The 72,089-nt window shown below is 41.3% G+C and overlaps 1 long non-coding RNA gene across 1 annotated transcript; it reads right to left on the reverse strand.

Annotated features, from left to right (window-relative positions):
* Positions 1-2,404: 2,404 nt before the first annotated feature.
* LOC309531388 lies at positions 2,405-60,305 on the reverse strand. Its single transcript, XR_014219284.1, has 3 exons — positions 59,233-60,305; positions 52,941-52,996; positions 2,405-2,474 (listed from the first exon to the last, which is right to left on the reverse strand). It is a non-coding gene; the product is annotated as an uncharacterized lncRNA (long non-coding RNA).
* Positions 60,306-72,089: the final 11,784 nt, after the last annotated feature.

The following is a 72,089-nucleotide window of genomic DNA, read 5'->3' on the forward strand; positions in this document are numbered from 1 at the left end:
GACCAATCAGCAAGATTCATAAGTCTGTGCTGTTTGGATGATTAGTGAACAATTTGAATGACAGAAATTTCAGCCACCGCATCCACATAAATGGTAATAAGGATCTACAGCTATATCTGGAATAGATATAGTATTCTAAAAATATGTATCTTCAAGAACATCAGGGTGCATTGCATGGGACCTTATTTAATATGGGAACGTGCACATTATCTGTATTCTAACACACAAGGTGCCTTCATGTGCTACAAAATTCTGTCTGAAAAAACCTATTCCATTTATGAATTACTGTGTGGAATTTCATTATACAGCCAACACACACACGTTTTCCAGTATACATGCACCTACCAGGATATTTAGAGGCACGGGGTGGCATTCATACAGCCATCTCACTTAATGATGTGTTCTGGGAACAGAATAAATGTTCAAGTAAAAATGAATCCTATATAAAATACAGTACAAATGGAGGTCTAGATTTTACAGGAAGTTTTAATTTCACAATAGATGGAATTTGAGAGCAATTACGTTGGACTACAACCTTTATGGATCATCCATATTGAAAATAAAGCAGAGGCACTCATTGGATCTCTTGTAGTGATTTCCAGGGGTTATTTTACTATATTAGGGTTAACATCTGCCTAAACATGGTACGCAATGGCTGACAGATGACAGGTAGCAATTGTCCAAGCAAGGCTTTTGAATTGCATGTCTTCGAATATAAACTGCTCCGCTTGGTTGCATTGAGTGACAGTTCTCCATGTCTAAAGGGCTGTGAAAAATTCTTCACTTCATAAGCATTTTGGAAAGTGATTTCTGACACATAAACTTTTGGCAGCAATTTTCAAGGGGGTCATCTAACATGACTGATATAGTAGTTAGTGTGATGCTGGCATAGCACATTTAACAGTTGCTGAACTCTGAATATAATACAGTGGGATCCTAATTGCAGAATCGTATGTGAGGAAAGGGGAGATGCTTGTGATGCTTGACACATCCTTTATCACGGTGACAAAGGAAGGGACGCTGCAGCTGGTTATATCAGAATATGGTACATTGCTATTGCATGGACTCCTTTTACACCTAAGATATTCACCGTGATTAACATGACTGAAGTGGAGGGAGGGGAGAGGCTCATGACCCCGAGATACCTAACAATGATTATTCAAGTTATGACCTTACTTAGCCAAAACGCTTGAGGGTATTCATGCCTCATATATGAACAAACTGATGCTTTCAGGCTTCCTTTGGGGGTGGGTGGTGTAGTGTGCACATGGACTGCCCTGCCATGTGAGAGCAGATGCCACCAGTTCACACAACCCCGTTGTTTTTATTCTAGCTAGATAGCCCTTCCCACAGCCCTACAAAGTTAGGAAATGTTGGGAAATGACATAAGTTTTTTAACATGTCAGATGTATTTCTGCCATAAATGATTGAGTACTTAATACTATCATGTATTAATATACTCCAGTCTTTACTCATGCTTGCATTTTTATAACTTCATTTTATTTTAGTATCGGTGCTACCAAATTCTGCAGGCACCATCAATTCAATTTATTCACAATGTTTGACAAACTTTTATCCACTGTATAAAAAAAAGTGTTTCCTTTTCAACTAAATTAAATATCATAGACACAAACCTTTTCCCACTGTAGTTTACCATTTAAAATGTTTGCTTTAGGACCTTGCTCTGAAAAGTAATCTGTTTGCTTTATCTTAATCTCATGCCTTCTGAGTCCAGGAAAGTAGTAATTAAACACTGTCTGATAGTCTCTTGTGGGATATGGAATTAATAACACAATAGTCCATGCAACCATTTTCTATACTTGCCAGAACTGTTCATCCCCATTTTATTCAAAACATCTGGGATGGAGAGAGAAAATAAGGATATCATTCATTTCCTCATTTTAAAGAACATTTTGCTTGGAATCCAGTGAAGAAAAATTCATTTCCAGCTGAATCATCATCATCATTAGTGCCAGCTCTTATTTCAAATAGTTTTATTCCTTAATCACTGATGTTTTCACATTAGTATTTTTGGCAAACCAAAACAAAAATGCAGGGAGGTTGACAATTTTTACAATACTTAAGGAGGGTCTGTGGTGCCAAAATGTTTGCTGGGAAGCAGGAATTGGGACCTCAGGATGCATACCCTCTAGAAGCCCAGTTCTTTCAGTGGTGAAGGGAAGGTCAACCTATCACCATTGCATCCATGCTTGTAAAATTATGGTATACAAAATATATTAGCAAGACGCTACTGAAGGGAAGTATGCAGAGATGTTCCCCCTCCAATGAACGATTCAACTTGGATGCCTGTTCCCACCTCTCCGGATCCTCCAAAGGAATAACTCAATTCACCTCTTAAAAGGTTCTTCATCCAGTGGCTTCTAGGGACAGGCTCACCATGCATGCTCCCTCAAGAATGTTGGGTGAGGGCTCCCCTATCCCAGCAATAGTATTTCACACAGGAGTGGACTCATCTGATTAAAGGAAAGAATGGGGAACATTCTAACCAAGTCATATCCTCAATCACCTTATTAGATTGAATCATGAGTACACTTCAGAATCTAAGAGCTGCATCGTTGCCTCCTCTATTCCTGCAAGCTGTATTTTGGTCTTTTAAAACAATGTTAATCTAGCTGCCCAGAACCTTTGCTGCCATGTACTTTGAAGGCATACAGTAAATTCCCCAGGAAATTACTGGACTTGATGGTTTTCTCCACAGGAAGAAAAAGTCTGCCCCTATGTATTTTATTGTTCATTTGTCTATTACGTTTATATCTATCTCTTCCTCCCAAAGGAACCCATGGCAGCAACAAGCGATGAAACAATAAAAAGATATTCAAAACATGTTAAAAACCATTTCAATATAGCCAGGGCTTCTTTCCAACCAGAACTCACAGGAACTCAATTTGGGAACTTCTCAGGTGGGTGCCATTGCCATTATAAGAGAATGGATGCATTTGGGGTGAGTTCTGGCACCTTTTTTTCTAAAAAAAATAGCACTGAATACAGCTTTCCTATGTACAATTCCAGTTTACAGTATGTATGTAAACACATACGTACATACAGTACTTAACTTTTGATGCAGTGTATGCCAGTTTATACTCATGCACCTAAGGACAAAATTACTATGAGAAGTGGCTATAATTGAAGTTAATTCAAATGTTCAAGAAATTCATAAAAGAAATTCATGAAAGTTGGGGCTTAGATGTTGGGAAGTACTTCTATGTCAAATTCTCTCTTTGTGCTTACAAAGCTGGCATGTCAGGAAGAAAGCTTATTTGACATGCCTTTCACGTGACTGGTCACTTTTGTATACAGAAGGAATTGTTAATGCAAAGGCACTTTCGAATAGATGATTCTCCCTAGTACATGCCTGAAGTAGTAGAGTCCCCAGAGGCTTGTACTGTTGTGCCTACTCAATGCCTGAATCATCCCAGAGTGACTACATCAGGCTACACAGCAGCACTAGTCTAGCTATCAAGAATTACTGCTCACAGTGACTAGCTGTTGACAGCCTCTCCCTAACACATATGGAATTAGAATGCATGGCAACTGAAATTATTTCATTCTGCCAGGACCTAGCGGTTGTAGATCCCTGACCAAATATCTTGTCTATTGCCTGTGTGTTGTGATAAATGGGCACCTAGAGTGGTGAGGAAGGCCACTATAGTTATGATGCTGGCCACGTGGGAGGAGAAGGGGTAAGAAGGGTTTTTTGGTTTGCTTTTGAAATATAAAGTCCTAGCCTTCCCTGTCCCTACATTTCTCAATGAAGCCCCACAAAGCACTACTTTCTCCATACCACATGAACCACTTGTCCTGCAATTGTTGTAGAATGCATGTTCAGGTAATGGAGGGTTTTCTTTTGTTATCATCCACCACTAGTTTTTCATTCTTTGCCTTCCATGTATCGGTTTTCCCCTGCTGACTTAAAACCACAACATAGTTTTTTCCCCTCCTTTAACTGAACTTTGAAATGGCTGCAAGGCAGATCCATGTCTTATGCAAGCCCTAGTGAACTTCAGAGCAGACATCTGAGAGCTCAATCAATGAACAGTGCCGGAATGCAGACCTTGCTTGCATCAGCCTCCAGATACTATTCACTCCTTTTTGAACTCACAAAAGATCTGTTTATTGTCTGGCTGCCAGTTTATTGCTTTTCCTTTAAAAACTAGAGGTAGCTCTCAGCTGTAGCTGAATTCAAACACCTTCTCAACAGACTTCGGCATACAGAGAGTTGCACCTATGTGCATTACTTATGACTAGGGATGGTAAAGAAGACTTTTCCAAAAACAATGAGATTTTTCACTGAATTTCACCCAAAGTGATATTCAAAGGCAAATTTGGGGATTTTTGTTGGCCAAAACTTCTGTGGAATTTCAAGACTTTCAAAATTCCTCCAGGTATATGAAGGGTAGTGGGTGCATTCTTAAGTTAATGCTAAATTTTCTGTAAATAAGGCGGATAAAAATGCTTAGCTGGTGGAATATTATTATTTACCAGGCTATGTGAATGTGGCAGGGAGAAAGGACAAGAGGCTAAGTGGTTCTGGCCAGGTAGGTGTGAGTGATTAAAGAAGTCAGAAGCAAAGGGTGCTTTATAGTGTATTCTTGAGAAAAAGGACTACGCAGAGTTCAAAACATGAGTAGACAATATAATGCCCTCCAGATGTTTTGGATTATAAATCCCATCATCCTTGGCTAACATGGACAAGGGTTAGGAATAACGGGAATTGTAGTCTATAGAATCTGGAAGGTACCATGTTGACTCCCCCTGATTTTAAAACATTAATGAAGGGATGAAGCTTTAGAAAAACATACAGAAACAGTTGGCTAGGATGTCATTCTCTCTCAAAGACTTTGTACTGCATGTAAGGATAACTGACATACTTAGGTTGTGTGGCAGAGTTATCACTACCCCAGGAGCATTGCTGACAATGAGCTGGGAAGCTAAGAGTAGCCACTGAAAAACAGATCAGTATTTTAGTGACATCTCTGTGTATTTGCTGACTTTTTTAATAAAAAAGGTCACAAACATTAATCATTTTATGTATTATATAACATATTATATACCTGTTTACCTTCACATTTATGTAGTGAATGAAAGGTAGTCAAGGACATGACCATCTTGTCCCTTTGAGGAAACAAGCATATGAGAGACATGCCTTCTGCACATGTTATTACAACAGATCCTTTGTTGTCAAACTAGGGTCGGATTAGTGCCAGAAAATCTAAATCCAAACCTAATTTCTGGCAGGGCCTATAGGATCAAATGTGCCTCCTTGGCATTGATCCTCTGTGTGAAACCCTCAAAAGGGCAGTGAATGACAGCCAAACTTATTATCAGCTCCAGCAAGTGAAGGTCACTGAGTGCAACATCTGCCTTGCTGGGACTTGCCTGCTTATTCATGCACAACTTTCCACTCATCCAGGGGTCACAAAAACTCACTGAAAGACCAAGTTGCCACTCAAACCGGCTGCTTCTACAGATATTGAAGCAAATTGTTTTTCTACCCGTTTGCTTTGAATTTTGGCAAAGCATGCTGACTGCAGAGGTCATAGTCCACCCTGAGGACGTGATTATGTGCAAGTTGCGTGCTGAGGTCCCCCAAAACCCCTACCCCAATAACTCACACATCACACATAATTTTTGTTTAAGGTTTTTGGCATACTTTTGGCCACAACTTTATTTTCATACAAATTGAGAGTGGTTGCTTAGGCATTGGTTATGACTATCTGTCCCCCCCGCCTTGGGGACAGCGCTGACTCCCGTGAGTCAGCGTGTGGAGGAACAAGACCAGGGACAGCTGGGACTGCGACACAGACCCTCAGCTATTCCCTGCTTGTTCCTTGGGAACTTACACGGCCCGCACCCTGCTCCAAGGGTTTGGACGAAGGGATGGTAAGCCCCAGAATTCCTTTAACGGAATACCCGTCAGCAGCAGCATTGGAGGGGCAGGCACAGCCAATCCATACCCCTCCACCAACCAATTTAACCAATGCCTAACCGCCAACCTTACAAGTTGTGACGATTTGCTAAGCAGTAGGCAAAACCCAAAAGGCACACACTAATCAGCCAATTGGAAAAATTCCTACTGGGCCCCCGCACCAAGGCGAACGACCCCATGACAGGCAGAGCAAGGTCAAGGCGCAAGCCCAAGCAAGGGTGGGCGGGCGGGAGATCCGATGTCCACAGCGAAAGAGAAAGAGAAAGCTGTGGACCTTGCTTAAATAACCACTGATCCCACCCCTAAATTGGCAACATCAAATTTACCCCAGTAACACCATCCTCCAATCTGCTCCAGGCCCCTTGAATCTAATACTGCCTGGCAACCAAGTGGAGTTTTGTTCGGCCCCATCCGCAACACGTGCTCTCTTTTAGTGAGAACACGCTTTGCGTGCTGAGGTCCCCCAAAACCCCTACCCCAATAACTCACACATCACACATAATTTTTGTTTAAGGTTTTTGGCATACTTTTGGCCACAACTTTATTTTCATACAAATTGAGAGTGGTTGCTTAGGCATTGGTTATGACTATCTGTCCCCCCCGCCTTGGGGACAGCGCTGACTCCCGTGAGTCAGCGTGTGGAGGAACAAGACCAGGGACAGCTGGGACTGCGACACAGACCCTCAGCTATTCCCTGCTTGTTCCTTGGGAACTTACACGGCCCGCACCCTGCTCCAAGGGTTTGGACGAAGGGATGGTAAGCCCCAGAATTCCTTTAACGGAATACCCGTCAGCAGCAGCATTGGAGGGGCAGGCACAGCCAATCCATACCCCTCCACCAACCAATTTAACCAATGCCTAACCGCCACAGAGCCTTAGCTCACCGCCAAACCACTCACAAATGCAACCCTTCCTTCAATCCCAAAGCAACCATAGCCAACCAGGTGTCGTTCCCTATAGGGGAAATATTCACCCTAAAGCTGGCAGCAGCCTTGAAGGTAATCACAGGGTGCAAAATCATGGAACCACCTGAAGCAAAGCCTATTTTACTTTATTATTTTTATTTTATTTTATTATTATTTTATTATTATTTTATTTTATTTTACACTTCCTTATTAACATGCTTCCCGGCCTCTTTGGTGGTAGTTTGTCTAGGCACTGGTTCCTGACTAGCTGCACCTGACCTCAGCAGGGCAGCACTGATGACTGGGCCCCACCATATCGTCAGTACCAGCAACATTGTGGGGGACAAATGAATCCCAAGGCAATTGCATCCCGCCAGGTGTCGTTCCCCATAGGGGAAAGATGCACCCCCCATCTGCCCCAAAGAGGGGAACAGTCTTGAAGAAAATAGCAGGGTGCAATATCACAGAACCACCTAAAGCAAGGACCTATTTTATTTTATTTGTTATTTTATTTTATATGTTATTTTATTTTATTTGATTTACTTTATTTATTTTATTTTCCACCGCCATATTAACATGCTTTCTGGCCTGCTCGGTGGTAGTTTGTCTAGGCATTGGTTCCCGACTAGCTGCACCTCACCTCAGCAGGGCAGCACTGACGACTGGGCCCCACCATATCGTCAGTACAAGTAAACAGCGTGGGGGAGCAATGAACCAGGATCAGACTCAAGCTCACCCCAAATGCTCCCAGGGACTCTTGCGTGGCCCTACCCCTCGAAAGGGGTTGACAAAGCATGGCAAATCCTTGGTTTCCTTTAATGGAATATCTTTGCGCATTGGAGGGGACAGGTGCTCCAACCCCCCCTCCAGACCACCTTGAACCAAATGCCTTAAATTATTTTGAGTCCAGGGAGAGCTGCCATCAACTCAATCCAAGCCCTCTTGCATGCAGGAATGCAGACTTATGCTGGAGGAAGACAGCAAACATTCTCGCCCAGCTGTACCACCAGCCCTGCGGGAGGACCTGCACAGGTCACACTCGACCGCACCAAAGGAAGGATCTCCTCCCAAAGCATTCCCCATCTGGACATCCAGTATATGTCCACATGGGCAGGAAGACTGAGATGGCGCCCCAGTCCAGACTTGTCAGCGCGCTTGCCAGCCCAGTGTACAATGCTGTGGCCCAAATGTGCACCACTGCTCCTATGAGAAAAGGAAATAACAGACAAGCATCAGCACAGACATCATTGTGACACTTCCTGATATAGCCCTTGTCAGTGTCAGACTTCCAATGACCCGTATTCACAATCCTGTCTACAGACAGGCCCCCAGTGTGCAGCCGTTGCAGCAGCCCTATTCGGAAGGAATGAGGCGTGTTCAGTGGTAGGCAAGCCGCAGGCCGTAATAACTGGTGCACGGCGTAAGCACATTAATGCCTGGCTAACGGGAACCCATTTTCATGCACTAGGAGTGGGCCAGCCCCCAGGGGAATGAAAAGCCAATTTTTTCTGGTATCCATAACCATGCAAGGGCCCTCCTCATCTGTAATGGGAAGCCTGATTGTGGCACTCCTGCCCACTAAGTCTGTTTTAGAGTTCCCAACTCTAATGACAAGCTCCAAAGCAGATAAGGAAAAGTCCTGAAGCAATAAGCCTCCAGACTCTCAGCCCTGTGCTGGCTCCAACAACCATTTCCCCAACCCTCAGTGCCCAAAATGCAATGGAATACTGAAAGGAGTCTCGCCTTGATCTTTTACCAGCAGACAAGTTTTAACTTGTTGCAGATCCTGCCTAGGTAAAATTGACCGACTTCCTGCCCACTGTCCTATGAGGTTGGAGCCTATTCCAACCTTCCAAGGCCCTGCACATTACAAACTTTATGCAAGGGTCTCTGAAAAATAAAGCTTCAGTATAACAGACATTGCAGCGGACTGAATTCTTATAGTTATAGCCGCATGCCCAATCTGCGGCAGGTGGACCAAATACTGCAGGATCTGCTCAGAGGATGGGGGCCAGTTCATCTGAATGGCCGAGGACTGCCAGCTTAAGGCTAAGAAATCCATCCAGGCCTTCCCATAAGAGCTAAAAGCAGAAGGGGAAATGGAAGCTGCTGCTCTCTGTAATTACTAATTGTTGTCAAAATGCCACAGGTGGTCTGGAAAAGTCTGGCAATAGCTGAGTCTGGAGCCCAGGATCTGAAGCGCTCCATCTGAAAATGGGATAGAGTGTCAGAGACATCATTAGAGGATCCCGTAATCAGGAGAGCAGAAAGCACAATATTAAACCTTAAGCGGTGCAGCTCAAAAGCATGAGCGGAGGGGCGGAGACTCTGCTGGAGCGTGAGAACTGTTTAGCCAAGACGCTCACCACTACCTGGTTATCAGACCAAAAGCAGATCCGATGGTCACTGAACTCCTCGGGCCACATGTGAACGGCTACTACAATGGGGAAAACTCAAAAGTTAGGTCACATGATTGCCTCACCATACCGGGCTTGAGGCCATGGCTTTGCACACCAGCAGCCCCTGAAATAAAAAACCAAAGGGCAAAGATCCAGCAGCATCAGCATGAACCTGAAAAATCCCTGTGAAAGTATCCTGCCATGGCCAACTACTATTGCATACATATAGGAATTGCAACCATTGCATGAGATCCCATTGCATGAGAAAGGTAAGGGGACCTCAGGCCGCAGGCAGCCTGGCCTAGTGGGAAGGGAAGGGGCGGCCTGGGGCAACCACTCTGCATGCAAGATTAATTAAGTGACCCAGCAAGATCGGATCTGATGAAGCATCACTTGCTACAGAGGAAGTATTACAAAATAACTTCCTTCAAGGCAGACAGCTTCTCCATAGGCAAGTGGTATGTTTTAGCAACGATATCCAACTGGATCCCTAAATAAAATGGGAATATGGGCAAAAAGTATTGAGGTATTGCTTGCCAGCTTCCAGCCCTGCTTGGGCAGGGGGCATCTTGTGCTGCCATCATAATACGTAAATTTACAGGGCCGACGCTGGCCAGAACCGCTAAAAAAGTCCCGACAAAACTGCCGCCGTGCCAGCTTCCTTTTCAGACACACACTGTGCAATGCAAAAACACACTCCGTGCAGTGCTCACACAATCCATGCAATGCAACTATACTCCGTGCGATGCAGCTACACACTCCGTTCAATGCAACTACACACTCAGTGCAAAAAAGGACTCCGTGCAATGCAAAAACGCACTCCATGCAATGCAACTACCCTCCATGCAATGCAACTACCCACTCTGTGCAATGCAACTACACAGTCCATGCAATGCAACTACACACTTCATGCAATGCAACTACACACTCCGTGCAATGCAAAAACGCACTCCGTGCAATGCAACTACCCTCCATGCAATGCAACTACACACTCCGTGCACTGCACACACCCTCTGTTCAATGCAACTACACACTCCGTGCAATGCACTCTCTGTGCAATGCAAAAAAACAAAAAAAAAAACAAAAACCAAACCACACACACTCTGTGCAAATGCCACTACACCCTCCGTGCAATGCACACACACTCTGTGCAATGCACACACACCCTCTGTGCAATGCACTCACACCCTCTGTGCAATGCACACAACCTCTGTGCAATGCAAATGCAAATCTCTCACGCAATGCAATGCAAATGCAGCCCGTGCAGCGCTGTGTCCTGCAACGCACAGAGCAAACTGCAGTGCGGGCACACAAAGGTGCTTTCTCCCGCTTGCATATTGCAAACGTGGCGCCTGTTACATCCCTCGCAGTGAGGGAACCACCAAAAGGCCCTCGACACTGGACCTAAGTGTCCAGGTAGAGCAATGGGGGAGCATGCAGCTGTCCCATATAGGGACCAATCCTGCAACCTAGGCATTACCGGCACTATGCGCTGCCCAGCTGAGTTATCCAGGATGATCCCTAAAGACCCGGGACAGCCTCACCCTGACCCCTGTAGAGGTCCAAGGTGATGTCTGAATCATGATCCCTGCTCCTCTTTGCCCTCCTCCTGGATTGCAGCCTTCGAAGATGCTTCCTTCTGGAAGAAGACACCTGGGGCGTCCACAAGTCATCCCCTGCAGGAGAGGCAAGCTCTTGAGGCATTTGCAAAAGCCCAGTCATAGTCCGCAAAAACTAAACAATGTAAGGAACTGGTGAAACCAATGCTTCATGGACCACATGGGGACACTATTCAGGCCGGAAACACTTCCAGGCCATCGAATTCTAGGGCAAAGCCCTAGGGTCACCTGCTAGGCCAGGTATAAATGTTTCCAGTGAAATAGCAGAGTTGAGGCAGCCCACAGCTTGTCCAGGTACCCCTGCTTGCCCTTTTAGAGGGAAGCACCCCTTCAAGAAACCCAAAGTTCTTTTATCACAAATGGGCCGAACTACCCAGCAACAGAATAGCCCAAAAGGAGCAGTTTGTTTTGTTTTGTTATAACAATGGCTAAGAGGGGGATATGAACCCTGTCTCCCAGGTCCTAGTCCTACACTTTAGCCACTAAACCACAATGGCTCGCCTCTAAAATGGCAGTCGCCACTATCAGGGCAAAACAAACTTAAAGAAAATAAACTTGTTCAGAAACAGCATAGTTCAAGAGCATATACAGAGTGCTCATAGTCATTGGAGGCACAGACAGCCTCTGCCGCCCTCCGTCTGCCTCAGATATACATTAGCAGCAACTGAGCCTGCAAGCAGGTACATTCTTATAGAGAGGTCAGAGACTTAACAATTAACTGCTACCTGTAGCATACTTAGGCTCGGAAGTTATGCACAGGCTGAATAGGGCTCCATGCCTCTGCTCTTGAGAATCTTAGTCTCATAGCGATATTAAAGGAACTCAAAATAGTGCTCCCGCCCAAGGCTAGATTAAAATTTGGCCAACAGCGCTGCACACACTCAAATAAAGCCAACCTTCGGGGGTGCTATAAACGAAAGTGATTCCAGCTAAGCTGGGAACAGCCCTAACTAGCCCCACAATTTACAACAGGAGAAATGGGGTAAACCTTTTTGCGAAAGAAAGGCAAGCCACAGATACAGGGAGAATCTTCCCACAGGGCAGGGTAAGGGGTGGGGTGGGAAATTGAACAGGAAAAAGGGGAATTAAATTATTTAAGGGACTAAAGAGGATTAAAAGAAGGGAGAAATAAAGAAATGTAACCAGACAATGAGAAGTTTGCATCACTGTCCTCCAGACAGTCCAAGTGCTCCATGTGATCCGATGTCCACAGCGAAAGAGAAAGAGAAAGCTGTGGACCTTGCTTAAATAACCACTGATCCCACCCCTAAATTGGCAACATCAAATTTACCCCAGTAACACCATCCTCCAATCTGCTCCAGGCCCCTTGAATCTAATACTGCCTGGCAACCAAGTGGAGTTTTGTTCGGCCCCATCCGCAACACGTGCTCTCTTTTAGTGAGAACACGCTTTATCAAGGACCAGAAGTGTGCACTGTGTGACTATTTCAGTAGTTCAGGCAGATTCATTTTGATGAGCAAAATGACTTGTAGAGTAGCTTTCCTATCAAACAATGTTTGCCCTGTACAGAATAAAAGAACCAGCTATTCAGCTGTTATAAATCACCTAAGCTCCACAGACAACTTTGGCTGATGATCTGAAGCTTATAGGCTTACAGAAACAAAGCTTTAAAAGTATAAGGTCACACAATCAAATCAGTAATTGCTGCAGCAAATCATCCATGCCAGTACTAACCTATGGTTTCATTCCACTTCAAAATGTGGTATAAGCATTACTCATATCGTTAGTAACCCATGAAGCTTTGCATAATGTAAGAAATTCAGTCAATATAATTACTAAAAGAAGTGTATGTGTTGGTTGACATACTACAGATCTAGAGGTTGAAAATGTGCCTTTTCAGCTCACTCATGCTACACAAAAAAATTATGCAGTGTTTCTGCAAAAGAATATGGAAAGAGGTAAACTTTTCCCTTGGGTGCCTGCATGAAATAACTGTGATGATATCTAGTTTCATGCAACAGGCTTATGAACAAAACAAATTATTTTCAACTCCAGACATCCAGGAAGCATCACCAAATGATTGTGTTATCCTGCAAATAAATGAATCTTTGCAGTGCTCTGTAAAATCATTTCTATGCATGAGGTGTTGAAGTACATTAATCTTTTTTTTTATTTTTCTGTAGGTTCTTCCTATTAGTAGGACTGATGAAGTGTTTCGTTAGCACTAATTGTCGATGTTCACAATCCTGGTCAAACTCACATGTTAATCTTACAAAAGTTGAGTTTTGAAAAGTGAAATATTTGTCACGTTAAATTTCCTAGTTAAATCCAAATTTGCCGGTGCATTTTCTTACTGTTAGCATTTGTTTCCCATCTGTTTTCCCTTTTCCTCATATTTTGTGGTGCTATGCAGAGAGCAATAATTTCCTTGAGGAGTAAAATTGATGGCAAGTAAATATTAATTTGCAAATATATCTCTCTCTCTGCATTATATATTATATCGATAACTCAGCCTGTGCATCAGTAATCACAAGTTGGGTATATATCATAAGCTGGAAGGTAATCTTTAACAGGCACGTTTATATCCCAATTCAGTGGGACTTTATCAAAATAATGTGTTTGCTTTTCTTATCAAATAAAATATTTCTGGCTGCCAAGGGTTTATCTATGCAGCATCAGGTCCTGTAAGGTTTTGAAACTAAACACATACACAATGTATGTCTGTGCATATCTACTCAAAAATAGTCCCAGTGAGTTCAATAGGAATTACTCTCAAGGAATTGCACATAGGAATGTAGCCTATGTATATGAAATTTTAGTCACACAGCTAAAATTCTTTGACTTTATAGAGAATCCTATGTAATTACTAACATACTAACTTAGATATGGAGTTGATATCTAGCCATTTTTAAGCTTTCATAAAAATCCAAGGTGATGCAACAGCTGAAGGTGCATGCAGATGAAGATTACTTACAGCATGTTCTCTATAAAAAAGTAACCTCCTTCATAAGCCTTTCACTGTTTGAAACTGTCTTTGCCTATATATATGACAGATTTATTCTCCAACTGAGCTCTTCAATCTCTAACTGCAGCATGTTAGCAATCCTTTTCTGTTGCCATCAGTTTCCAGCTGTTACCATAAAAACATGAGTGTTCGTGTTGCCTCAAAATGTCCTTGAATCATTTGCTTCCTCTCCATCTTGTGTTCAGCAGTACCCTCCTGTAACTCACTAGGTACCAAATGTTGTTGGCACCCTGGGATCATCCATCCTCAATATATGGCCAGCCCAGCATATCTTTTACTATGATGAGCATGATATCAGTTGTAGTTGGCTGGCTGTACTTCAAGGCATCATTACTGTATTAGAAGCTCTCCTGCCACTGCATGAAGGATATTGTGCTCATGGGGTCAGAGAGAGGAAACTCATGTAGGAGCCGAATATGACCTTGCTAGCAGGCTGAGGCCAACAGCTATACAGACTTCAAATCTAATTCAAAGCCTGTGCAGCACATTCTAGTCAAGCATGATTATAACTTAAAATATGCAACGTTTTGTTTGATTTTATGTTCTAAATACTAGATGGCTGAGAACAGGAGAAATTGTGCATCAGTACAGGTGGGTTGAATGCTCCTGTAATAAGTCCAGCCCTACTATTGGGCATTGCAAATCTTCTGTCTCAGGCACTTAGATCTGAGTGTCAAAAAGGGCAAAAACTATTAGATTTTGTTGATATGGGTCCATGCTATGGTGGCAGGGGTTTGAAAACTTGTGTCTGCTTTGAATTTTTTTTTAAGAGAAGAGGCCAGTTACACACACACACACACACACACACACACACACACATCCCTAATTCAAACAGGAGTTTAAAGTCACATCTAGTTTGCACGTAACACCATGGATGCTTTATGAGTTTAAGCAAGTTTGTCCTCATGTCATGGATGTGGAACATCCACACACTCATGGAACTGAATACAGCATCAGACAGATTATTTGCTTTGTCAGCCAACTGCCAGTTGTATTTAAGCAAATGTTTCTACAGAGTTTTCTTTGTCTGTAGCTTGTCTCTTTTCAGGCAACAGGAAATTGGGTGTTGCTCTTAATTAGTTCCTGATTCCCTCCAGGAAGCAACAACACATACAAGCTGCATCTAGAGATTCTACCATATTGTTACACTGCCAATGTCATTCCTTTGGACAATCCTATGTAGTTCCATAATTATTAATTTCATGAGAAATATGTGCCCCTTCCAATGCTACACACTCATATTTTATTAGAAATGACACTTAAAACAAAACAAAGCCTAAATACACTATTAGGAAAAAGAACAAGCCACTTTCTACAGTTGTTACTGTTTTTTCCTCCAGCAGGCTGGTGTGAAGCACAAGTCCATGTCAAAACATGGGCATGATCAAGCCAATATTAAGCAATTTTAAATCCACTAGGCTCAGGAAAAGATAAATCAGTATGTGCTTAACTTACTTGTTGACATCAGTGCCCCTTAACAAGACCCTCCTAAATATTTCTATCCAAAAATAACTACTATGTAGTTTACTGCACTGAATAGGTATAGAACCAGTGCTTTTTTCTGGTGCTACTCAAGGCTACACAGTACCGGCAACTTCCCCGCCCCCCAAAAAATGTTAAAAGTGTGGCACTTACTGTAACAACTACACAGTGGGTACCGGTACCTTTTGGGGAAAAAAAAGCAAAAGCAAAAAAAGAGAGCACTGCATAGAACTGAATCCAAAAAGTGTTCTCTTACTGACTTTCTGACTCAAAATGATCATTCAACTTTCTTTTTCTCAAACGTTTATCAACTGAACAATAACACCTTGTATTTATTTAAATCGAAAAACCACAAATAATGATTTTAACATGTTTTGTTAATCTTATGCTACACAAAAAGTATCATTTTGATTTTCACATCCTTTCATTTCACAGCAGAACTGTGTGTTGATTAACATCATACACAGTGGTACCTCGGGTTACAAATGCTTCAGGTTACAGACTCCACTAACCCAGAAATAGTACCTCAGGTTATGAACTTTACCTCAGGATGAGAACAGAAATCGCATGGCTGCACTGTGGTGGCAGTGGGAGGCCCCATTAGCTAAAGTGGTGCTTCAGGTTAAGAACAGTTTCAGGTTAAGAACAGACCTCCAGAACAAATTAAGTCCTTAACCCGAGGTACTACTGTATAGAACAAATGAGATGTGTGCACTTGGTGTGAAAGTGCAAATAAATAAAATGACTTATGGGCAGAGTCATCCCTAACTAACCATGTTTCTTATTTTTGTGCAGTTCATGAGGTCAAATAATGTATATTTTATTATTATTAATATGGATAACAACTTTTGAAGAAAATGAAAGGGACTTCACATTGTACAACCTGCTAATAATTACCAGTAATATAATTAAATTTGTGCTTAATGCTTATCTAAATGAGCTCATTACTCATTATAGAGATTTGAAATAATCTAGAGACTTCAAATATTCAACTTTCATTGTATTTCTGATATTGATCTAAGAGACTGTGTCTACTGCATTCATTACACTATGTCTACATAGTATTGCTTAGTAGATCACTTGTTTCAAAGCAGTTATTATGCAAATACAAAGAATTTTTTTTCCCTTGATGTGCCTTAGAGACAGAGGGGCTATTTTGGTTTAAATAATAATTCTGAAATCAATTATAGTGCTAATCAATGCAAATGTGTAGAAAGTAAAACATTGAGGTTTTTCCTTTACCTCAGAATTACATAATACATAGCAGCTAAACCACCATTACAAAAAAAAAATTTAATTTGTCTTGTAACTGAGTAATATTACAATTGAAAAGTTCACTTATAAGTGTCCTAGACATGGGTTAAAGTCACTGTTTCGATACACAGAATAATAAGTGCCTGAGCCACATATCAACAGGATATGTCAGAGAATGAGACTCTTAATCTCAGGGTTGTGGGTTCAAGCCCCACTTCGAGTGAAAGATTCCTGCATTGTAAGAGGTTGGACTAGATAAACCTTGTGGTCCCTTCCAACTCTACAGTTCTATGATTCCATGGCATTTAAAGGTAAAGGGACCCCCGACCACTAGGTCCAGTCATGGCTGACTGGGGTTGCGGCGCTCATCTCGCTTTATTGGCCGAGGGAGCCGGCGTACAGCTTCTGGGTCATGTGGCCAGCATGACTACGCCGCTTCTGGCGAACCCAGAGCAGCGCATGGAAACACAGTTTACCTTCCCGCCAGAGCGGTACCTATTTATCTACTTGCACTTTGACGTGCTTTCGAACTGCTAGGTTGGCAGGAGCAGGGACTGAGCAACGGGAGCTCACCCCATAGCGGGGATTCGAAGCTCCGACCTTCTGATCAGCAAGTCCTAGGCTCTGTGGTTTAACCCACAGCGCTACCCACGTCCCATAGCATTTAGGGAAGACTTAAAACCAGAAAGAACAGCTCAGAGCTGAAATAATGATGTCAAGACCATGCCTTTTGTCTTTTTGGAGATAGCAGAACTGTGCCATATCGTGCCATGATTTTCAGAAATTGTGAAGCTGCAAACAATGCAAAGGAAAAACTGGGTCCACAGATCACACCTTCCACCACAGGAGTCAGTTTGCGGTATATGTTCAAGTCATGCTCCACATAACACCACATTTCACAAAACACACACATCTACCTAATATACCATGTGAGAAGGATACAGTTATTGCGTGTGTAGGTCCCCAGGCCACCCGTCAAATAACTTCGCACATAACACGTAATTTTAGTTTTGGTTTTTAGGCACTATTTTGACCACAACTTTATTAAAATACAAAATCAGTGAGTGGTTGTTTAGACATTGGTTAAAATTATCTGTCCCCCCTCCTGGGACAGAACTGACATCCCGAGGTCCAATCAGTAGCCAGTAGAAGGGAAAGTCAAACTTGGGGGTCATTTGAGCTAAGCTGCTCACCCCAGCAGCTCCCCGAAGGCTTGCTGGCCCTGGTCCCATGACAGGGATTGGATGGCCCTGATCCCATGACAGGGATAGGACGAAATCGTGGCAAGCCCCAGGATTCCTTTAACAGAATTCCCTTCAGCGCAATAGGAGGGGCAGGCACAGCCTATCCTCACCCCTCCACCACCAGCATATTATAACCAATGCCTAACCGCAACCTTACAAGTTGTGATGAATTGCTGAGTAGTAGGCAAAAACCAAATGGCCCAGCCAATCACCAAATGGCAAAATTCCTACTAGGCCCCTGCGCCAAGGCAGACGACCCCATGACAGGCAAAGCAAGGTCAACCGGAAAAGAGGGTGGGCAGGTGATCCGATGCACTCTGCAAAGAGAAAGAGAAACCAGAGTGCACCAATATTTAAAGACTTTGGTCCCACCCACCCGATTTGCAACATACAATTTGCCCCAGCAACCCGGTTATCCAATCAGAATGCCAGGCAACAACTATTAACCTGCCTGGCAACAAGAGAGCTGGCCTGGCGGCCCACACCGCAACACGTGCTCTCATTTATTGGAGAACACGCTTTCCCTGAACACACTTGTGAGTGTGTCTATTTTTCCAGACTCCTCTACATACCTCTGAAGGTGTGTGGACAACTGGAAGACAATGACAGTATCTTGAAAAAGATTAAGTTATTTTTAAATATAAGTTGACCCAACAAATCTGCCTAAGCCACTAATACCAGTTCTTCAGTTTGTGGCTGGCGTAAATGTTTATTTAATGTTTTATTGAAATATTTTATTATTGTAATTTTGATGGTTGTGAACTGCTTTGGTATTCGGTGAATGAAAAGCAGTATACAAATGCTTTCATAATAATAATAATTCTGTTATAATAATAATACCCTCAAATAACACATTGCATCTCAGTTCTTGCACAACTATGTTGCATAAATGACATCTTTTTTTATTGAAGACAGTCCATTTCTGAAAGCACAATCTTATCCTATTGAAGTTGAGGAATCTTGCCATGACCAGACACTATAAGACTAGAGCCAGTGTTTTGCAGGAGATACATAATCCCTTGGGATGGAGGGAAACTGGCTGGCTTGATGAAGAAAGAGATTATAAATAGCAGCTTAGTTATCTGGGACAACAGGTAAAGGGAAATGCTGTTTATGTGCTACTTGTAGTTTTGTGGTTTTTTTCTTAAAATATTCAAAATGTAGGTATGCCTTGTTGAACCATTTCAGAACTGTATGGGAACGTTACAACTTTGCTTTTGTAAATATGATCACAAGGTGGGGGGGGCGAGGATGAAGGAAACATCTCATTTTGCTTGTGTTGCTAGTGGCTATTTGATTCTGATCTGTCAGGCATTAACAACCCCAGAAGATGAGCTCTATTCATTTGCAATTCAAAAATGCCGCAATAATGGCATCACTCTGTAAGAAATACAGTTTATTATAATAAACAATCTGTCCTACAATGCCTGTATGCTTTGATAGTTTGGGGGCTTTTGATGAATAAATTCTTGTGCTTGAGAAAAAATTCCAATTCTGATAAATCATTAATGATTTACAGGAATTTCTCAGCTGAATCTGTTTATAGAACCTCACACATTGCAGCTGTGGTCATAGAAAATCATATTTTCATTTAGTGTGTGAAATGAAAAAACGTACTTCACCTAAAAGCATCTATGCTTTGGCATAGTTCACAGAAAAATATAGTCTTGCAGATGAGGTGTTTATTAGGGTTAGATACATGAGAAAACAAAAACATAATAGCTGCTTACTTATATATTTGGATTCATTTACTTAATGTTTTCATTTACTGATATATAACTTACTTTTCATGACACATCCCCCCAAATTGCAAATTATATAAAGGCACATCATATTTCCTGTCAGAAATACAGATTCAACAGCTGCAACCCTATATATGTCTATTCAGAATTAAAGGACCAGTGAAGTTCACTCCTGAGTAAGTGTGCATAGAATTCCATGCTTCAGACTGCAAGTAAGTTTCACTGAACTTAATATACACTTTGAGTAAACAAGTTCAGGATTAGGATAGAAGTCTGGACCAAATTAGACATGACATGAACTCCTGTGCTTCTTTCCCCAATAGTCTGGTGTTTGGGTATTGGTTTTGGTTTTACTGAAAATCAAGAGTGAAAAAGGCAGAAGATTAGAATAGGGAGAGCAGTTTTTGAGTAGACTAATGGTGGGAGGTACAAAGGTTAAGAAGCTTCCATCCTCCTGCCCTACTACCACTGGCAGTCTGCAGAGGCTGCTTTTGTTTTGTTTTTAAAAAAGCCAGCAGGAGATGTAATTCCATGCAATGCCTGGTTTGGTCTTTTGTCTTTTCCATTTCTACAGTAGACAGCACAACTTAGATTATGCACCTTGTATAGACGCAAACACAACCTGCTGAGGTTAATTGAAAATGCATAGAAAAGCTTCCTCTGCTTACTAACACTATTGATGATGCTCTTCTAATGGCCAAGTTCTTATTATGCTACCTCTTCATATTTGACATGATCAGAATATACAGTACTTTGGATATATACACATCAATCTGCTGAAATATTTTCACAGACAAAATATGACTGAATGACTGGATATAAACGCCTCATACAATAGATCAATCTCATGACATGACAAGGCCCTCAGACTGCTTCACGGCATATCCTCAAGCAACACATAGCACCATCTCCAATAAATGCACAATTATGTATAACATTAACACATTATTATTACAATTTAAAACTTTAAAATAATCAAAGGCATTGAGAGGAGGGAGACAGAGCAGTTTTCACTAGTTTCTTGCACATTAAGGCTGCAATTCTAGTATAGAAACATACTGATATTTTAACAGAAAGTTGTAACATCCCGATAGTATGTGAGAACTGGAAAGTGGCCAAACTTGTAATACTAATTCTCTAAAAGGGACCTTTGTGAGGAGGGGGAGTCTGAAAAATTGTATGCTGGTTAGCTTGGCATCTTTTCCAGATGGAAAGCATTATTAAATATAAAAATACAAAGCTTGTATAAAAATAAGTCTGCAAAGGTTAGAACACCAGACTTTTAGAAGAGTTTGCTGAATCAGGCCAGTGGCCCATCTTGTCCAATACCCTGTTCTCTCATTGGCCAACCAGTTGCCTATGAGAAGGCCACAAGCAGGAACTGAGCACAACAGCAGTCTCCCTTCCTGCAGTTTCCAGCAACTGGTAGCTCATTTGGTAGAGCATGAGACTCTTAATCTCAGGGTCATGGGTTGGAGCTCTGAATGCTGAAACCTTTCCCCATGGGGAGTTGCTTCACCTCCATGACCATTTTGGTTGCCCTTATCTGAATTCCACAACATTATTTTTTGAGGTGAGGCAATGAGACCTGTACTCCAAGTATGGTTACATCATTGATTTATAGAAGGTGTTATGATGTCAGCAGTTAGAGGCGGATTTAAAGGAGCACAACCACTTCGGTTGCACGGGGTACAAAGCCTTGGGGGTGCCACACAGGGCACCACATCTATTATACAGAATGGAAGGCAAGAGGTGGAGGGCCAGTTCAGAACCCTTGAGCATTATATATATATATATATAATTAAGATTTTTACTCTGATGTGCATCACTTTATATTTGTTTACACCAAATTGTATTTGTTCTTGTAGCACCCATTCACTCTGTTTAGAAAAGCCCCTTCATGTTACTTAATAAGTTACCACTCCACATGAGGACCTCTCCTCTTATATCATGACTATTAAGCTTACTCAGGGGAGCTGCTTTGTCAAAAGCTTTTTGCATTGTTCAGGGTGATAAAAGCAAAAATGGATTGCAAGTGATTGCTGCTAAAGGATCTTTCCAATTTGGGTGAATGGGCATTAAAATGGAAAATGCAGTTCCACATAAGTGTTAAGTTATACATTTGGGATTTTAAAAACCCTTATTTAACATATAGAGTAAGGGGTCTGAACTGGAGATGACTGGCCACGAAAGAGATCTTGGGATCCTTAATAGTTGGCAGTTACCGTATTTTTCGCACCATTGGACGCACATTTTTTCCTTTAAAAACTAAGGGGGAAAGTCTGTGCATCCTATGGAGCAAATGTGTGGTCCTGGGACTTCCCCCTCCAGCCCCTCCAAGCTCAGGTTGCAGTGGAAAGGCTGCGTGGGCGGCTGGGGAAACCCCGGGCTTCCCCATCCAACCCGACAAACAGCTGAGAGGCTGCGTGGGCAGCTGGGGGAAGCCCTGGGATTCCCCATTCAGTGCTACAAGCTCAGGGCGGTCAGCGCGCAGTGGAGAGGCTGCCTGGAACTTGCCCTCCGTCCCGTGAGCCGCTCTAGGGGGCTGGCTGGGGGAAGCCCTGGGATTCCCATTGAGTCAGAGGAGCTCAGGGCGGTCAGCGCGCAGCGGAGAGGCTGCCTGGAACTTGCCCTCCGTCCCATGAGCCGCTCTAGGGGGCTGGCTAGGGGAAGCCCTGGGATTCCCATTGAGTCAGAGGAGCTCAGGGCAGTCAGCGCACAGCGGAGAGGCTGCCTGGAACTTGCCCTCCGTCCCGTGAGCTCTAGGGGGCTGGCTGGGGGAAGCCCTGGGATTCCCATTGAGTTGGAGGAGCTCAGGGCGCTGAGAGGCTGCCTGTAATTTGTCCTCTGTCCGTGAGCCGCTCTAGGGGGCTGGCTGGGGAAGCCCTGGGCTTCTCCATTGAGTCCAACGTGAGCCACTCTAGGGAGCTGGCTGGGGAAGCCCTTTACAATGAGCTGGAAGATTTGGACATCCCCTTCCGCCCCCCCCCCCCGGTTATTGTGCCAGTAATTCCCGGCATTTCCTCCTTTTGCTCCGGTTCCAGTGGTGCTGCCCTCCACAGACACGTGAGATCTCCCTCTCTCTTCCTTCCCTCCCTCCCTCTTCCACCTTAAATAAAATATGGGGGGGCAGTAAAGCCCCACCTCACATACCACATTTCAGCCCTTCTCAACCTGTGGGTCCCCAGATGTGAACGCCTCTAGGTAGCAAGGCCAGAACTCAGGGAAGATGGGAGTTGAGGGATGATAGGAGTTGTAGTCCAACAACATCTGGGGACCCACAGGCTGAGCTCTCCCTCTCCCTTCCTTCCTTCCTTCCCTCCCTCCCTCCCTCCCTCTCTCCCTCCCTCTTCCAACTTAAAAATATTGGGGGGGCAGTTAAGCGCCCAATAGTAAACATTGGAGATACTGTACTGTACATTACTGACAGTTCCTTACCACTGTCTTTTCTTGCAGAAAACCTCCCCCATTCTGATAAGGATGATAAAGCATAAAAGACTAGCATATAAGATTCCTTTTAAACTAGAGGTAGTAAAATATGCTAAGGAGCATGGAAACAGAGCAGCAGAGAGACATTTTGGACCACCTCCAACTGAAAAAATGATAAGACAGTGGAGGAAACAGGAGGATCCGCTGCAAAAAGCAGATAAAAGCAAGCACACTTTTCGTGGACATGCTGCAAAGTGGCCACAGATGGACATTGCCATGAAAGAATGGATCACAAAACAGCGGAATAAAGGCTTCGCAGTCTCTACAAAAATGATAATATATGAAGCCAAACGCATTGCTTTAGAGAAAGGCATTCGCGATTTTACTGGCTCACCATCATGGTGCTACAGATTTTTATGAAGCGGTGGCCTTGCTATGCGCACTAAAACTAGAACTGCACAAAAAATGCCAGAAGAATGTGAATCTAAGATTCTGCCTTTTCATAAATTTGTAATTGATGCTAGGAAGAGAAATGGATTTGAAATTGGCCAGATTGGGAATATGGATGAAGTCCCTCTAACCTTTGATGTGCCATCAAATAGGACTGTTGATCGGAAAGGTGCCAAAACTATTGCCGTGAAAACCTCTGGACATGAGAAAACCCATTACACTGTTGTGTTGTCTTGCTGTGCAGATGGCACCAAATTGCCACCCATGTTAATTTTCAAAAGGAAAACATTTCCAAAAGAAGTGATTCCACGAGGAGTTGTTGTACATGTTCATGAGAAAGGATGGATGGACGAAAATGGAATGAGAGTATGGGTTGAAAAAGTGTGGTCCAAACGTCCTGGAGGGCTTTTGAAAAAACCTGCCTTATTAGTACTGGACCAGTTTAGAGCACATATTAGCGAAAGTACAAAAAAGTGTTTTAAAGAAGCGAAGACTCATCTAGCTGTAATTCCTGGAGGTCTTACCAGCCAGTTGCAACCTCTCAATGTTTCCATCAACAAGCCATTTAAGATCTTTATGCGAGAAGAGTGGAACAAATGGGTGGCTGATGGTAATCATGATCTAACACCCACTGGACGAATGAAGAGGCCCACTATCACTCAAGTTTGTGAATGGGTGAAAACATCATGGCACTCGGTGAAGGAGGAAATCGTTGTCCGGTCATTCAAAAAATGTGGCATTAGCAATGCTTTGGATGGTAACGAAGATGGTATTTTACATGAAGATAGCGAAGAAAGTGATGTCAGTGATTGTGAGCAACTGAGCTCCACAAATTCTGACTCTAGCAGTGATGAGTTCTTGGGGTTCACAGAAGACTAGAAGAGTACTCAAACTTTAAAGTCACTCTTCATTTGTTAATGACAGTGATGATGGTTCTTACTGCCATTCATTGTTGACTGCTGTTCACTTTACATGGCTGTAATATGATTCTGATATACTGGTTGTTTATTAAATACAGTAGTTTATACAACATTTGATTCAGAATATTTTTTACTTGTTTTCCTCCTCTATAAACTAGGTGCGTCCTTTGCTCCTGTGCGTCCTATGGTGCGAAAAATACGGTATACATGTTCTAGTTAAAATCAGAAGCTCACCTCAATGTAAAACTGCCTTTAAAGACGGTTGGTACAGAAAAGTTCTGTTAGTTGCTTGTGGGGTCCAGTTGATAGAAAAAAATAACACATATTTTCTATCAGTTGTATTTGTTTACCAGTAAGATCCCAGGCCCAATTAAAATTGCTAGTGATTACCTTTGAAGCTCTAAACAGTTTAGGGCAAAGCTATTTGAAGGCTGATCTGCACTTGTATGAGCCTAAAATTGGCTGTGCTCACAGGCCCACTGCCACTACAAATTACTAGAGGGTAATATTGCAGTTACTAGCTCAGCAGGAATCGTATGATGTATGAGACCTATAAGTTTCATCCTTCTGACATTGAGTCATTAGTCTGAACAATCTGAACAGTCAAATTTGCCATTCCCCCACTTTGTGGGTGGCATCCAGATGGACAGCCTCAACATGAACAAGTTCTGAAGATGTTGATCTCACTGCTTGCATTTCTCCCCTTAAGATCCCACCCCCCTGTTAATACAGTAGTCCTTTAAAGGACAGAAATGCAGAATTGCTAAATAGGAATAATCTTCATAATCCTAGAGTGGAGTATAATAGATCACTTTTCAGCTATCATTCTAACTGCATGTAGCCCATTTGTAAAAGATGGACAGTTCCTTGCAAAATAGGGCATGAATGCCAGAAATCAAAATCACTTGCTAATCTATAATGCTCCAATCCTTTCTACATACAGAATTTCTTTTTCAGCGATGTATTATTAAGAGCAATTGATTTATGAATTGTGGAGATGCAGTTTTCTGCAACATGTAAGACACATCTTCCATTCTTTGTTTAAAGTCATATTCACATGAAATAGGAAGCACTGTTAGAAAACTTACAAAGATATAGAAAATAATTAGCAATCCTGGTAAGAATAAAATAAAGGGATAATTTAAGTTTTTTGGGGGATGTTCTCACTTTTTGTGGAGGTAAACAGCTCTCCATGGAATACATTATAAACTACAGTATCATAGAGCTACTGCGACATCATTTTTCCTGCTTGAATGAAGATATAAGATGCATAATATATGTAATTTTGTCTCGAATAAACTGGTTCATAGAATTCCCTCCTCTGCATTTTCATTGCTTTCAGTTTTCCAAATTTGCAGTGTTGTCTCTTGTCAGTTTTTTATTCCTTATCATAAGTCCTATAACAAGGCTGAATGTCTAACCTTTCTTTCTTTTACTTCCATCAAATGAACCACAGAGGATGCTTATTAAAGATTCTGGTCATTGCTCCACTGTGCAAAGGCTATCTCTGCTTTCTAATAAGGAGGAGGTTCAATTTTGGGTGGGGAGGGGGGCAGGCTCAGCTTCCCTGATAGATAGCTAATGCTTTTTTAAAATATTTCATTTTGTCTGTCCAGGTTTACTTTTATAAAATGAGAATAAAACTGTACACAGGAATTTTATTATTAATATTACACAGGTATAATGGAACAGGGGAAAGAACTTGCACTCCCTTCCTTCCACAACTGCTAATCTGGACAGGCCATTCTTGCCAGAAGCTATCAAACAGACTGCTATGTCACAGGCCCCCAACACAGGAGTGATTTCTGAGATGTCTAGGCAGATAATAAGGAAGGGGGACAAAGCGAGAATCCAGTCTGCCTTGCTCGCTCTTCCCCAAGCCTAATGCAGGTCGTGCTGCTCTGTCAGACCCACACATGTAGCATGACACCAAAATAAAAAATAATAAAGCAAATTAATAATAGACCACTTTGTAGCTTAGAGCCACTGAAGTAGTGCAAAAGCAAGGGGGTGGGTGGGAAAATACCACATCTAAAACTACTTCAGCAAACTCTGAAAAAATATTTACAATTTACACAGATTCACAGTTGTTCCATAAGTGACTGGGACACATATCAAGGAAAGCCTTCTTAAACAGAAATGTCTTCAGTAGGTGCCTAGACATTATGTCACTGTCTAATTCTGGCTGATCATTGATTCTAGAGAACAGGCACTACAATGCTAAAATCCTGGTTTCTAGTATAAGCTAAGCACAGCTCTTCATCCTGGAGAAGAGTGACTAGTGGGGTGCACAGGATTCTGTCTTGGACCCGGTCTTATTCAACATCTTTATCAACGACTTGGATGATGGACACAAGGGCATCCTGATCAAATTTGCAGATGACACCAAATTGGGAGGGGTGGCTAACACCCCAGAGGACAGGATCACACTTCAAAACGACCTTGACAGATTAGAGAACTGGGCAAAAACAAACAAGATGAATTTTAACAGGGAGAAATGTAAAGTATTGCACTTGGGCAAAAAAAAAAAATGAGAGGCACAAATACAAGATGGGGGACACCTGGCTTGAGAGCAGTACATGTGAAAAGGTGGAGTCTCCTTCTTTGGAGGTCTTTAAGCAGAGGCTTGACAACCATATGTCAGGAGTGCTCTGATGGTGTTTCCTGCTTGGCAGGGGGTTGGACTCGATGGCCCTTGTGGTCTCTTCCAACTATGATTCTAACATTGGAGCTTAACGTACTCTGAGCAGTGCCCTATCCAAAGAGTGCAGTTCCCAGGCATGGATATAAGGGCAAGTTCATCCCTGTAGATACCATGGTCCCCAGTTATTTAGGGCAGTGTTTCCCAACCTTTTTTGGGCAAAGGCACACTTGTTTCATGAAAAAAATCTCGAGGCACACCACCATAACAGCCCCGTGACGTCAGCGCGCAGCGTCACGCCGGGAGGGACATGAATTGCTAGCAAATTACATAATCACCTCCTTGAGGGCTGGCTCATCTTCTCCGAAGGCAGAACCCCATTAATTAACAGCACAGACTCACACCATAGCCAAGACGAGGGGGGAAAACCTCAGTCATGCACAGTCATGCACATGTGGGGGCTAAATGAGGACGAAGACCGGGCAGAGAGCAGAGTTCAAATCACCCCACCTGGCCAGGACAATCCCTAGGTGCTCCCTTGGGCCACTCGCCTGACCCACCTCGCAGGGCTGTTGTTGCGAGGATAACACGGGGAGAACCACGCGCGCCCCCGGGAGCTCCTTGGAGGAGAAAGCGGGCGATGAATGCAATGCACGAAATATATGAGAGGCGACCAGGTTTTGCAGGTGAGGGGCCCCCGCCAGCCTCCGCTTCCAACACCCGGCGCAACGACGCCGAAGTTTCCCCCCGGGCTCGGCTCGGGGAGCAGCGCTGCTCCCGCCCGGCTCCCCTTCACCCTCCCGGCTCTCTCTGCCGCCCACTGGGAACCCCCCTCACCTGCCAAGTCCGGAGTGCTGGTGGAAGTTGCATGCATGCATGCAGGGCGCCGCGTTGCCATTGCATTGCACTGCACTCCATGCAACGCCTGCACACATGCATTGCCTTGCATGCCCGCCAAGGGGTCTCCCCGCGGTCCGATGCGTCCCCTCCGGCGCGAATGCAGCATTGCAAAAATAACACACACACCCCGACGCAACCCTACCTGGGGGGCAGCCTCCGCCTCCGCCGCTCCGCCTCCGCGGGGATCCCCGGGCTCCATCCTGCCACCCGATCTCCGCGGGGGCGCAGGCAGGCTGCGCGGGGTCTGCGCGGAAGAGCCCCTGCCCGCCCGGCCGCCGCCGCCGCGCTCATTCCATGGCCGGGAGAAGAGCGCTTCAAACAAAACGCCTGGCCCGCCAGGCCACGCTGGGAAACGTAGTTTGCGCACCCCGTGCGGGCGCGGAGCCCAAGGGCGAGGGGACTACGGATCCCGGCAGCCCCCGCGCCGGGGATGGAGGGGGAGAGGCCGGGTGCAGGGATGGAGGGACGGGTGGGCGAGCGAGTGAGTGAGTGGCAGCCGCCAAGCCTTGGCCAAGAGCCAGGAAGGGCCTCCCCAGAGGAGGAGGAGGGAGGCGCAGAGCGGGAGGGAGGGAGGGAACCCCAGGGGTCATCTAGTGACGGCGCCCCAATCGAAAATTTGACTTTTTTATTTTAAAAAAATCTTTTGAATTTTTTAATTTTTCCCGCGGCACACCAGGCAACATCTCGTGGCACACTAGTGTGCCGCGGAACAGTGGTTGGGAAACACTGATTTAGGGCTTTAAATGCTAAAAGCAAATCTTGGAACTTCCTCAGCAGAGGTGTTAAATGATGTTGATAGGGTGTCTCGAGTCAACAACCTAGCTGCTAAATTTTGCACCACCATCAGTGTCAGGTTAAGCCCATGAGAAGTCTCACCTAGAATGTCTTGCAGTAAATGCATCTTGAGATTACCAGTATCAGGAATACCAAGAACACAGCAGCCAAACTATCTCAGTCTAGGAATGGCTGTAGCTGTCTTACCTATTGAAGTTAGGTAGACACCTGAGAGGAAAATTCACTTTGAAATGCCCACAAGAACCCAACAGACAATTTTATGAAGTTTATGAAGTTAAGAGTTAAACTCATTGTGTCTAAATTTTTCTTAGTGGTATATTAGATGCATATTTGTATGAGCCTAGATGCTAACCTGAGGAAGCACAACAAAGCAACAGAAATACAGTTCAGTGGACTGCTTAAGTTTGTTTTACTCTATTATCAACTCAGTATACGTTATTTTTAAAAATAATAACCCTCAAAATATAAGCAAAAATTTCAATCTAGTTAATCATGCTATTTTTCTTTTCTTTTCTTTTCTTTTCTTTTCTTTTTGGCAATGGAGAAGGTTGCATTCATGGAATAACTATATTTTAATTTTCTGTCAGCATTATTATCCCAAGACAGTGAAGCCATGTAATTAAATTAGCTGTGACTCTGCAACTCATTTTCAGATTTTTAAAAAAGCGTATGGTACCTTTCATGGAACATTTAATAAGACTATTCATTAAAAAAACTGAATTAAGCATGTGTTGAATTAAGCGTCTAGTACTACATTAGTCTATTTATTTATTTATTTGTGATATAGGATGTCAAATTCCCAGTTATACCAAATAACACAGAGTAAGGTAGTGTTAGGTGAACAAAGGGTTCAGTAGCTCCAGTTCCTTGATTTGCCCACTGAACAGCGGTTTCACTGATTCCACTTCTTTTCCATACTTGTAAATACATTCCAGGAATCCAATGAGGTTTTAATGTGCCTATCATTGGACAATTTTTGAACTGTGAACTGAAAGGACAACAGAGATAGGTTAGTCTGTTCTGACTAGGGCTGGCATTGTACTCTTCAGAGTGGTTTGTGCAGGGCTGGGCGGATGTGAGGTTTGTGGGGCGAAGGAAATGGTTGGTTATGTTATATAGGATTGTTTGCATCACACAGAAGACAGAGAGCCTCTCTGTCATAGGTTTAGTGTTTTGGGTCTTAGAAGTTTGTCTGCGGGGGCTGCCCTTCAGGACAAAAATCTCTGGGGTTCAGTGTTTATGGTAAGTTTGTGAAAGTCACGAGCCTCTATGAAAGGCTATGAATGAAGCGTGTTCATATAGTTGCCAGTAGGTAGCAGTAATAGGGCCTTTCCTTGGCCTTGCTACTCCATTACATCCCAAAAAGTTTTAACCCTGCCATTGTGCATAATGCTTGGTAAAAAATAATAATAATACAGAGAGAGCAGGGCAGGGGACATCCCTTGGGAATTCCCTTTTAATTGTTTTTAATTGTTTTCTGTTTTAAAAGATGCACCCAGAAACAGGACAAAACCGGTCAGTTGAGACTGCAAAAAGGACATAAAAAGGATCGAGACAGTTCCATGCACCCCGAAGTGCCAGACGGAACTACTGAAATGATCATGCTGCTTGTTCATCTTTTAAAATGGAAAATCTAATCTACTTGTTACAGAGACTCACCTGGCACCTTCTTTAATATCTTTGTGGAGCCAGTGAATACTTTCCTTTTCTCCCCAGGCATTTGATTGTGAGCATCTCTGCTATCTTTGTGGGTGTTCTGGCTGGCTAATTTCTTAGTGATTACAATCATTTGAATGTAGTTGAGAGGAGACTAGATTTCTGCCCGCTGCTTTTAGAATTAATCTATTATCGCTTTTAATGTTGTTGTTTTGGTTTTTCTTTTCTATATTCTGCACTGCAACGAATTTTTTATATCATTATTTAGAGCTGTTTCCAGATAAATTCTTGAGGAGGAAAATGGCTGCCACACAGGTCAACTGGGTTAACAATTGTTCCCAACAAGAATGGTCCTTGGAACTAGCCTATATCAGTGCTGCATCTAGGGCTGTATAAGTGTTTCTCCTGCACAGGGCGCCAAGCCGAGGGAGTGCAAAACTATTATGTAGTGCACTTGAAAGCATTTGCAAAAGTTAAGGGAGGTAAATTTTGTCCTCCCTCAGGGCACTGTATTACCAAAGTCTACCCTTGTCCTATATCAGGGGTGTCCAACCAGTAGATTGCGATCTGGTAGATCGTGGGATCCTTATTGTGTACAAAAAGTTATGGGGCAGAAGCTTTAAAACTCTGTGCAATTGTCCCCCCAACAACTCTGGGCAATCCATCCACCCCACACACACTCCTCCTGCCTCCAATGACAATGGGTAGATCACAGTCAGTATTTTTATACTGGGAGTAGATGGCAGTCTCTTTGGAGTTGTAGTATCTGAAGAAGTGTGCATGTACACGAAAGCTCATACAAATAACAAACTTAGTTGGACTCTAAGGTGCTACTGGAAGGATTTATTCTTTTTATCTTGGGAGTTGGACATGCCTGTCCCACATCATGACTCAGCATCATTCCCATGGACCATTCTGTTACAAATTAAAAGGGAATGATACCAAGCAGCTGTGGGCCACCTAAAAAAATTCTACCAAATTCAGTGGGACTTACTTCTGAGCAGGCATGTGCAGTATTATTCAAAAGAATTTGAGCTGAAAACCCTTATTCTTCTATATTCTTTTCTCTGTTTTTTTGACAAAGGGATCTCTCCTTCCTCCACATTCTCGGGATTCTACAAACCAAGAGATGGGACATAAGGAAAAGATGCAATTGGGTAGGGAGGGAGAATTTACTACTTATTACAACTGAAATTTGAGAGTAAATACTGAGTAAATACTGAGAAGAGACTCACTCAATGTGTGAAGAGGGCTATTTGTGAGTAAAAAGGGTTAAAACTCTGCATGTAGAATTTTCTTACATGCTTCAGTATATTCCAAGGTTTAATTTGTTTATTGCCCAATTTGTGTAAAAATAAGAGAAAATAAATAACATTATATTAGAAGGTACACAGCACATTTAATAATTTAGTATGTAAAGTGTGCAGGCACAGGAAATATAGTGCATTTGGTTAAAATCTGCTGTCTCTAGGTCAGTGCAACCCACACAAGAGGATAGATTTTTGTCTTTGTCTTTTCCGCAGTCTTGGAGTTGTGCCTAATAAGAAAAACATGAGATTGTCCTTGCAGTTTCTGCAGGCTGTTTTTCAAAGGGTCAGTCAATGAAGCTGGCATGGCTTTGAAGGATTAAACCATCTGCAGATGCAGAGGAGTTTCTTTAGAGCATTAGTTCTTGTAATTTATTGAACAAAATGAGCCTGAGCTCTTAAGGGACGAGAGCTAGAGAGAAATTGTTAACAACTGAAGAGATATATGTACCAAGAAAATTTATATAGTCAGCTTAAATATTATTATTTATTAAATTAGTATACCCCCCTTCATCTGTAGATGTTAGGGTGGTCCACAGCATAAAAAAATACAAGATAAAAACACAAAAAACACAAAATACTAATAAAACAAGAACCAAATAAAAACAAAACCATAATCCCCCAAACACATTTAAAAGGATAAATTAATTAATTAATTATAGTAATTAGTTTAAAAATTCTCATGAAGTGTCAGGATGGTGTTTATATACCTTTCCCTTCTCCACCCAAAACACCCACTTCACAATCTCTCACCCATTTCCATTCAGCATCTTAACCCTTTAGCTCTCCCAGCCTTTTATAGACTCTTAGCTTTAGCTAGTTTTGTACAGAAGCCATTGAGTTGATCCCCTTGCTTCCTCACTGCCAACATAGCTTCTCCATCATGCTGAACCTAGAGTGGAACCAACTTGCTTTTGCACATCCAGTCCTGAAATGAACTTGCTCAAGTGAAGTAACTATTGGCTCTTGCCAGATATAGAGTAGCGAACAATTTACTTCCTTCTCCAGCATATTTGAGGGTAACGCGATATCAGGAAATCCAAAGACTTAGCCATAAGACAATTTCTTCTGTAGCCATGGTTCAAATAAAGGATGCTACAATCACACAAAACATAGTAGCTATGGGAACAGGTCCATATGAAATGGTGCCTCCTTCTGGAATCACTGTGTATGTGGTTCACTCTTGCTGTTGCATGCTTATTTTTCCTCCCCAATTAAGTGACCTATCAGGTAGCCTTTGATCAGAGTCTCCATCATTTTATGACCCAGGACCCAGATATGAGGTGTTTCATTACTGAAAGCAGGTTCAAAAAGCTGCAACAAATCTGTAGGCCATTGTTCAGGCAGTTGGCACTACCCAAAAAACAAAACAACAAAAAAGAACACAAAGGAATCTTAGGAAATTCAGGGTTCTATGAGAAAAAGCAACACCTTAATAAGGGTCATGAGCTTTATGAAGGCAAAGAGAGGAATTAAATTGCCTTTAAATGAATGTAAAACAATGCACACCAGGATCAACAATAACATGCAGACTAACAAACTGTGACCTTTCCATAAACTAAAGGGAATGCTGATATGATTAGATTAGGGGCAGCATTATCATAGAGCATGTGGGAGGAAACAAGCCCAAATGCCTGGTGTTTTAAAGCTCACAATTGCTTTGAAAATGGAAAAATCCACACTGATGGGAAAGAAAGGTATGACAAACTGTGCATGGGCCATTTCCAAAATGAATGATATGCATTTGAAGGATTTGAAAGATTACATATATTTGAAAGAGACAATTATATATATCTGAAAGATTTGAAAGACAGAAGTAGACTGTGGAACTGAGACTGTGCACACACTATTGTTTACTCAGCATCCAGTACGCTCCCACCAACTGTTTGGGAAGTAATGTACACAATCCATATCTATCGTCCATCTATTCTGTTGTTTCTTACAGAATAAAGTGGTACTTCTGGATGCGTACGGGATCCGTTCTGGAGCTCCGGTCGGATCCTGAGGTTTCTGCAACCAGAGGGACTGCTTCTGCTCATGCACACGCGGTGGTAGACTGCTTATATGCATGTGCACGTTGTGGTAGATTGCTTCCGCACATACATGCAGTAGAGCGCTTCTGCGCATGCACACGCGGCGAAACCCGGTAAAATACTTCCAGGTTTGCCACGTACGTATCCCAAAGGATACATAACCGGAGGTGAATGTAAGCAGAGGTACCACTGTACTACATTTCAATGCATTTCTCACCAAACTAGCTGCAATTCCAGAAAAAGAATGTTCTAGCTGCTTTTTCTATGTATACAGCCTGAGACAATGTATAAAAATTCTGAAAATAAAGTGAGGAAATCCACCCACCCACCTTTATGGGATGGCTATAATTCTTCCTAAGTCTAATGCCATAAACAAGAATGCTTTTATTAGCTTCTTCAACTAGGCCTTTGCTGATTTGATTCCTCTTTTTTTGGCCCACTTCCCAGCCTGATGTATCTTTGTCTCTGCCTTGCTTCAGCTAATTACTTACGTTTGATGGCTACCTCTGCAGGTCCCATTACTTATTGCCACTTGTGAACAGTTGTAGTAAAGGTGTTTGTCACTTACCCCAAGGTCATTCTAGCCCTGTTTTAATTTGGTTGTATTCCCTACCTAGTAATATTGATGATAATATAGTAGGAAGCATTTTCAGCTCACACTGACCCCATAAGAACAAGCACCATGTATTTGCCTTAGGATACTTCTGCTGAGTAAGCCTTTAGAACATGGCAGTGTTATCCTGGAATGTTAACTGTAAGTCATCACAGCTGGCTAGGGAGCAATATAAAGATTCCGTTGATTCAGTCACTTCTACAGGGGGGAAATTTATGTGCTGGTTTTTTCCTCCCTGAAATATGTCCTGCTTATTCATCTTAACTATAGATTTCAATGAATATGTGGAATTCATGCCTATTTTCACAACACACAGTATTATCCTGCATTCCATAAAAGCACTTCCTTTTTTTCACTTTTCCTGCTCTTTTATCAATTTCATTCCCATTTTCCCATTCCCAACACTATTACTTCTGCATAACTGCCTACCAGGATACTTCATTTGGACTGATCCTTTACAGGAAATCTCCCTTTTATTTATCTATATGCAATGTTGACTACTTGAGCAAGACACTTTTTGGGAGGAGGGATCATATGCTTAAAAAACATATTCATAAGGACAACTAAACAGTTTCAATATGCAACTGGTGCTGTGTTGCAAGAGACATCTAGCCAAATGGACATAAGTTTTGTCCCTCTATTATCTTTCTACCTTTCGTTGTCTTAGGCTGCAGGTTGATCTAAAAAGCACAATGAAATTTCCATATCTGACCCCCTCTGTGTGCATAGAGTAGATGAGCCATATAATAAATGACAGCACAATCAGCGGTTTCAGGTCAAGACAATGTGGTAAAGGCTAACTCCCCAGCCCCATTCCATCAGCTGGATGGTGCTGCTGTTGGTTTTCTAAATGGGGCTATGTAACCGTAACTCTAGCAACCGAGTTGGATGAGTTGCAAGTGCAGCATTCATTTACTTATGTAGTTGTTACTTTTATGTAGTCCTCCCAGCTAAGAATACATGCATGGAAGCTTGCTTCTGTCTTTCACAGGTGTATGCCCCCTGGTGAGATCAGGACATCTGTCTGGAATAAATGAATAACCAAACCGCTGCCTTTTTACAACGGATAGCTATTGCCAACAGCTCTCGTTGCTGAGCCTGAATGTGATTATTAGAAATGTTCCTGCAGTTGCAGTTTTGTACTTGCTCTCTTTGACCTGCCTTGTCAATTATGGATATACCACCTTTCTTTCTCTTGACTGAATGTTTGTTCAGCTATATAGCAGTGTTTTTAATTAACTTTCTTTTTGTGCAGTGTTATACTTATATGCACATTAATATCATTATTATAACTGATCTTAATAATGTATATATTGTTGCAACCCGCACTGGGTGAAGGGTGGGTAAGAAATCTGATAAATAATAACATGCAACTGAAAAAAAATATTGGTGCAATCAGATAGACAATCTGATCAAGACGTTTTTTTGCAGTGTATCACCAACACTTTTAAGTGCGGATCAAACATGCATATTGGTTTAAACATAGTACATAAAGGAATCTAGATGCAATTGTATGCATGAGCAAATAAACATTACTTCTTTCCCTGTGTTTCATCAGTGCAAATGTAATAAGTGAAAGCTGTAGCAAACTGTGCATGCACAGTACTCTGTATAAAGTTTGGAAATAATAAACCACTTTTCAGGGTTTGTTTGGTTTTAAAACCAATCAAGCAGTGTATAAATGATACGGAAGAAATAACAGAACAATGGATTATTTCTAGTGTACCACTTTGATCTTGAAAGGAAGACCAATAATTCAGAACTGCAAAATCTGAGAGAAATTCAGATGAGGAAAATTTTGGTAGCAGCCCTCTCACCAGCCTAAATGGGAATTGATAAACCTATTGTGGTTCTTGTTTGCCTCTAATATTGTGAAAAGGAGAGGGTTGTCAACACCTGGCAGGCCACAATATATGGCTGGATTGTATTCAACTGGAAGGATCCCAAGTTATGCTGTGTGTGTGTGTGTGTGTGTGTGTGTGAGAGAGAGAGAGAGAGAGAGAGAGAGAGAGATCCCATTTTCCCCACTTCCCTCTGTGGGTGGTGTATGTGCTTCATCTGTGTGTGAAAGAGTGTTATAAACAGAAGTATAATTAGAGGGAGCTGCTACATAAATGAGTGGACATAAGAAAGGGCCAATTTCCCTCTAAAGCTCAATAAGCATACAATTAGCACAGTGACATAAGATACTCTCCACGGGATATATAAATACATATTGTGAAGCATGTGCAAGGTATGTTCTGAACAGAACTTGCAGATGAATACAAGAGACAGGCTGATGACACCACCTTTAAAGAGCACACAAAAGGCAAATGCAGTATTTCACAGCTAAAAGGAGGAATAAACATAATGCTATGTACATAAATGACTAAATTGAGATGGAGAAATAAATTAAATTAAATTGAAAGGAGCTCGCAAAAGTATCAAGCCAGCCCACAGCTTGAAGGCCCCTATTTCTGTTTTTTATTAGTGTATTTCTCTGGCAGAACAGGGTCATGCTGAAATTTAAATGGTTATGTAAATCAATATGCAAATTAGTTGTAACCTCCAGGCATCTGGAAAGTTGCCAGGGCTGTTTCAGATCCAAAGTGTTTGGGATAACACAGCTTTGTGGTTGTAAATTCTCATGCAAATTGCATAAATTGTAACTGTGTGTAAATGTAAAGCTATGGGTTTATTGAAGGTATGTCACCTGAGGAACTATTATTGGAATTGCAGCAGTGGTGTCATTTGCTGAGAATTTTCTTCTTCTTCTTCTTCTAGATGGCTCCCTGTAGCTTCTTCATCCTAGCAGGGGATTATCTCAATTCATGTTCTAGGAAGAGCTCAGCAAGGAAATGTCAGAGTTATCCTGTGTTTCTGGATGAGCCAGATGTGAACCAAATACAGATGTGCAAATACTATTTTACCTTATTTATTTGCAAGAGTATTTCTAAACCACCAAGTCATTTGAAAAGTATATCATGGCAAGGTGCAATATAATTATTAATACATTAAATTATAACTTCATAAAAGAGAGAACAAAAAGAACAAAAGAATGAAATCAATTCTCTAAAAATACTTGGCAAAACAGAAATGTCTAGAAATGCTTGGTGAAATGGAGAAATATCAGAATTGTGTAAGTCTGGTTTGCATGCAAATTGCACACCAAAGTAACAGACTAAAATTAGTTTGCACAAACTAACCAAAAATGAGATAAAGCGTGTTCTCCCTAACAGAGAGCACGTGTTGCAGTTGGGGGAACAAGCCACCCTGACGTGACTAAACAGATTTGGCGAGGAACCCAAGCCTTTAAGGGTTAAATTGGGTTGCTGGGGATTTTTGATTGTTACCACTTTTGGAGGAGGGGTCAGAGGCTTTAAGTATAGGGGCCAGACGCTGGTGAGTTCTCTTGGCCGTTTTGCACCGGATCACCCGCCCTCCCTCCCTTTAATAGGGTGTTGTTTTTTCTTGCTCGTTTGACCTTGCTATGCCTGTCATGGGGTCGTCCGCCTTGGAGCGGGGGCCTGGTAGGAATTTTGCCATCTGGCTGATTGGCTGGTGCCATTTGGTTTTTGCCTACTGCGTAGCAAATCGTCACAACTTGTAAGGTTGGCGGTTAGGCATTGGTTAAATTGGTGCTTGGAGGGGTAAGTGCCTATCCCTCCAAATGATGCGGAAAGGGAATTCCATTAAAGGAATCCAGGGGCTTGCCATACAATTGTCCTTGTCCCCGGAGTCGGACCTGTGGCCGTGCAAGCCCCACCGGAACATGAGGGTGAGAAGTGAGGGACTGATTCCCAGCTTCATTTCTCACCCAATACTTGTTTCCCACGCTGGCTTCCGTTGGTGTCCGGAAGGGCCAGCTCTGTCCTTGAGGGCAAGGACAGATAGTCATAACCAATGCCTAAGCAACCACTCACATTTTTTTGTAATTGAATAAAGTTGTGGCCAAAATTATGCCAAAAACCTAAACAAAATTGATGTGTGAAGTGTGAATTTTTTGGTGGGTGGCATTGTGGGACTCAACACGCAACTGTAGGACAGCCAGGAAGGCTTCTCCAGATGACCAAAGTGATCTGGCCAGTGTATAAGACACAAGGTAGTCATTCAGGGAAACTGGTCCTAGGCTATTTAGGGTTGTATAAAGCAACAGTAATACCTTGAACTTAGCTCAATAATGTACTGTAGTGTCTGCCAGTACAGAGTTTTACTTTAGAATCACTGCACCTATTAAGATCTCATTAGCTAGTCAATTTCGTTCTGTTATAACATTGACAAAATGGATGAGTCACACAGAATTTCCTCAGTGTTGTTTACAGGGCAAAGTAGTGTAATTGTTTTATCCTTCATTAATGGAGAATCAAGTATTTCAGGGTATATTAAGGCAAGGTTTTTGGCATTTGAGATTTATTCCTTTCGCATTTCCTCTTGTAAATGCAGCCTAGTACTTAAATGCTTGCAGAAAGAACAGCAAATGTTAAGAGGTACAGGTGATGTGGGGAAGGAATTGACAAGCTGTTTGCCACTTTGTAATGATGCAGCAGATGAGTGGATGCACACTCAACTATGCACCTCATTTAACTTGGGGTTTTTTAATACAAAAAATGAATCCCTTTTCCAAAGGACCATGTGATAATGGCTAACTGTTCTTAAGGACGCAACAACCAGTGGACAGTGAAAATATATCTAACTAAAGTATGCATTTTAGGACTTAAGTTACTGTTAAGACAGTTTAGATAAGAAAGCATATCAGTCTGACACAAAGTATTGTGCAATAAACTATCATCAAATCAGATTACTTTGCACTTCTCACTTTTGCAATTATTAACAAAAAAAAAATGTTTATGGTTATTCCCTTTAAGTCTGAAACAGTATAATTTACATGAGGGTCCCTATGGAAAGCAGGTTGTTTTAAGCTGCCATTCTGCAAATTCAGAAGCAGCTGAAACACCAGCAGGGTCAAAAGGGGGCTTAGGGTGATTTGGAGCAGAGAGGTTGAACAATGAATCCCTCATGCCAGAGAACTATGAAAACTGGAGCTCTGTGAGTGTAATAGTTGTCACCTAAAAACTCTCGGCACCCTTAACAGTTCCCAGTATTATTTGGGGGAAGCCATGACCGTTTAAAGTGTTATAATACTGGTTTAAATGTATAGCACAGGTAAGGCCAAAGTTTGCACACTCAAAGCATCCAAGTTATCCTTTATCCTCGGTCTTCTATGCAAACTGAACTTTCCACAGATCAATAGCAATTTAAATGTCATCCTTCCCTGTAAAAGCATTTCGCTTGCATGCCTGTTTGTCTCACAAACCAAATTATTCTTAAAATGAGTCTGGAAAAGCAATCACACTTGTCCCTTTGGAATTAAAATGCTACAAACAGAAAAGAAAACTCTGTCTTTAAACTGTGAAACTGTTCAGATTAAAGAGATCTCACCTCTTACAGTTTGATGTTGATTTATTGAGACATGGCTTACAATTTAATTCCACGACAAAATGAACTCTTAATAACAGATGCTATAAGCAGACTGAGGGGAAGAATGCTATGCAGTGAGACCGACCAGAAAGTTACTCCTGGTGGTGGTGCAAGTACTACATACATTCATAAAACAAATATATGTTCAGCATTATATCGTACTTTCCTTACAGAAGACTTTCTCATAATGTACCTGCAAAGGCAAGTGTGAATGTAAGTGAAAATGATATATCTGGAATTCCTAAAATGGCCGTGCTGGTTGGTGCTGGTGGATTCTGTACTTAAAAGCTTATGGAGGGCACCAGGTTGACGAAGGTTGGACTAGATCAATCTATCTATGCACTGAAATTCCAGCTGATTCCCTGCCCCAATCTGGAGTAATGGGTCTATAAAGTGTGAAACAGAAATGTTGGTGCGGATGTTGACCCTCTTTCAACCCTGGCCTCTTTCTCTCCTTCAGCTCCTCTCTCAGCTGCTTTCTTGCAGCAAAGCGAAGTATGAAAAGCTAGATGGGGTATGAGGAAATTACTTGGTGTAAACTAGACAGTGGAGGTGAGTTCAGCATTCACCCACCTACATACTACTTTCAAAATTAAATTACACAGCAAGGAGGGGGAAAGAGAGGATGTACGAAAATTTGTGGCTGGGACAGAAGTGCTTTTAGAGATATGGTGCTATGTGTAGGTTGGCACCAGGTATAAGAAAAGGCAAGGAGAATGGCAGGCTGGGGAGCAGACAGGCTGCTTACTGAGGGAAATGGTAAACCCCTGGCTAATCATTGTTTCTCTCCATTAGTGTGCATGTCCCAAAATCTGTCATCCGAGTTCAATGATCTGGGCTGTTAACCCGATTTTTGGCTACATCTGCACAGTAGCTATGTGGCACATACATAGCGTTGTGTGGCACAACAGTAGGCATTGCTTTCCATGCTCTGCAATTTGGGGTTTGTGGATCTCTAGAACCATTCAATGAACAACAAACATAGGGCATATCACAAATTAAGAGGTGAGACCAAAGTCATAATAAATAAGTTCAGCATGTGTTATGCATCAGTTATGCTATTTGCATCTGATATACATTACAGAATTTACAGATGACTTGCTACAAGAGATGCACATAAAATATTAATTAACAGCTGTCCATACTATATTCAAAGCAAACTTCTATCAGTTAAAATAAGCCTCTAACCTTTACAACAATCTACATTTTCTTTAATATATTTTGTCAGTAATTCAGCTGTTGAAAGCGCAATATGAGTATATCAGACTAAAACAGACCAAGGATACAATCCTGTACACATTGATGTCCAACTGAATTCAGGCCTCAAGTGAGAATATTGGATGAAAGAATACTCCAAACTACATACCTGTTCCTTCAAGGGAGGGCAACTCGTAACAGGCCAACTCTCCAATTTCTAGATCCCCACCCCCAATCAACCCCCAATTATTCTTGTCAAGATTCAGCTTCAGGTTATTGGCCCTGATCCACCCCATCACTCCCTTCAGAAACTGATCCATTGCCTCTTTGACTAAAAGGAAGTAAGGATAGAGGAGGAATCCGTTTTAAACTGATTTATACATGGAATTTGACTAAAAGGAAGTAAGGATAGAGGAGGAACCCGTTTTAAACTGATTTATACATGGAATTTGGAAATTCAGCTGAACTTTGCCCAGACTGGGCCACTTCTTGAATCAAACACCCATGTATGTGCAATGCCTCTCAGGCATTGTTGAGTGTGTTTTTTAAAAGCCCAACTAATTTATAATACACACACACATAGTACATACAGTACAGAATTGTGTAAAAGGTTAACTTCCTATTGAGACCAATAAATGAGATGGGAATTAGGGGGGGGGGGAATCTGTGTAGATAGGTCAGCTTGCCAAATTATTTGTTTTTATTCATATTCTAAATATCATTTTTAAAAAAGTAAATCTATATCAAAATTAAGTATAAAACAAAGGCAGCAAAATGGATGAACACCTATAACAATACAGCAAGATCACCAATTAAGGGAAAAGTCACTGATAACATTCCTCAATTACAATAAAACATCATAAGGAGAAGCTCACTAACTATTGAAAAAATCTGGACATTTGCAAATGAAGCCCTGTGCAACAACAACAACAAAAGTGGGGGAGGAAAGGGAGGAGGTTGTTTTTAATAATTGTCCTTTGAAAGAGACAGCCTGTATGTCATTCCTTTAAATAAGCTTATGTTGGCAATAAAATCAAGAAATAGAAACCTAAATGGTAGTATAAAGCCCAAGGGAATATCCAGTTCACTTGAGAAGCAATAAAAGACCTTTCCTTTGTAAGACTAAGATTAAACATTTGTGTATTTCTGTAAAACAGCCAGCAGTCTTGCACAAAACAAATACTTTGGAGTACATAAGAATTCTCTGTTGTAATGTACATTTCTTTAACTCTAAAATAATTCACTCAGTCAGTGAGGCAAAAGTCGGAGATTGCCTTGTTTTTTAGTGTTAAACAGATAATCAATAGTTCAGTGCAATAAAATTAAGTGTTTTGAGTTTATTAAACTTCGGAGACAACTACAGAGTAGCTAGAAAGTACAATATCATTAAAAGACAGCATAAACTATGCAACCTTGTGTTTGTTCTGAGCCCTGTTCGACTCCTCTGTAATTAGAGAGGGGAGTATTGTTATTGAAGAATAGGCAGAAGCGCTAAGTTATCCTCTGCAGTATCCAAGACCCTGGACTTGGTCAAAGAAACCAAAATGACTTCTGCAATTCAGTTAGACCTAGACACTGAAGATCTCTGGTGCAGTGAGGGGTTGATGAAAGCACCACCCTTCCAATAGATGGGATTATATAGCCTCAATGATGGTGTCAGCAGGCCCTTACATATTGTTTTTCCTTGTAGATCTTCTGGTACAGTACTATTTTTTTCCCCAATAGCTTTTTTATTCTTATTGTGTTAATTTGCAAAATTTTATAGAATAAATAAAAGAAATATACAGAACTTGAGATATGGATCAGACAATTTCAAGTTACGTTTCCAGGCAATTTGGATTGTTTCTGAATGGAACATTAAATTCTGAACTTTTTATTTCATTCTAAATCTATTATCCATCAATTTTTTTTTTGGGGGGGGTATTAGCATTTTGGCTTTAAGGAATTTGGCCTTAGCTAAGTGAAATCCACAATGGTTTTTCTTTCTTCATATTATCAGTAATAGTACTATTTCTTATATTTCAATACTGCCCTATATCCGAGGATCACAGGACAGCTTACAATATTTTTAAAAAACAAAAAATACATAACAGAATAACAAACAAAACAAAAACCCCATTGGGCAACTGTTTTCTATTAAACTATTAAAAACTATTAAAAAACTATGTTTTGTTACAGATTACATTGGACAAGCTGAGATAGATCTGTATCTGTTGGGTTATATATTCCTTTCAAAATGTTTGACTGGTACTGTCAAGTTAGTCAAGAATATGTATTGGCATTTCTAAATGTAATGGTATTGGAATCAGTTATTATATTAAGTACCTTTTAAAGCTACACTTTAGCTAAGTACATGTGTCATTCTCAATAGCATAACAACTTAATCTAAATAAATATATATCCTATACTACAATCAAAGTGGATCAGCCCTAGAAATGCTAGTGTGTGTGGTGTTTTGAGGAATTGATTTTAACTGCTGTATAATTGCATTCAGTACATTTTAGCAGTTACTTTAATAATCTGACCTGGAACTATTTGCTAACTAGATACACTAAACTGGAAGTTTTGGTTACAGGGCAATCTAATCATCATGAGACTATTTTCCACGTCAGATATGTTATCTTTAAGCAATTGCCGTATAGGAAGATTAATACCACATCTTATCAGCATATAATATCACAGAGGGAATACATTTTGGTAGAAATGAAGCACTGTTGGATATCTACCTAAATTAGACAGAAGATTTAAAGGGAGCCTATTTTCACACTAAAACTTCATTTTATGTGTTTCAGTTTAGAAATAACACCCAACCACCAGAATGAATCATAGGATAGTTAATTGTGTTTTTGCCTGTGTGATGGTAGACTTTGCTTTGCATGCTGAAGGCCTGCCAACTCCACTTAAAACAGGGGTGGGAATTCAGACATCATTGCCAATGGCTGGGGCTTCTTATGGTAGCCCAACAATATCCAGAATGTCAAAGGTTTCCCATCCCATCCTTTATTATGTTGATAAAGGAGCTCAGGCAGCTAGGCTGGGAAAGATCTCTTACTCTTGAACAGCCATTGCCAATACAGGGCTTATATCATAGAATCATAGAGTTGGAAGAGACCACAAGGGCCATCGAGTTCAACCCCCTGCCAAGCAGGAAACACCATCAGAGCACTCCTGACATATGGTTGTCAAGCCTCTGCTTAAAGACCTCCAAAGAAGGAGACTCCACCACACTCCTTGGCAGCAAATTCCACTGTCGAACAGCTCTTACTGTCAGGAAGTTCTTCCTAATGTTTAGGTGGAATCTTCTTTCTTGTAGTTTGGAGCCATTGCTCCGTGTCCACTTCTCTGGAGCAGCAGAAAACAACCTTTCTCCCTCCTCTATGTGACATCCTTTTATATATTTGAACATGGCTCTCATATCACCCCTTAACCTCAGTGGATCAGTGTTCTGATTCTGTATAAGGCAGCTTCATGTGCTCATTATACCACATCACAAAGATTTTGCTGACAATGTCAAAACTCTCTTTTCTTCCCTTGAAGATTATTTTGCAAGTGTTTTAGGGAAAGGAAGTCTGTTCACATCATTAAGTTATAGTTTACTAGTAGGACATTGTTTGTATTCACCAGGTACCATGTTCAATGTCCATGATCATTAGTCTGCTTTGAAGTTTCCTTCTTCGTTTCATCAGTGCCCTTTTGTTGTGTGCATTCTCCCTTTTCATTGCTTGTACTTTTAACTTAATTTTTAAATAGAATTGTATGGTTTTTTAAAAGAAAATGTCACAGAAGACTATTGTTTAAGCACCTTGGAGAGCTGCTGCCAGTCTGAGTAGACAGCACTGAGCTAAATGGCCCTGTGACCTGACACAGCATAATGCAATTTCACATATTCATACAGATATTAAGCAATGTGGAAAGATTTGGGTGCAAAAATTGCATCTGTCTTTTTGTTCAAGCTTGAACTTCCAGCTTACAATGCAACTGTGTCAAACACTAATTTGGAAAATTAAAGAGCAGCTTTTAAGATAAAATGTTAGGGCTACATACCTACATCCAGAAGTTTCAGCATATGCCAGAAGGAGCCTACACTAGTGACTAATGATGGAGGTGAACATCTAGGTTGCACTTTATATTAAAGTTCTGCTTATAAATAGTTTATAAAGGGCCAAGAAAAGATTAATAGCTGTTATAAGCATGTAACAGCTATGACCACTGTGTGTTATTGAGTTATAGGCAGTTGTAAGCACATCAGTACAAGATGTTATAAATCAAAGTGTGAACAACCTGTTGGAGTCTGTAACAATCTATAATTGATTCATTCTAATATTCATGTATTAATTCTTTATAAGCTGTTTATAGTATTCATACATCCTTTATAAGCTGCTTAAACATGGAGCATCATTATAAAATGTGATAGGCCATTATATAACACTGAAGGGATCAGTTCTGCAATATATCTGAAGCAAAATCTTCTATTAAAATTTTATGTACCTTGACTTATATTGGCATCAAAACAATGTCACAGCATGGAGGGCCTTTGTACAGTGTGGAATGTCATTTTTAACTAAGGAAACAAAGCCCGATTATCTTAATGTTTATTAAAATATCATATTCCTAGAATTTAACTAGAACAGTGTATCAATCACAGTTTCCTAGAAAATTCTAACATGAAAAATATATCCACAATGTCTTTATGGGGCATGGAATATTGAATGGATTTGTGTTGGCTTAATTTGTATACCAATTAGTTGAATTGTGGCGCTGAGCGGTGATCAATACCAGCCAGATGCAGCTACAATTCTATTATAGACATAGTGATATATTATGATAGTTTGTCTTATTCTCTCACATGTATTTGTGGGCCCAGGCTCAGTAAGCCTGGGGCCACGGGGGGGGGCAGGGAATAGGAGGCATGAAATGACTTGACAACAGCTTCGGATCGAAATGGCCACAACATTGTTGATTACAGATATCACTAGACTTTGGTACAGGCACTGGGTATGTATTCTAGATCAACTAGCCCAATTGCTGGCTGATTATTCCATCAGGGTTGATTCTGGATTAAGAATCTCCTTATCATGCAAATCAAATAGGGCAATCCCACCAGGTAACCATCTGGGGAATTCTATGGCCTGTTAGCCTCCCCCTGGACACCTTTACTGAGAGACCTTGAAATTTGAACCTAGAAAAGGGGTGGGTCTAGTTTAAACTATGAGGAAAGCAAAAACCCCAGACAGGCGCAGATTCCTCCCTGGCTCCAAATATGGCAACCAATTTATTCCACAGCAAGGTCATACACAGGCACTGCCACGGGGAATGTCTGATGCCGACTGTGCTGCTTGCTCCCAACACAAGTTTAAATTCTGTAGAGGCAGATCCAAGTTAAGACTCGCTTCACTTGGTCCATCCCCAGAGCCCAATTCAATTTTAGATTTCAGCAGGAAATCCTGTTGACCCCTGCGACCAGCTGAGGCTGATGACGGAGTCAACAGGCTGCATGGAAAGGAACTATTGACACTGCCCAGCTCTCCCACAATTGCCTCTGTTGCCAAAAGTGGTCAGCTGTCTTTATATGACATTGCTATGAGTACAAGCCTGAGAGTGTGAGGAAAATGTAAACTAATAGGAGCATGGAGAAAACTTTACAGGGGAACTTAATTGTGTGATCTGAAAACTCTTTTAAGTATAAAAAGGTAAAGGGACCCTTGACCATAGGTCCAGTCATGACCGACTCTGGGGTTGCGGCGCTCATCTCACTTTATTGGCCGAGGGAGCCGGAGTACAGCTTCCGGGTCATGTGGCCAGCATGACTAAGCCGCTTCTGGCAAACCAGAGCAGCGCACGGAAACGCTGTTTACCTTCTCTCCAGAGCGGTACCCATTTATCTACTTGCACTTTGACGTGCTTTCGAACTGCTAGGTTGGCAGGAGCAGGGACCGAGCAACAGGAGCTCACCCTGTTGTGGGGATTTGAACCGCCGACCTTCTGATCGGCAAGTCCTAGGCTCTGTGGTTTAAACCACAGCGCCACCCGCATCCCATCTTTTAAGTATACGCTGATCTAATTAAAGGATGTTTTAATGCAGAAATATAACTTTAAAATGGCATTTTACTTTTCATCTTTCAAAGGACAGCAAACTGGAAAATTATTATACAAAGCAGGCATATCTGGGCTTGCTTGTACACTTCCTTTTTATAACTACAAACCGTGTGCTCTAGATCAGGCTTCTCCAACCTGGTGCCCTCCAGATGTTAGAACTACAAGTTTCATCAGCATGGCTGAGGGTCAGGGATGATGGGAGTTGTAGTTCAAAACACCTGGAGAGCACCAGGCTGGGAAAGGCTGGTCTAGTTGCACTGTAGATATATATATATATATATATATATATATATATATATATATATATATGGAGGTTTTGGTGTCTTCGGGTGTCTTCCCGTGTAAGAGTCGGGGTGTCTGTGCGACGTTTCGACGAGGTCTCACTCGTCATCTTCAGGCTGGTGCTTTCGGCTTCTTGTTACTGGAACAGAGCAGAATCTGGTGTTTGAGTTCCTATAAATACTGTTGAGGGGTGTGGTGTATAGCCTCCAACGTTCTGGGCAGAGAGGAAGTTCCTAGATTAGTGTGCCTCTTCTTCTTTTGTTCCTTAATTACTTGAGGGATATCTTGAGTGATTTCATGAGTGATATTCTGAATACCACTGGGTGGGTCATTAAGTGTAGATTAGTTGCTAAAGCTTTTGTGTCTTGACCTCTTGAGCTTGTGAAGAGTTTTTCTGAGAAGATGGCTGTGCTGCATTTAGTTGTGCTCTGGCTTGGCTTCGTGTATAGGGGCGAGCTGTGGTTTTGTGCCTTGTGCCAGCCAGATCTGTGTAGGGATTGCAGGGGGGTGCAGCATCCGGAGGTGCCACTATAGTTTGGCTACTGGATGGAGTCTGTAATATGTCTGTGGAGAGGGTCTGGGTTTGGGTCTGGTGTGGTTGATTGGTGACGGCGTTCTGTGTGCCTCTGGTTCTGGTGTCGGTTTCTGTGGGGAGGGCTAATTTCCAGATGTCTGGCAGGCGGGACGTGTCGTCACGCTTGTTCATGTTGTGAGGGTGTTTCTCTATCTCGATGGCTTCCATGATTATTCTCTTGTGGTGATGTTCCATGTTAAAGAGCAATTCCCTCTTACACGGGAAGACACCCGAAGACACCAAAACCTGCATTCCTGTACCCGTGAAAATCTACGAAAGCAAATATATATATATATATATATATATATATATGCTTTCGTAGATTTTCACGGGTACAGGAATGCAGGTTTTGGTGTCTTCGGGTGTCTTCCCGTGTAAGAGTCGGGGTGTCTGTGCGACGTTTCGACGAGGTCTCACTCGTCATCTTCAGGCTGGTGCTTTCGGCTTCTTGTTACTGGAACAGAGCAGAATCTGGTGTTTGAGTTCCTATAAATACTGTTGAGGGGTGTGGTGTATAGCCTCCAACGTTCTGGGCAGAGAGGAAGTTCCTAGATTAGTGTGCCTCTTCTTCTTTTGTTCCTTAATTACTTGAGGGATATCTTGAGTGATTTCATGAGTGATATTCTGAATACCACTGGGTGGGTCATTAAGTGTAGATTAGTTGCTAAAGCTTTTGTGTCTTGACCTCTTGAGCTTGTGAAGAGTTTTTCTGAGAAGATGGCTGTGCTGCATTTAGTTGTGCTCTGGCTTGGCTTCGTGTATAGGGGCGAGCTGTGGTTTTGTGCCTTGTGCCAGCCAGATCTGTGTAGGGATTGCAGGGGGGTGCAGCATCCGGAGGTGCCAATATAGTTTGGCTACTGGATGGAGTCTGTAATCTGTCTGTGGAGAGGGTCTGGGTTTGGGTCTGGTGTGGTTGATTGGTGACGGCGTTCTGTGTGCCTCTGGTTCTGGTGTCGGTTTTTGTGGGGAGGGCTAATTTCCAGATGTCTGGCAGGCGGGACGTGTCGTCACGCTTATATATATATATATATATATATGCAGGTTTTGGTGTCTTCGGGTGTCTTCCCGTGTAAGAGTCGGGGTGTCTGGGCGACGTTTCGACGAGGTCTCACTCGTCATCTTCAGGCTGGTGCTTTCGGCTTCTTGTTACTGGAACAGAGCAGAATCTGGTGTTTGAGTTCCTATAAATACTGTTGAGGGGTGTGGTGTATAGCCTCCAACGTTCTGGGCAGGGAGGAAGTTCCTAGACACCCCGACTCTTACACGGGAAGACACCCGAAGACACCAAAACCTGCATTCCTGTACCCGTGAAAATCTACGAAAGCAAATATATATATATATATATATATATATATATATATATATATATGCAGGTTTTGGTGTCTTCGGGTGTCTTCCCGTGTAAGAGTCGGGGTGTCTGTGCGACGTTTCGACGAGGTCTCACTCGTCATCTTCAGGCTGGTGTTTTCGGCTTCTTGTTACTGGAACAGAGCAGAGTCTGGTGTTTGAGTTCCTATAAATACTGTTGAGGGGTGTGGTGTATAGCCTCCAACGTTCTGGGCAGAGAGGAAGTTCCTAGATTAGTGTGCCTTTTCTTCTTTTGTTCCTTAATTACTTGAGGGATATCTTGGGTGATTTCATGAGTGATATTCTGAATATCACTGGGTGGGTCATTAAGTGTAGATTAGTTGCTAAAGCTTTCGTGTCTTGACCTCTTGAGCTTGTGAAGAGTTTTTCTGAGAAGATGGCTGTGCTGCATTTAGTTGTGCTCTGGCTTGGCTTCGTGTATAGGGGCGAGCTATGGTTTTGTGCCTTGTGCCAGCCAGATCTGTGTAGGGATTGCAGGGGGGTGCAGCATCCGGAGGTGCCACTATAGTTTGGCTACTGGATGGAGTCTGTAATATGTCTGTGGAGAGGGTCTGGGTTTGGGTCTGGTGTGGTTGATTGGTGACGGCGTTCTGTGTGCCTCTGGTTCTGGTGTCGGTTTTTGTGGGGAGGGCTAATTTCCAGATGTCTGGCAGGCGGGACGTGTCGTCACGCTTGTTCATGTTGTGAGGGTGTTTCTCTATCTCGATGGCTTCCATGATTATTCTCTTGTGGTGATGTTCCATGTTAAAGAGCAATTTGGAATCTGCAAAATTAATTTCATGTCCTGTTTCTTTCATGTGTTGGAAAAGAGAGGAAGTTTTTTCTTCTTTTTTGACGGCATTCTTGTGTTCTGCGATACGTGCATTTATTCGTCTGTTTGTTTGTCCAATGTACGTGGCTGGGCAGACTTTGCAGGGTATTTCATAGACCCCTTGGTTTTCCAGCTGGATTTTGTCTTTTGGGTTTCTGAGGATATTGGCTATTTTTTGGTTGGTGCAGAAGGCTGTTTTGATATTGTGTTTATGGAGGATTTTGCTGATTTTGTCTGTAGTGCCCTTGATATAAGGAAGGAGGGCCATGCCATTGTTTTCTTCTGTGTCTTGGTTTTTGGGGGGTGTTTCTTTTTGGATTAGCTTCGTAACCCTGTTTTTCTGGTATCCATTGGCGATTAACACATTTGAGAGATTCTGTAACTCAGTTGTCAAGTGGTCTTTGTCAGCCAGGCGTTTGGTTCTGGAGATGAGAGTCTTGGCTACGGAGTTTATTTGTGCAGGGTGGTGGTGTGATTGTGCATGTAAGTAGCGGTTGGTGTGTGTTTTTTTCCGGTAGATAGTGTGTCCTAGGGAGCCATCAGGTTTTTTGTAGATTAGGACGTCAAGAAAGGGGAGTTGGTTGTTGTCTTCTATTTCCATAGTGAATTGTATTTTGGGGTGTAGGCTGTTGAGATGTGTGAGGAAGCTATCTAGTTTTTCTTTCCCGTGTGGCCAAATTACAAAGGTGTCGTCAACATATCTGAGCCAAAGTTTGGGTTTGTGTTCTGACTTGTCTAAAGCATTGGTTTCAAAGTGTTCCATGTACAAATTTGCGATGACCGGTGAGAGGGGTGATCCCATAGGTGCTCCTTCTATCTGTTTGTATCTTTGTCCATTGTGGATGAAGTACGTGTTGGTTAGGCAGTGGTTGGTCAGGTCCAGGATGTATTTGGGGGGGTTGTATTTGTTTTGAATGGCTGTCAAGGCTTCATTAATGGGCACTTGAGTGAAGAGAGATACAACATCGAAGCTCACAAGTAGGTCATCGGGATGTAGGTATTGTTTCTTTATTGTTTCTATGAACTGGAAGGAGTTAGTAACGTGTGAAGCGATGGATTCTGCATAGGGCTGAAGTTGCTTAGCGAGAAATTTAGCGAGATTTTGTAGAGGTGAGCCTATGGAGCTGACTATTGGTCTGAGTGGTGTTCCTTCTTTGTGTATCTTGGGGAGACCGTAGAGTTTGGGGCATCTGGATGATTTTTCTCTGGGGATGATTCTTAGCTGGATTTCTTCACTGATAGGAGAGGCTTTTATTTTGGATTTGGTGGTTTTTTCCAGATAGGTGGTGGGATCTGTTTTTATAGGTTGGTAGGTAGGGTCTTGGAGTAGATTTGATAGTTTTGCTTGGTAGTCCGATGTGTTCATCACAACAGTGGCGTTGCCTTTGTCTGCTGGGAGAATGATTATGTTGTTGTCTTTCCTCAGGTTGGTGAGTGCTTTCTGTTCTTCTTTGTGTAAATTGCTTCTGGGTGGTTTGCTGGAGCAGAGGATGTTGGTGACTTCAAGTCTGATTTTATTGGCTTCATCTGGGTCGATTTTGGTCAGGCTAGCTTCGACTCCGCATATGATGTTTTCCGTGGGGATGCGTCTCGGGGCGACTGCAAAGTTGAAACCTTTGGAGAGTACTTTGGTTTCAGTTGGGGTGAGGATCCTGTTTGATATGTTATGTACTGTTTGTTTCATGGGTTGTTGTGGAGGGTGGCTGGGCTTCTGGCGTTTCTCTAGTTTGTAGAGTTTGTTGGTGTGTCTGTCTGTCTTATGTGAGGTCTCAGTTTCAGCTCTCCACAGACATATTACAGACTCCATCCAGTAGCCAAACTATAGTGGCACCTCCGGATGCTGCACCCCCCTGCAATCCCTACACAGATCTGGCTGGCACAAGGCACAAAACCATAGCTCGCCCCTATACACGAAGCCAAGCCAGAGCACAACTAAATGCAGCACAGCCATCTTCTCAGAAAAACTCTTCACAAGCTCAAGAGGTCAAGACACGAAAGCTTTAGCAACTAATCTACACTTAATGACCCACCCAGTGATATTCAGAATATCACTCATGAAATCACCCAAGATATCCCTCAAGTAATTAAGGAACAAAAGAAGAAAAGGCACACTAATCTAGGAACTTCCTCTCTGCCCAGAACGTTGGAGGCTATACACCACACCCCTCAACAGTATTTATAGGAACTCAAACACCAGACTCTGCTCTGTTCCAGTAACAAGAAGCCGAAAACACCAGCCTGAAGATGACGAGTGAGACCTCGTCGAAACGTCGCACAGACACCCCGACTCTTACACGGGAAGACACCCGAAGACACCAAAACCTGCATTCCTGTACCCGTGAAAATCTACGAAAGCATATATATATATATATATATATATATATATTTATAAATAGTATTTTGTGTGTATTCTAGATATATTTCTGGATTTTGTAGTGACTCCAAATATTTCTCTCTCCATCATTCCCTCTAATAATTGGAGAGATGCATAAATCCCTACTTTGATGTTACGGATATAGACCCATTTCCCTTACCCTCATGCCCACCTGTCCTTTTTACATTTTACATTGTTTTTGCACTGCTCATTACACTTAAATTTAGGCACCACCATTATACTTTTGGTGTTTTTTTTGTTAAGTATATAGCCTGGCATACTCCTTTTTGCTTGAAGACTTTTTCTTCTTCTTTTCTAGCTAGTTTCCTAGATGTGGTGACATAAATCTGGATAGAATATATGTTAAAGTTCTCTGACCAGGGAGTATCTTCTATATTTCTATACTGCCTTGTAGAACAGGAACAGACTTGGAAGAGTGTTTTTGTAGGACACACTTACCAGGCAATCCAATGGTTCCCAGTGTCTCATTATTTTTCAGAGGACATACCATATTTCTCTGCAACAAAACACAACTTTTTAATTATAAGAAAGAAATAACAAGTCACCTTCAGGAAAACAGACATAATCCCTCGGGGCCACAATGTCATATGTATCACAGACAGGAAAAGCATATTGGATCCATTTGTGCGCACACTCTGCAAAGTTAAGATTGTTTCTTATACGCTCTTTTGCAAATGTTCGTTTTTGTTATTGTTATGAATAATTCAAGTGATAGGATCTCCCTCCGTGCTTTCCCAGGAGAGGTTATTGTACACTGCAGCCCCTTAGACACGGTTGTTAGGAATTGTTTCCTGATATTTCACTGCCTACTTACATTGCTTTATATAGGCTTAATGTATACTGAGTGCATAAAATCCATTATCTCAGGTCTGTTATTTTTGTCACCATCCCACCTTCTTCAAGTCACCTCCATGTGTTATTTGATTCCCTTCTATTTCACTTCAATCCTTACAGCTTCATTTACAGAAATTAATGCAGAGACTATGCATGTATTTTAAAAAGCTGTTCTACAGAACAAATAATTTCTTGTGAGCTTGATAAGGCTGTTGCTAGCAAACTTGCATCTGCTTAGAGTAACATGAAACTCTTTTTTAGATTTTAAACTCTGCATCCAGCCATACCTCTTGTGCTTTTCTTTAATTAATTGCAGCCACTGGGAGAGAGGAAGGATTGTTATTGGGTCCATCATATTGGGAAACAAGCATTATGCCTTTCTTTCACAGCCAAAACCTTCTCGATCAAAATCACTCACCTTTATGGTGTTAAGACTTAAAAAGAAAAAGAAAAAAAGTCCCCACTGGCGTCAATAGAAACTTTTTACTTGTTTGCATGTGAGAACCTGATTTTATTTCATTTTTATTTTTAAAATGATATTTATTACTTTTTCAACATTTTCAACACAACAGTACAAACAAAAAAGAAAAGAGAAAAAACAATACAAATACAATACAAAAACGCTACATGGACTAACAAAACAAAGCAAAAACCAACAAAAACAATTTAAAAACACCTCAAACATTTTCAATATCTTATATTTCATTCACTTATTTCCAGCGACCTCCTCACACCTCCCTTTTTGTATTCCACTTCTATTAATTGTTTCAGCAATTTCTTTCCATCTTACTCTGTTTTCTATCCTATAATTATCTTAACACATTCTTGCCTTATTTTTCCTTTAATTTTCTATTAATCTATTTATACTTAATTCCTTATGACATTTCTACTAAAGCCATATAACTTCATTCCAACATTTTTCTAACATTCCTTAATTTTACAATATTTCTATAAATAGTCTAAACTTTTTCCAGTCTTCTTCCCCCGACTCTTCTCCCTGGTCTCGGATCTTGCCAGTCATTTCCACCAATTCCATATAGTCCATCAACTTCGTCTGCCATTGTCCAACACTTCAGTGTTTTCAAGAAGCAGCCATTCTCTCAACCAGCAGAAAGCAGATGGTTCACAACAAAGTTTAGGGGTCTGGCAGGGCACGTCCACCTCCTTCTTTGGCATCCATCAATATCTTAAATTTTACTCGAGGCTTCCTGCCCTGCCCAACAAATCTAGAGATGTCCCTCTGCCACCTCCTGGAACAATCCATCCCATCCAAAGCTTGCAATGTTTGAAACAAAAGCAACATCCCCAACAACACAGCAACCCTCATCCCCACCACAGCAACTCGGCCCAACAATAACAACTTCAGATTTGTCCATATTTCCAAATCCCCCTTCTCTTCAATCCAACGTCCTTCACAGTTATCCTTGAATAAATTCACATTTCTGGCGGTCATACTAACCCCCAAATACCTCTCTTTCTCAACCGATGTTAGTCCTGTCGCCTCCTGAAACTCTGTCAAGCTTTCCTTTTCCATTTCAGATAGGGCTCTGGTCCTCAAATTCATCTGTTCTTCTTTAAGTTCAATCATAACGAATGTCAGCTTATGTTCATCAGTTTGTATGGATGGGACTCTCCTCTCCAGTTGTATTGCTTTAGATTCAGCAGCAAGGGTTTTTTCCCTGACTTCATCTGCAGTTTGCCATATGAGAGTAGATTCCTGTGTCAATTTCTGGGTGGTTTCTGAATTGGTATTCACCCTTTGTCCTAAGTTATTTAAACTTTCTACAATTAAGTCAATTTCAATATTTGCAGCATCCATTTTCACATTTATCACGTCTATTTTCTTGTGAAGTTGTTCCAGCGAATCGTTTATTTTCAATAATGCAGCCACTAAGGCCTCTTCTGTCGACATCCCGTCTGTTTTTTTCCTTTCTGTTTGCCATAACACTTAAGAGATTCAAGGTCAATTCCAAAGTCTTTTTTATCTTGCAGCTGGACATTCCCCTAGCCCAGCTCCTGTAAAGTAACCAATTTCAAAAGCTTCCACTAGGGGAAAACAGTTTCTATTTGTATCAGTCAGTATGTCCTCTTTTAAACACAGTTTCAATAATCCAAAGTTAGTTTCAATTTTCAGTTACTTTCCTCCTTTTTTAAAAAAAACAACCGGAGACAGTAGAAACAATGTATTCTCTTGTTTAGCTACCTGTCAATGAACATTCCAAAAGACATCGATCCTGCTAGCAGCCCGTTTCCAGGGTCTGAGCGGCAGTATTTTAACTCTCTTAACTCTCTCCTACAGGCGTATTCAGTCCACCACTTCCCCCCCCCCCTCTTCTCTTGTCTCCAAAGGGGGGAGTTAGTTCTTTACCGATGGAAATTTAGTCTTTTACAAAAGGCTTTCCAAGACTTTAGCTTGCAGCCTCCTTGCTTCAGTTTATCTACAAAAGGGGGAGGCGGACTTCCTGTATTGAACCTCCCCGTTTCGATGCCAGATTAAACGTTTAAAAATCCAATTCTTCCCAATTCAGCTCTACTCACGGGTAATTACTTTAGAGTCAAATTGTCCACAGGAAAAAGTCAGTGCTCTCCGACAACAGCTATGCGGCTTCGCTCCGTGGAAGAAGCAGACCACGCCACTCACCCCACATCGCTCCGGATCCCCGAAACCGGTTTCCCCGTGAGTAGGGGAGGCGCAAAAGGTGCCCGCCGAATCCCACATTCACAGGCTTCTCCCGCCTGTGATTTTTACGGGTCTTCGCCTTCGCCATGGCAGTACAGACCCAAATTCCCACAGGGCAAATTCCTCCCGGTCAGAGGAATTCAGCCATTGCCGGAGGCACCAACCCGGAAGTCCGTGAGAACCTGATTTTAGCAGAATCACACATGGACAGTGAAGGGATAAACCTCCTCTCCCTGTGCACTATGATCCACCAAACATGACTGTAATTAATTAAAGAAAAACAAGAAACAGCTGCATACCACACATTAAGCATAACATGCCATAGCAGATGGTCTGATGGGCAGAGATGCTTACCTGACCTCCTGGCAGGTGAATTGCTGCAATTTACCAGAAGAGGGTGGGGCACAGGGAAAGGGAGGATTAAGCCTAACATTGGCCAGTCAGGCTTGTACTGCATGAGTACAAGCCTGACTCAGCCGATGCACTTGCACTGTGACCACTTCATCACCGTTCCAGGTAAGCAGCAGCGACTCACCTGTGAGAGGTCAAATAAGCAATGCCAACCCACCATGTTATCTGCAAATGGTCATGTGTAGTTTGGGCCTTATGCTGATTTATATGGTTAGCTGCAGCTGACTGAATGGCACTGTGCCCTTAAAATGAGAAATGGAGGCAGTAGGTTCTATGGCCCCATTGGATTGATTTGAATCTTGGCAAGTTAAGAAAGGAAAGTTTGAGGATGTTCCATGCTGAATTTGGAGTAGAAAGGATATGAAACAACTTATTTTGAATGAGTTAAGCATGAATGAGTTTTGACACATACTGTGTATTTCCTCTACCCCAACTGGACTTGCTGGGGTGCTTGTAACGTGGAATGGTAGCTTCAGAAGCATGATAGTTCTGTTGCACATGTTTATTCCAGTGAACAGACAAATATAGGATTTTGACTCAACACTCTACCACCGACAGGTAACTAGCTCCAAGAATGTGGTGAAGCTAAAACTAACCATATGCCATAGTCACATCTGTTAAGAATGTAGCAATTAACAGCTGCAACTTCCAAGCATTTTGGAGGTCAGGTAAAGACTGAAAACCCTTAACACAACATGTTACACCAATAAATAAATTGTTAACTGAATAACTCTTATTTTTGATGATTTAAGAGACAAATTCATATAGGATATGAATCACTATTGTCCAAAGGTTGTATTTTAAGTGCTACTCAGAGTAGACCCACTGAAATTAATGTACCCATGTTAATCATGTCCACTAAAATCAATGGGTTTACTCTGAGTGTGAATAATATTGGATATAATTGATTATAGTTTTATGAAATCTCCAGATTCAGTGGCAATACGCCTCTGAACATCCACTGCTGTGAAACAATGAGAGGGGTCTTGCCTTCATATCCTACTTCTGGGCTTCCTGGGGGAATCTGGTTGGCAGCTGGGGAAAACGTGGTGCTGGATTTGGATTTAGTCTGCTCCAGCAGCCATCTTATGCTTTTATCACTTCAGCTAATAGTCTTTCTGTTGCTGTATTGACTAGTCGTTCAGGACTCACAACAGGATCATGCCATCAAATAGAGTACTGGTGGAACCATAATCTTTTAATTTTATATAGGAATCTTTTAATATAAAAATAAAATATGAAAATTGATGAACAGGTAGATGAAATTTAGGAGAAAATAGGAAAAAGTGAGGGGCAAAAGATGGGCATTTAATATTTTTTTTAAATGTGGGTAATATGATATGGGCATGAAGTCTACTTACCGGTAAGTGCTCACCCCTACAGTGTTGTTTTGAGAATAGAGAGAAAAGTACTTTTTTATATTTTAAAATTCCTTCTTCATTGGAGTAAGCCTTACTGTTTTGAAGTCTGAAAAATAGCTCCTTGGACCACAGGTACTATTTCACAATATAAAAACACTTTAAAACTATGGCGTAGGGGTTAGAGTGTTGGACTAGGACTTGGGAGACTAGGGTTCAAATTCCCACTCAGCCATTAAGCTCATTTGGTGACCTTGGGACAGTTACTGTCTCTCAGTCTAATCCACCTCAAAGGACTGTTAATGAGGATAAAATGGCTTCTTGTGGGGTAAAGGTGCTATATAAATGAAATAAACAAATATTAATTTATATTAAGCAGTTGCAGGAAAGAATCAGTGCAGCACTTTTTAAGCATTGGTCCAAATATATTTTACATTTCCTTGACCTAGCTCCAAGTTAATGGATAAGTAGCCTAACCACCTGCCTTAAGTATTTTACAAGTAGAAATGCTCCTCTCTTTTTTTTTTGTCTATGTGTGTATTATGTCTGACATGCTTCAGAATAATTTAGAGAAATGCAGTACCCAAAAGAGCAGTTGTCGCACATTTCAACGGATTTCCCAACTCTAGTTGAAAGCAGCTGCTGAGGGACTTTCAGAGGACTCAAGGAAATGACTACCATGTCAAGAATCTGGCACTCTACGCTCCACCTCACACCCCTCTCCTGAAATCCATGTGTTCAGGCTCATGTCTACATGTCTAACAGGAAATTATCTTAAAATCAAATTATCCAATGATGTGTATAAATTCCCCAAAGAAATCAAAAGCATGCATGTTTACAGGCAAACAAAAATTCCTCATGAAATGTAGTTTCGGGGAGTTAAATGTAAGTTGTGTTTTGTGTTTTGTGTGTGTGTGTGTGTGTGTGTGTAGTTTCAGTTTACATAGATAATAAACAGAAACATGATCTTGTTTCTTTTACAGCAATTTTAAAACATTCTTTATAAAATCTTCTGCCAAAGATTTAAAGCTTAAATATTAAATAGCAGCCAGATGCTGGAATGATTGGTTTTGTTTTATTGTTTTGCATTTTCACTATTTATCTCTTTTTAAAAACGTAACTTAACTACTTGAGCATTTATTTCTGAACAATTATGTTACTCATGGCATTTTTAAGTGTATTTTCTTTAATTAAGAGACACTGTTCATAACCATAGATTTTTCAGAAACTACTGATCTCTATTTCTGAGGTAAACATAAACTATGAAATCTATAAAAAATCTTAAATAAAAATTAAATTCTCACTATACTGCATAGCAGAATGCCTGCTTTTTGTTTGATAATAATATATATCTTCATATGTTAGGAGGCTTTTCATAGATTCTCTTTTTACCATTGGACAATACTAAGAATACTACTTTTATCACATTTGGTTTTCATATAAATACCTCGATGATTCTTGAAGCCTCCTCAAAAAATAATTGTCAGTTGATGAAGAATGTTCATTAATTAATTCCCTTAAGATCTCCTGCTGCATATCATCCAGAACTGATGGCTTGTATAGATTGAGTCTTCTCTTGTATTCTTGCCAGCATTTTAATGCCAGCTCTGTCAACAAGGACTTTGTGCCCTATTTTTCCCCTTCTCCCTTTCTTTTTACAAGGAACAATTCAAATATAGCTCAGTGGCTATAGAATCTATGCAAAATATCCCTGTAAGCAAGGACATTGGCACAGGGTGGGCAGACTCTATGATAAAGTAGGATGAAACAGCTGTTTGTGCCTTCAGCATTTTATGTGTTTTTAAAGCATGTTTTAAAGCCTTATTTTTCACTGTGAACTAGAAAATAAAGAGAGCTGTGCAATTTTTAATGCAAGCAATGTTCTTTATGCAAGCTTACTACAAACATGCTGCCACTTCATTCATGAATATTTTTCCATTGTACTTTATGAAAAGTTGCAAATTGGCAGTATTTGTGCACAAGTCTGCAAAACATTTCTAGGTGTGAGTTAAGCAATGTGGACAACAAATAGTCCTGTGGCACAAAAAATACTTGCAAAATCATTATGGAGTGGTGCCTCCAGACAGTCGCTATTTTGAGAGATAAATTCAATAAAATACAGGAACTTTAGGTTTGCACAGTTAAACCAGATTAAAGGGCTCTGTTGCCCCAGCACAACAAATCCACTTTTTAAAAAAGAACCAGAATTCAAAAGTGTTTCAGAAGTGATGGGAAAATGCATTGAAAAGTGTGTGATGGATGAATGACTAACAGAAACATGCATAAGCACCCTGCAAACAAATCAGAGCAAATAACCAATGAGAACAAGTTATAAGCTAACCTCCCTATCAGCTTTGTGAATGCAATGAACAGCTCATCTGTAGATGCCTATGGAGTATTGTGTACTTCATCAGGTACGTGATATATTATCCTGAGTCACAGAGTAACTTCAGTAGTTTCACCAGTTAATTCAGTAACTATCCTCTCACCAAGAACCTGAGCCTAGACCATTCCATGCAACAGGTTCACAGACCTTAGACAAAGATTCATAACTTAAACATTTACATTATTGTTTTTTTTTGTGTTTTTTTTTTTTGCAAACTGTTTTGAGTTGTTTTTCTACAATCAAGTGATATATAAATTGTCTGAAATAAATAAATATCCACCAAGCCAGACTGGTACCCAGGAATAATCTACTACAATACAGCTCTAGAAGAATAAATGACAGGACCACCAATTGTCACTTTACAGCCCCCAATTACCTTAAAACAATTCAAATGCGCTGCTGTGGGATGGGGGGGGGGGCTTCAGCCTGGCTAGTGCCTTGAGTACCTTCCAGGTCTTGGGATCCTGCACCCAGTGAGTGTTCAAATCTAATAGAAGATTCTGTTTGGGCTACACCACCACATAGTTGCTAGGTAAGAGAGCAATAGCCAGAGTAGTGTGGATGAGCTGAGCTGGAAGCAGGCTTGAAGCTGGAGACACAAAGGCATACTTGCTCTCTGCTGGATCCAAAGCTGTGACTGGTGGAGAAAGAAGATCTATTGGGGTGTTAATGCTATGAGCTCCTCCATATTATGCTCAGGTTGTATATATGTGTAAATAAAACCTATATCTTTAAAGACACTACTGTCTCCACTGACCTTCATTCCAAGAAACCCTGTGTAAGTGCCTGAAACCCCTGAAGACTCTCACCAGTCAGAGATTGAGCTGGCATGTAGCAGTATCATTAAGGATCCACAGTCTGTACTGTGCAATGGGACTTCTCTCACACATGATAGTACTTGCTTCCAGACAGCTCCCCAGCCTAAAACAGTTACTTACTATCAACCACAGGCCACATAGCACAGGGACTAGATCCTACAGCAGACCCGGATACTGTATCTACCCTGTATCCATGTCTACTCTGGCTACTCAATAATCAATAATGTCATCCACAATGTATGGGGCTCAGTCATCTGGTTATCTTCCAGTGTGATATTTGCCATTATCTGCCAGCAATCCCCTTTTGCATTCTACATAATCCAAAAGATCTGTCTCTATGTGCAACAGTAAAAGGTTGCACAAATCTAACTTTAGAAATGGAAAGGAAGGGAGGGAGGGAGGGAGGGAGGGTTTCAACCTCTCAAGACATTCTGTAAGGGATCTTAGAACTGCCATCACCGGACAGAGGAAGACAGAAGATTGTTTTTTTAAACACACTACATTTGCAATCCTTCCTGAGAGTAAGCTCCATTGAATTGTGATTAATTCTGAGACGGCATGCATAGGATTGCACTTTCCATGTATCAATTGGCTTATCAATGCCAGAATGTATGCGTTATCAATAAGTGTGTGTGTGTGTGTGAGAGAGAGAGAGAGAGAGAGAGAGAATATGTTAGTAATTATATTATAAAAGAATAATATAATTATTATTCTAATGCAATTATCACTGCACTTTTTGCATTTCGTTCCCTTCTAGCCTCAGTGTTTCTGATCCTCCAACCATGTGTATGTTTTTATACGTGTGCGCAACTCAGAATAACATTTCATGCGCCTGATAAAGTGGACTGTAGTCCATAAAAGCTTGTGCCATAACAACTTTGTTAGTCTTTAGAGTGCCACAAGACCTTATATTGTTTTTCCTGCAACAGATGGACATGCTTACCACTCCGGCAAAAGTAATATGGAGGCATCTTATATTTTCCTTACAACTTTATATGTTTGTAAATGTTGTGTGACATGTCCATAGCCTGTGAGATATAAATCACAATTGAAGAATGATGTTATGAGGTTGGTTTTAGCCCACTTATTATCGCTTTTATTGATCCCTTTAGTGAAAGGTAAGATGAGAGACGTGGAACTTCTTCCAAGCCATCTCTTTCCCTCTCTTCCCAGTGACATGTAGTTTATCACAATGTGTGATGTGATTTCCGTCTGCTGTACTTCCTGCCTTGACCAGCCAGTGATCTGAAATAGGAAAATGTTCAGCATGATAACATCACATAATGTGTGTACGATAAACTATCCATTACTAGAAAGACTGGGAAAGAGATAGAGAGCAGCAGCAGCTCCATGGCTCTTTTAATGTGTAGTTCTGGTGCCCTACGTGCTCTTGTTAAAAGAGTGAGCACAACTGCAGGAACAAACTTATCACAGTGGCAAAGATCCAGCACTCATAATATACTGTTAGACATGGTTTCATGGTTTGTTCCCAATTGATATGATTTTATCATTAGATAATCAGTGCTGGCCCAAACCATTTTTCTCCCGGAAGCAGAGAGCAAAGGATCCCTGCCCCACCCCTTTTGTTTGGGCAAGAAGCACTTTAAAAAAAAGTCTGGCTGTACCAGTTTCTGCCTTGTCTATCCTTACTCCCACCCTGCATGGTGCTGCCTGAAGCAGGTCACTTCCCCCTGATGCATGCTATGTTTAGATGTTATGCAGTTCTGTTTTAAGAGACCCTTCACAGATTGTATAATCAGAGAATGTTCTGCATTTGTGCAAAATCTCACCTTTCATCTGTTTTTAAATGTGATGATGGCCAGGGAAGTGTCATTGCTTTCTTTTTTAACTGAAGAGAAAGAAAAGGTTGAGCTTGAGTAAAGAGAGTTACAGAGGTCGGGGCAAAAGCTGAAAGTCGGGGGGGGGAGCTCACAGCTGGAAGGAATCTGAATGCAAAACTGAGTTTTAACAGAAAATTCCAGAAGATTGCAAATACTGAAGTATTTCAAAATGGGTTAATTAGTCTATTAAACAGTGCCAGAAATATATTAAATTCTGGGGCTTCAGAATGAAATGCGCATGTGGTAAGGAATATAGTATATGGAGGGAAGGCGTGTGTATAGAACCTGAAGATACTCCTTTTCTGTGCATACAGCACTGGACAACACCTGTTTGGTGGGGATTGATTCCACGAACCCCTTTCCCTGCATATTCGGTGGGGTCCCTGAATCAGTGCTAATTTTACTTCAGGGAGTTCAATAGAGTATAGTTGCCATGGACTCACAACCACTTGAAAAGAGGCCTTGTAATAGTGTCAGAACAAAGATCCCCATTGGTGGTCTTAAGAAAACAGTTTGGCATAGAGACATGCTTCCAAGCTTACTTCACACAATCAAACACAGTCATTCTCTTTCACACACACTTACCCACATACATAAATAAACAGTAACTCATTATCATACACAGACCCAGAGATCAGCCCACACTACACAGTATAGAAGGTCACAGCCACACCCTGGCCTTAGTAAATGAGCAATAACATGTTTGTATTTATTCATGTATTTATATTATTCATTGTATTTATACCACTTAATTTCAGTATGGCTTCTAAGTGGTTGTGGTTACACACACACACACACACACACGAAAGAGCAGCAGTACATAGCACAATATCCAGTTTATTAGGCTTATCATCACATCAAATGTCCTATGCACATTTACTTGAGAGAAAGCACAACAAATCTTAGTAGTGCTGGCTTCTGATTATGTAGGTTCCACTTGTAAAACAAATTGATCTTCAGCCAGTTAAAATGCAACCTCCAGCTTTTAATTATAAATGCAAACAATCCTGCAAAGAAGTGTTATCAATGGAACTGCTAGCATGAAGTAGGAGCTTCATCAGTGGAAAAGAAAAACATGTCCAGCATTTGACACAAGACACTTCTAAGATTATTTTCAATTAAGCACAGCTCTTTGCTGTAAACATCAGTTCACCATTAAGTATCAAACTTTTTGTCTTTATTTGATTTTTAAAGATCGGACAGGCTACCCTTCTTCCTTTTCTCTATCTTACTGGATTCCCAGTGTTGTCTTTGTTTTCATTACATATATTTTTATTATTGGAGGAAATGGTTTCACACTGAATCCAAAACACAGTAAAAAGCAATCATATATATGCACACAATAATGTTTGCACAGCTTCCACTAGTTTCAATAGGGAATGTAAAAGAGAACTTCCCACTGGATTTTTTCGTTAAGGTGTTAGAGATAAATTTAAAACTAGGTTCAGGGACTTGAGTTGGTTGTCTTTTTCAATGTTTAATGATTTATTTGCTCTGCTTGAATCAAGCTATTATCCATGCAGCGATAATTGATCAAGCAATTGTGTTTTAATTGTCTTAACAGAATGACTCAGTGATTCATTCCTCTTTGTTTTGTTTCACTAGAAAGTCATAATCTTTGCTCAGATGGTTAACTGCCCACCCACTTTGTCTATTAAACCAATCTGCCAGCTTTGGTTTATTAATCCCTATTGAACAGTCTAATGTGACAGTTCCCCTATACTTGGCTACTGTCTACTTCTACTACACTAAATCTGTACATTTTCAAACATATCTAAGGCTTTAAAGTTTCATGAAAAATGACAATATCATTTCTTTTTAACTGGCCACACTATTTTGCTTTTACAGTGATGAGTACAGTGTTGTATCTGATTAGCAATCAGTGAGTGGAGATAAAATTTAGCAGACATCATTTTTACAATAGAGGTAATCAATACAAATGAAATATTATCATTTTTTCTACCATTACTAATCTTACCACATATGTAGCAGGCAGTTAATGAAAACTCAAACCTTGGAAATAATATTAAAATTCCATTGTAAGGTTCAAAATGAACAAAAAATTTGATTTACGAAGAAAACTTATTTGGTCAGCAATTTTGAATAGCAACCTTCCCAATTCCTGAATTTTTTTTATTCCATACCAACACTAAAACGTTAATCCATTTTATCTTACTAGCACATTAACAATGCAATCCTATGCATGTCTACTCAGAAGTGTTCCACACTAGGTTCAGTGGAGCTTAATTCCAGGTCAAGTGTGTATATGGCAGGGATGAGAAACTGCTTTCAGCCTGAGGGTCACTTTCCCTTCTGGGCATCCTTCAAAGGGCACCACATCTCAGTGGTGGGCAGGGCCAAATTCATAAGTGGGCAAGCAATGAATGTGAATTTTACCTTTATTTAGTAAGTTGATCTTTGTCTACATACACAAACCTACCTCTCCATACTTCACCCAGGAAAGCAAGAAGACAAAAACAAAACAAACCCTACAGAACAGCGAATTTATGTCACCATACAGCAACTTCTAGTATGGCTGTAGCATGTAGGTCATGCTGAATTTTTAAACTTTCAAATTCCAAAAATGGGGTGGCTGGCCGTGGTAGCAGAGAGCTTCATAACAAAGCCACCCAGCACACCACTCTGCAGGTAAAGCTTGATAAACTGTGCAAATAGCAGTTCACCAGGAACTCTAAAAAAGAGATTTACACTTGGCAGTTGCTCAGGCAAGGGACCTGGATGCTCAGCTGCACTCCAAAAAGGTTGAATTGGTAACTTCCTTGTGTGGAAAACAAAGCCTCAAGAAAGATTTTCAAGGTCAGAGTAACAAAACATCTCTCTCAAGAAAAAGATGAGTGATTCCAAAAGACAATGAGGAGAACAGATATGGAAAGCAAAATGAAAACTCAAAAGGAACAAAATGACATTTCTAAAGAACCTTCATGTTGATGAGCTAAAGAACAAGAAGCAAAATTACAAGAGCAGGACACAGTTTCACCATCACTAGGAATTTGAGAGTAAACTGTTGAATGCTTTCAAAGAGCTCAGAAAGGAACAAGAACAATAGGTTCAGGAATATGAATATCAGGTGGAGCAAAACTTTGATGCCAAAATGGAAAACATTCAGCTTTCTGTGGCAAAGCAGAATGATATTGCCAATTCTGCTCAGAAAGAACTTGGACAAAGAAAATTATGAGTTGATTCTCTGATGTCACAAAATGCTACACTGGAAGCCAGGAAGGGAGATCTGGGGACTAGAATAAGGGAGCTGGAGAACACCATTGTCCATGGATGACACTCATCAAAGTGATACATAGCTGAAAAGGTAAATTGTAGAAATGCAGTGGCATATCCCTTGCAGATGACCATAGTGCATTGCAGTGCACTGATATCTATAGCAGTGACCAGAGAAGAAATAACCATAGGGAGGAGCACTGAGGGAATAAACACCATGGCACATCTGCAGCAACACAACCAGGTGCCTTCCTCTGCCCCAGCTGCAACAAAACATTGTTGAATGGTTTCTTTAGATATTAAGGTTCATTATTGTTTCACAAGATGTGTATCTCTTTAAAGGCCAGAGCAAATAACATGACCTAGATTTACAGCTGTGAAGCAGAATGGCAGGTGCTGTTAGGTTGTGGTAATTAAGTTGTGTCAGCAATTGGGTATGGTATATAGGGAGCAGCATGTAGCTCTCTCAGTACCCTGGTGAATGGGTCATACTTATTGATATAATGTAATTTGTTATTAAAAACAAAGCAAAAGTTACTTTTGCGTTTCTTGAATATGTGGTCTCCCTAGTACGCCTTCTGCAGCGCAACTAATGTCAAAAATAACCAACAAACATGTGTCTGGTGAAAAAAAGGAAGTGGACACTTGCAAAGCAGCAAGCCCGCAATACACATTTCAGCATACTCCATCTTCAGGAAATATTCCCATAGATAGAAGATATAGACAATGAAGTAAAATTAATCAAAATTAAAAACAAGTCTGTTCAGGACCAGTCACTAAGTGGTTGACCAGTAAGAAGGCAGCATAGAAACCAGTCTGACATAATGTACCCATTTTTTTACTCAATTTACCCTTAAGGTTGGTCAACTAGTTACAATCTAGGGTCTTACAGAAAGTTTAAGCCCAGGTTCTGGTGTGCTTGTTTGGAAATCCCTGAAGTCTTAGGGAGTTGGAGAGAACATTAGGATTATGCTCCTTGACACTCTTGGAAAACAAACTGCAGGTGGAAAGGTGACTTATGTAGAGAGAGGAAAGGGAGAAATGGAGGCTGATACGGGGGGGGGGGGATAGATCATCATAGTTGGCAAAATGGAAGTCAGAGCTACCCATAGGCATTTATGTTAGGGGGCAGGCTTCATGTTGGGGGGGGGCAGACCGCAGTTACCGTAAGTATTTTTATTGATTTACTTGCTTGGGAGGCAGTTGCCTCCCCTGCCCCCCTTGGCTATGCCCATGAAGCTACCCCACAATATTGTCAAGAGAAGATGGTGACCATCTGTAGAAGCTTCTTTCAACCAAAATGGTACTCTACCATCTTCCAGGAACTCTTTAGGATGCATAAGCTTGAGGCATGAAAGCCTTATTGGACCTAAGAATATATCACCCCAGATGGTGTAAGTTGCATTGTGTCACAATGCGTCTCACCTTGAGCAGAGGTAATCAAACTAGAAGAGTGTGCCTTCACACTCCTTGATGAACAAAACTACTCATGAGGCCTGAAAATGCAAATCACAAAGGACTCCCATAGGTACAGTATAGTGTTAGGATATTGATGGATGGCAGATTATAGCTCCTGAACACTTATCATCTTGATGTAGTTTTTCAAAGTCTTAGGAGACCCTTAGTTTTCCAGCCTGCAGTGAAATTCTGTAACATCATTCAGTGCTGGGCAGTATTTTTGAACTGAATGGCAAGACCCTGCTTAATGAGGAGGCTTCTAAAAACCTTCCAATTCCACCTAAAATGGCTTGCTCCAAAGAGACAGCCAGCAGAGGTCTCTGTCTACTGAGCAAGGCGCACACACACACACTCCACCCCTCCACTTGAAAAATGGTTTAATTTTGTTCTCATGGCAGGGTGCTGGGGTACTTTAGTCCTCCTTGATAGTTTGGTAAACAACACAACATGTACGCATAATTAAGGGAGGAGAGCCTTTAATTCATTAACACCTAGTAGTAAAGTAGTGCTATCACTTTAATTTTGTTGTGGCATGGCTGCAATGTAGTCTGTTAGTCTGATTTATGAAAGCTGTCTGTATGGGAAGATATTGGGCTTGTGATGGACATTCAAAAGACAGTAGTGGGGAGTGGAGATGCTAATATCTTTCTTCACCCTATCTATCATCCCAAGCCAGTTCAAAGTCTTCAGTAGAATGCAGAATAATTCTGCCTTGCTCAGTCCACACCTGGTCTGTGTCCAGTTCTGGGAATCATAATTTAAGAAGGATATTTACAAGCTGGAAGATGTGCAGAATAGAGCAACCTAAGGCTGTGGAAACCAAGCTTTATGAGGAATGGCTGAAGGAGCCGGGTGTGTTTAGCCTGGAAAAGAGGAGACTGAAAGGAAATATAATTTAAAGGGCTGCCACATGGAAGATGGAACAAGTTTGTTTTCTCTTGCTCTGGGAGGTAGGAACCAAACCAATGGCTTCAAGTTACAAGAAAGGAGATTCTTACACATCAGGAAGAGCCTTCTGACAGTAAGAGCTGTTTGACAGTGGAGCAGACTCCCTCAGGAGGTTGTGGACTCCTCCTTCATTGGAGGTTTTTAAGCAGGGCTTGGAAGGCCATCTGCCATGGATGCTTTAGTTGAGATTCCTGCTTGCAGGAGGTTGGACTAGATGACCCTTGGGGTCCCTTCCAACTCTATGATTCGAACAGAAATTCCAGGTGTGTTTGTGAACAAGAACACTTTTCTGAAGTGCACATTTATCATAGCTGGATGGGTTGCATTTTAAAGCTCAGGGTTTGGTTAGGGCTTCGGCATTCTGTTAAAAAGAAGGATGTACCTGTTGCTACAACTCTCAGTGTTACAACAGGTTTATTTTAATATGCTATTTCCCCTGCAAGGATTTATTTCAGATGGGTTTCTTCATCACCAAATATTTTAAAATAGTTATTTAATCTTAAATATATTAATACCACTCTTCACCTCCAGTGTGTTAGCAGACCTAAATATATAATTTTGGTACTTACCAATATTCAGAATGTTATATAGGAATAAGCTGGCTTTGAAATTTATGTGGGGCTTTATTTAATAGAGGGGGTGATCTGCTGAACCACTTGCTTTATATTAAATACAGTTAATGATTGTTTTGGCAAGCCATAATATTATACTCTCTCTTATTTCAAAGAAATGAAGCAATCAAAAGAGTTGGGTGGGCATTCCTTATGCAAGTTTTATCATGCTGTATTTCAGCAAACTGTAGACCTCTCCTGTGTAACAAGATTTCTTAATAAAAAAAGCATAATATAATAATATCTAAACCCAAAAGTTTTAAACAACCCCAGTGTTATTAAGCCATCAGTAATTTAAAACTATTCCTGCCCAGTATAGAAAGTGTGCTTTCACAATGCAGCAGAAGCACATCTGAGAGTGCATAAGAATCATGCAAAGGCCACTGGAAATAGGTAAGTCTACAAGGCTTTTTGAAAGGATTACAGACCTCATGAATCCCAACCAGCAGGCCCAATAGTCAAGTATGACAAATGTTGTAACACAAAACATCAGGAGGGCAGCAGGTTGGAGAAGGCTGCAATGCAGTACTCCTATTGCTGTTTGTTGCAAGGCAGCTGGGCTGTGTAGTCTTTGGAGGCCAGGAATGCCTGAGATTTGCCAGAGCTGAGAGAAATCATCTGTGTGCTTCCACAGTGCTGCAGGGTTCAGAAGAGTTGTGGACTGGGTCCTTCGCCTTTTACTGCACTGAAGCCAGGATAGAATTTTAAAATGCTATAAAGCTGCAGTTGTAAATACACACACACACACACACTCTTTCACATTCCCTCTCTCTCTCTCTCTCTCACTCACACACACACACACACACACACACAGTCTGTCTTCAGTTGGATTTATCACTAAAATACTTTAAACTGATACATTTCTTCCACTAACTTCGTATTCTTATTGATACTGTGCAATGTTTTACATGTTAAAGATCCAAAGATGGTTTCAAATCTTACCATTTATCAAGTCTAACTCATATTATGAAATCAGGGAACTAAAATGAAAATATAAAGTAAACCTAGTAATGAATGGCACATGATTATTTATGGCTGCTAAATTATGCATTATAAATTACTCTTTAACTTGTAGGCTACTAATCACTTCACTTACTCATTTCAATAAATAATCCTATGAGATAAGTCAGGCTAGTCAAACATGAGGCACCCATACATTACACAGATGCCAGCTATGTACTGTAACCCTCACATGCTTTATAAACCTTCCGCTTTTGCAATATTTGGAAGTCTGGAAAAAGCTAGAGAATTATCAACCACCATGCAAACAGCAATATGGGGACTTGACTTTGCCAGGCCCAAATTATATGACTGCATACCACAGATACGATACTTGAAACTAGATTATAAGTGCTTTTTGCACTTTATGCATGGCCCAGGCATATCAGGGTTCATCCAGTGTTTACTTTGGTAAATGCAACATGAAAGGAGGAGATGACCATTTCCAAACACTTGAGGTCATGCAATGAAAACATGCTGATAAGCTGAGATTTCTCTCAGCTGCCTATCCATGACAAGTTTTTGCATATATGCATCTCCCCTTCACACTTTATGAATAATGTCTAACTCGGACATTGAAATCAATGGGCTTCAATGGGTTTACTCTGTGCCCGACTAACATAGTAGAGCACTCTGTGTAGCATGGCAAACAGCAGTAATCTGCTGTTTAAGAGAGTTTCCTTTAGCAGAGAACTTTCAGACTCATTCATTTGCTTCATCCCAACAGTAATCAGCAAAAGAAAAAATGTGTTGCCCTCCAGACTTATTTGGACTTTTGTTTCTATCAGTCCCAACCAACATGGCCAGTGTTCAGTGACAATAACACCTGTAATCCAAAACATCTGGAAGGCATCAGGTTGGCTACCGCCCTTTTATTACAATAAAATGTGAAAAAATGAAGGGAAAGGGCATTTTTTTAAAAACACTTGTCCAAGTTAAAATAGTGAGTCATTCCCAGATCAGGATTTTTTAATAGCCACGATTTCTAGACCAAGACTTATTTCAATTAGATTATCAACTTGAAATGATCGTTTGCTTCCAGAGGGGTAGTCATGTTAGTCTGTTGCAGCTAAAAAACAACAAAGATTTTTGTGGCACCTTAAAGACGAACTGATATACAGTGGTACCTCAAGTTACAAACGCCTCAGGTTACAAACTCTGCTAACCTGGAAGAGTTTCCTTGAGTTGAGAACTTTGCCCCAGGATGAGAACGGAAATTGTGTGCCGGCGGCACAGCGGCAACAAGAGGCCCCATTAGCGAAAGCACGCCTCTAGTTAAGCACAGTTTCAGGTTAAGAAGGGACCTCCGGAACAAATTAAGTTTGTAACTAGAGGTAACACAGTAATACACATTTCCATGTGATAATTTTTCAAACCAAACCAAGGAATCTGTTATAACTTAACACACAGTAACAATATTACCTTAAGAACAACTGGACAGTCGTTTTATCTAGCAGCTATGTGATTATTTGCACAGGAGTGTTTAGGCATTTAATCTATGGGTGCTTCCCACATTCCTTTTGCTTTTCACTACCCAGAAAACTTCACATGACCTAAAGTGAAGCAAACCCTAATGAGAAGGCATTTGAAACGAGTTCTTCTAATTAATACTTCAGTTTGGTAATGAGTCCATTTGGAAAATGACTGCTTTCTGCAAGAGGAAAATTTGGGTGTATTAGGAAAAACGAGTGCACCAACTGTTATACAAAGCAGCACAGTGGCAAATGGGATCATGCATTAAGGTTACTGACTCCATCACAAAGCTACAATTCTTAGCAAAATGCCAAGCCCTGCAGCAGCAGCAGCAGGCTTCAGTAACGCTGCATTTGAAGCTCTACCATCACCTTCTGACAGCGGTGCTGTGTGAGAGCACTTAAACTGTATTGTTGAGGGCAAAGTGGGAGTAACACTACTGATCATCTTTTTACACTTCCTGACATTTTTGGCCAAGACCAGGAGAAATGTGTGGGAGCACCAGGTAGAAGTAATTTTTCCAACAAGGGAAAAGA

Source organism: Podarcis vaucheri (assembly GCF_965113315.1).
Source record: "Podarcis vaucheri genome assembly, chromosome: 4".
Classification (NCBI taxonomy): Eukaryota; Metazoa; Chordata; class Lepidosauria; order Squamata; family Lacertidae; genus Podarcis; species Podarcis vaucheri.